This window comes from Melanotaenia boesemani, chromosome 22 (genome assembly GCF_017639745.1).
Source record: "Melanotaenia boesemani isolate fMelBoe1 chromosome 22, fMelBoe1.pri, whole genome shotgun sequence".
Classification (NCBI taxonomy): domain Eukaryota; kingdom Metazoa; phylum Chordata; class Actinopteri; order Atheriniformes; family Melanotaeniidae; genus Melanotaenia; species Melanotaenia boesemani.
The window spans coordinates 22,461,191-22,519,040 of record NC_055703.1 but is presented as its reverse complement, the minus strand read 5'-3'; the positions used below and the strand labels follow the sequence as shown (position 1 = coordinate 22,519,040).

At 39.6% G+C, this 57,850-nt stretch overlaps 3 protein-coding genes and 1 long non-coding RNA gene across 4 annotated transcripts; all 4 read right to left on the bottom strand.

Moving 5' to 3' along the window:
* Window positions 1–13,361: 13,361 nt before the first annotated feature.
* Window positions 13,362–22,408, bottom strand: smpdl3a (sphingomyelin phosphodiesterase acid like 3A). The gene is made up of 8 exons (XM_041975124.1): window positions 22,174–22,408; window positions 21,310–21,523; window positions 19,078–19,222; window positions 18,805–18,901; window positions 17,701–17,864; window positions 17,365–17,545; window positions 15,513–15,637; window positions 13,362–14,944 (listed from the first exon to the last, which is right to left on the bottom strand). The coding sequence occupies exons 1-8, from the start codon at window positions 22,265–22,267 to the stop codon at window positions 14,618–14,620; spliced, it is 1,347 nt and encodes a 448-aa protein (XP_041831058.1). The 5' UTR covers window positions 22,268–22,408; the 3' UTR covers window positions 13,362–14,617.
* Window positions 22,409–24,509: 2,101 nt separating this feature from the next.
* On the bottom strand, window positions 24,510–26,243 carry LOC121633272 (fatty acid-binding protein, brain-like). Its single transcript, XM_041975146.1, has 4 exons — window positions 26,086–26,243; window positions 25,738–25,910; window positions 25,246–25,347; window positions 24,510–24,780 (listed from the first exon to the last, which is right to left on the bottom strand). Exons 1-4 carry the CDS (start codon window positions 26,156–26,158, stop codon window positions 24,730–24,732), a joined length of 399 nt encoding a protein of 132 aa, XP_041831080.1. The 5' UTR covers window positions 26,159–26,243; the 3' UTR covers window positions 24,510–24,729.
* A 1,913-nt stretch (window positions 26,244–28,156) lies between these two features.
* On the bottom strand, window positions 28,157–57,544 carry LOC121633264 (cell wall protein DAN4-like). Its single transcript, XM_041975131.1, has 8 exons — window positions 57,334–57,544; window positions 34,617–34,736; window positions 33,256–33,834; window positions 33,025–33,117; window positions 32,698–32,726; window positions 32,361–32,411; window positions 32,028–32,096; window positions 28,157–29,404 (listed from the first exon to the last, which is right to left on the bottom strand). The coding sequence occupies exons 1-8, from the start codon at window positions 57,407–57,409 to the stop codon at window positions 29,357–29,359; spliced, it is 1,065 nt and encodes a 354-aa protein (XP_041831065.1). The 5' UTR covers window positions 57,410–57,544; the 3' UTR covers window positions 28,157–29,356.
* On the bottom strand, window positions 43,749–44,891 carry LOC121633277. Its single transcript, XR_006009024.1, has 3 exons — window positions 44,860–44,891; window positions 44,163–44,231; window positions 43,749–43,830 (listed from the first exon to the last, which is right to left on the bottom strand). It is a non-coding gene; the product is annotated as an uncharacterized LOC121633277 (long non-coding RNA).
* Window positions 57,545–57,850: the final 306 nt, after the last annotated feature.

The following is a 57,850-nucleotide window of genomic DNA, read 5'->3' as shown; positions in this document are numbered from 1 at the left end:
ATAACCCCCTCACCATTCATCATTTTGGTGTGACAGAAAATACTGACTGAGTGAAATAAAAGAAAACTATTTTTATGTTTTTCAGTCTTCATAAAACCCCTTCACAAACTATTAGCATGAACAGGAAGAATGTTTTCTTCCCGTGTTTTAGTGTTTGTTTGACCTTTTGTTTTCCAGCCAAGTCACATAAAAATGTCATGAATTTATGGCCCAGAAAATGTTACAAGAATTTCTGCTATCAACTATGTTAAGCTTATTTATAGTCTGTCTTGCAGAAGCCTGTTAAGGTTATTCTGTTTTCTTTTTTTTTTTTGCAAATTTTTTTTTTAAGGTTTGTATCTGCTGAGGGGTCCTAAGCTGGTAATGCCTGCATTTGAATGGAAACGAAGGACTAAAGCAACAAAAGAATTGGGGGAATGAGCTAAAGAAAAATGTTGGGAGTTGGATGTACCTAGACAACAAAGACTTTCAAAAAGTTCATCAGAAAATAATCATAGAATAAAAAATGGCACATTGTCCCATGTTTATAACTGAACTGATGGTCAGCTACAACAATAAGAAGATGGGAAAGCATGACTGAATGGATGAAGAGGTGTTGGGGAAGGGGGAGGAGCTGACACCTGCTCTGTAGCCACCAGCTGCACTTTAAAATGCTGAATTCATTTATCTTGTTTCCGCCTGCTTATTTTTCCTGGTTTATTGTGTCACTTCAGCTCAGTTACTCCAACTGCTGCCAATGAAATTAGCATAATCACTACACACTCTTGACAATGTGAAGGTTTATTTTGTGATAGCAGATCAGTTGCTCAGATTTTGGCCAAGTTAAAATAAAAAAAAAATCACTAACACTTTAGTGTCATATTTAGCAGCTATTTTAACATTTAGACACCACAGCAGCAAAAGCATGCAGTTGTTACAGAAGCACTTGAAAGAGTTTGGCTGGTTGATCAATAAGCGAAAATGTGAAATTGATTAAAAAAGTAATAATAAAATAATAATAATAGAAAAAAAAGATGAGCTTTCAAGATGCTCAGTGTGTGAAAATAAGTCTACTGAAGCTAATCAGTGAGGACTTAATGAAAGCTTGCTTGCTGTTATTTTACCTGGTGAAACCTTTTGTCTTCATGTGTTTGTCATTTCACATTCTTTGAAATAAATTAATAGTTAAACCCAGAGAACCACTTCTTGACACTGAATGGGCTTAAAAAGTTGGGTCCAAAGAATCCTGAGCTCCGTTCTTCAAAAGAAAAATTGGAAAGAGTCAAAAACAAACACAAAGGTGGAGAAGAAGACGAGGACCAGCAAAAAAACTAAGAAACAGGAGATATCAAGTTCAAGGCCTCTATACAGCAGCTGCTACTGTCTCTCATTTATTTAATTTATTCCCTCTTTTCCTTCAGTGTTATTTGATTGAATAGTTTATTTCCTCAGTCCAGTTCTTTGCTTAGTTTTAGACACAGAAACTAGTGTGCAATGTGAAAATGGTTGATGTAGATTTTACAGTAGCTAACTGGCAGCCAGCAAGTCACTTTAAAGTGTTTACAATATCATTACTGTATTTACCTTTACAGTAGTATTACTGATTTTCCATCCACAGTAGGTTTATTGTATTTTTCTTAACAGTATGAGTAACATATTTCATTTTACATTTATCTTACTGTATTTCCTTTTAGCTGTATCATTTCAGTATTTCATTTTACAGCATTATTTAATGGCAGGTGGCCAATCAGTGAAACTAAAGACAACTATACTTAATGCTTTCCACCAATATTCAAACATTTTTGGAAATGTCTGAGGTTTCATATTAAATAGTGACAGAAATATTGTACTCCACTTTTATTTTTTCTGTAATTTAAATCCTTTTTATTGTCTTTGGTCAGTGCTTAGCTGGCAGTTTTACTATTATCTTTTTAATTACAGGGGAATCTGAATTTCCCACCATCTATTACAGTTTACAGTTAAATACTGCATACAGCATTTTTCTGTTCATTTTACACACTGCCCAGGTCACAATACACCATTTACAGTTTGGGTTAAGGGAAAGGTTTTTATTTTTGGGGTTGAGCATGTTATCTGTTAACAGAAGCGTCCAGAGACTTCACTCAGCTACTGAAAGGTTAATAGAGATTTAAAATCCTGCTTAACAAAGGACCTGTTTGTGTTGGAGAGTCTCAAGAAGATGAAACACAACTCCAAAAGGGTGTTACTACCATGAGACACAAAGCCCAACTCGAGTACCACAAGACAAGGCAAGTTTATTTGTACAGCACATTTCACAATTCAGAGCGGTTTACATTAAACATTAAAAGCATTACAGCGAGGTGCAGGAAGCAATAGCAAGGCATTAAAAATAAACTTTAAAAGAAAGAAAAGAAATTAAATAAAAACAGAAAGAAAAAAAAGCTAAAATAAAATAAATAAAATGCAAGAAATAAAGTTCAAGTGTGGGATTAACCAGGTGACATCACTACAGACAGATGCAGATACTTTTATTCTTTTCAATTCACACATGACACCAGCTAAAAGTGAATTTTTCTATTTTCTGATTCAACTCCTTTGATCTCTCAACAGTTTTGTTCAGAGCCAAAAGCTGCCAGTATGAGAAGAAATGCATGTCAAAAAAACTTGATCCATTTAGGAATGCAAATGTAGTTAAGCCTTCAAATGAGGAATTCATATTTAGAGCTCACATTTCTTACTGAATAACACACAAATGAAATGACCTCCCACTCACAGCAACAGATATTCCAGCATGCTGCGATGCTCTGGTGCAGCATGAGATTTCTCATCCATGCCACTGTTTTTCTTACAAATGGATTTTTCCTGTTCTGTGTTACCAAATATTTTTCTTTCACGCGACCCATACGTCTTCTGTTCAGAGCATCTGGGCAGAGGGGGAAGACCAAGGTTTGGAAAACACCCTACATGTGGGGGATGGTGAAGGATAAATCCTGAATGGAGTGAGTAGAGAGAATGTAACAGGCCCCCTTGGGAGGCAGGAGTGCTCACAATAAGTGCCCTCAGCTCTGATGGGTGGGTAGGAACAAATTAAATGAACTGTGGACATGCATTAGAGATTGCCTTTGGTTTTCACAAGCACAGCTGTCATTTTCTAAAGTGCTCACATGATTTAGGTTTTGGTTTCTGAAAACCAAATGGCTGATTAAGATATGATAACTGGACATATAGAGTTTAAGCAGGGATGTCCAGCTGACTCAGTCACTGAGGCTCTGCTCACAGCAGATACAATCATACAGCTAGTCCTCTTTTTTGCTTTGGTTTGTCCATCATTCCACTCAGATCAGATAAAATATTAATTACTATATAAAAATTACTTTTCCATTCTGCTCATGGAGGCTAATAAAAAATCCTAATTGATATCAAAGATGGAAGATGACTCGTGTCCATCTTCCATTTGTCATAAAGACATATCTTAGTAATACACTTCAGATTAAAGTTTTTCTCGCCAATCTGTGGTTAAAATAAAGGAGATATTACACAGAATTACATACATGCATGCAAGAAGGATGGCGACATTGAAGGCAGGAAAACTGAACTTTTGTTTAACAGGTTTCACAACCAAGAACCAAAGAGAAGCACCATGATGCTCTCTGCTGGTCAAAGAGATGCAACTCAAATTTCCTCAAATTTTATAAACAAACTTAATTTCAGAGGCAATTTATCCTTCCGTTTCCTATAATAATAATAATAATAATAATATTAATAATAATGATGGATTTGATTTATATAGTACTTTTCAAGGTGCCCAAAGCACCAAGCTGTACAACTAAATTCTGCCATACTACATTTTAGTGATTTAGACACGGTGTAGTTAACCCATGACACTTAAGCCTTTAATGCCTGGCCCAAAAAATTATGGGCATACGTTCTTTTTCATCTGAAAATGTTATTTGGCCCCTTTCCAAAACAGAAAAAGCAGATATTTGTGTTTATGTACCATTTACTACTGTGATGTCAGAATAGCTGCAGTGCAAAAGGTTTCCACTAGGGGTCAGTAGACAAGCATCAGATTGTGAACAACAGGGTTTTGAGCAAAGTGGAAGGTCTTAGACAGTGTAAGTAACTATGATAATAAATCCACTTTTTAGAGACATTTATTCAGCTGGTGATTCATCATTAAAGTTTTTTTTACTACAAAGTGAATACCATAATCCACCTGTTTTTCTAAAGTGACTATGACCTTTTTACTTGCATCAAGACTTACGTTTATTATGTATATTTGACTTATGGCAAGAGCTTCCAAGTGTTTAAATTAACTTAACATTCTGCATGCTTAACTAATAAGATAAAAGTTAATAACAGTTTGAATCTTACCACAAATAGCTTAAGTCAAATATCCAATTAAATTTGATTTCATTAAGAAAAAAAAAGGTTTCTGACCATGAAAGAGCTGTAATTGCTAAACTCTGCTCCAATTATACTTAAAGACAATTTCTGTACAATTACTGTAATTGCAAAGCATTGCAGTAATTGCCCAGATCTTCAAAGCAGTACCACACTTTCAAAGAAAAAAAGGGGGAAAAAAAAAGAAAGAAAGAAACCAGCAGATGGCAGCATTGGTATGGATATAAAAAAAAAAAAGCGAACTTGCTGCCTCAAACAAGATGAAACTGCATTGAATTAGTTTATCTTTCAATCCAGTTGTGAATTTGATTAAAGTTAAATTTTACAGATTGATTGTATTAGTAACATTTATATTAATTTAATTTAATAGGTTTCTCATTCTACACACAAATAAAAACAAATGGATGTTAAAATATTTCAGTACAAATATTATTGCTACTTTCAGAGCAATATTTCTATTAAATGTTGTCAGATTTTTTTTATTAATGATTCAACAACATTAACTAGAGGTTTAGAACAATTTGGGACATTGACATGAAATTCCAAGAGGAAAAAAAGAGGGGAGAAAGATGGGAAGAAAGGAAATTTCTGGTAAACCATTTTCCCTTCACTGAGCCCCAAATGGACATGTCTCTCCACATGGGGTGTGACCACAAGGTCAGTACAGTGCTATTCAGGTGAAATAACATGGATTGTAACCCCCATAGTGATCAAAGACAGTAGTCAACATGGCACACCCCTCTGCCCCTCTCCTCCTGCACAAACCTCTCTGAGGGCAAACCCACTGACCCCTGCAAACAGGGCAGATGGGGGGTGGAAGAGCTGGGTTTTCGGAAAGATGGAAGGATGGATGTATAGATGGAATGGACTAGACAAAGGACATCAACATTAGACATTAACTTCAGTTTAACTTCTATTGTTCTGTTGATCATTGCTTGTTTTGTGTCTGTGTAATATGGCTGGAAATGAGGAGTTTAACGTGCCATGCACCGTTTAGAAAGAGGACCCAAATGTAGGCAAAGCTTTCAGAGATAGACAGATGTAGAGCTAAAAGATTTTTATTTAAATCAAACAAAGCTGCTGCAGAAGGAGGAAGAATATCCTAAACTTAACTTGACTAAACTAAGCATTAAAATTGACTTAAATGACAGCTAACTTAAACAGAGACGATGGCGATGTGCAAATAAAACAGCATGATGCTCGTTTTGAGGGGAATAATGACAAATGCAAAGCAGGTGTGGCAATAAATGAGGACCTGGTGTGAAGTTTACAACGGAGAAACAAGCTTAATGAAACAATAAGTAAATTATTAAAACACAGAACCAAAACCAACCTAAAGCACGAAAACAAAGAACACAAAACCACATGAAATTACATAAGTCAGGGTATTTTATTGTAGAGATGCGTATTTTTTAAATTCCTACAGTGGCACAAGGTTCATGAGTTTATGAAGCTGTTATCCAGTTTTTAGCTCATCCAACAGATATATAAGACAATTTACTATTCATCTCTTTTTTAAGATGATGAATGTTTGAGATTATAATCAGATCATAAACAAAATAAACCACATAAAACCTACTTTAATGTTAGCAAAATCCAGCTATTTATGTTGCAATATTATATTCTTCATTGTTGTACAGTGTCAAAACACTTTAAACAATCATATATGGCAGGTGTGGTGGAGAAGCAAGGAGCACAAACTTAACTTAGACCAGCTCAAGGACACAAGAACCAAATAATTAAATATAAAACAGGGACATAATAGATCAATTCCAAAGTGTAGCAGAGGGGTCTCCAGCACAAGACAAACACTGATAGATGTACTAAGCAGCTGGAGGATAAAACTGATTTCAGCTAAATGGTCTGATGGTTAAGACACTGCCAGCATCAACCTGAGGTAAAGCCCTGCTTCTTTCAGTTGAGGTGATTGTCAAAAATCAAGTCCCTCCAGTCAAGACGTCATCTAGAGACGGTTATCTATGTTTTTATTACTGCATGCCTGGATTATTGTATCTCTGTATTTATTGGAATTAGCCAGGCTTCCACCTCGCGCCTACAGCTGGTACAAAACGCTGCTGCAGGACTTTTAACTGCAAGCAAACGAGAGCACATAACTCCAGTTTTAGCATCCCCGTTCATCTACAAATCCATTTTAAGATTCTTTTATTTGTTTTTAAGTCTCTTAATACTTTTTCCCCTTTTTATCTGTCTGAGCTGCTTCGCTCATATATGTCATCACATATATGGGTTCTACTAACTGTCCCGAAAAGTCTTTTCAGTTCCTAAAATATGAAACAAGCTCCCACTGCAGGTCAGACAGGTTCCTTTTCTTCTTGTTTTTTAAAAACACACTCTTGCTCTTTGGCTTTGAAGCAAGTGTGAGTTTTCATCTGTGTGTTTTAAAATGCTTTGGAATTAAAATGGTATGGCCTGGTTTGGTATAGAAGCACTGTGCTGAGCAGGCAGATAATTTAAATAGTTTCTAATCTGGTGCATACGTTAGATACTCTGTTCAGGTGTAGCTGTGCAAGCTGTTAACCCACCTTGATTATAGGTTGATATAAAAACAACAAGGTTGTTTGGATGCTGAATGACACGAAACTAAAAGTGGAAGCATAAGATCAATGACTGCTGATTTTTTTTTCCAGGCTGTACATTAATTAGCAAATTAGTGCTGTAATTTATCTTAAGAATTAATAACACAATAAATGCTGATTGCTTCATAAGCATGACTGTTTTAAAAAGATGCCTCGTCACATATAACATGCATTTTATTTTATTTAAGAGATAAACCTCTCCCTTGCTGCTCATAGTCACTTACAGCCAGATCCCACCCGATTCTAAGTTTGTAGTTATGTTGAGAAAACAAACTGCAGATTTCTTGATAAGACTAAATGAATTAATTCATCATGTGAAAACAGGCTTTGTAATCAAGATCACAAAATATAAACTTATCTTGAAATATTGGCATCAAAATAAATATTCACTTTCATGGCTGCTCTCAGCTTCCGTAGTTTTGGTATGTAAGATATTCTACCATAAGCATCAGTTTTATGTTGTGAAACATTACTTACAGGCCTCCTTTAATCTAAAGTTTATCTTTTCATAAAAAGAGGAATTAAACACTCCAGTGTCCAAACCTCATCTTCATCTGTTTGTAACACACTTTAATTCTTTTCCTCCCAAACTTCTGTCTCATGACAGCCTGTCACACACACTGAAATTCCTCAGCACTGCAGTATAATGACACACTATCTTTCAATGGCCACCATCTTTTGTCCCCATTCATAAATTCATCAGCACAAGAACAATCAGATCTTTGTGCTCTGAAACAAAAGATTTACTCCAGTGGGAAATGTGCAGCCTGCGTCATGGAGTGAAATTTTAAATGGAAACGGAGACTCAATTGAGCAGTCAGGTTGTCAGTTATTGGCCTTTGTCCAACATATTAACACTGAAAAACACAAACTGAAACACATCCTGTCAGGAAAGTTTGCTTACAAGCATATTTTTGATCCTTTTACCATCATAAATAATATCTGCTATAATGAGTTTCACGGACATTTGCCTCCTATATTTTCAGGTTCAGAAACCTCTAGCTGGCAAAAAAGATCAGACGCTGGTAACCATGACCTGACAGGCCATAATTACAGACCCCATGTAGCACTATAATGCCCTCCCACCTTTGAGATGGACATTTAGTTTATTTTCTTTTGTGTATTTAGTAAGAAAATGAAGTAAAATGTGTAATAATAATAATAGTTATATTGGGTTTTTCAAGGCACCCAAAGCACTTCACAGTGAATCTATTATTCATTCACTCGACATTCACCACATTCATATTTGATGATTGTAAGCTGCTTCTGCAGCCACAGTCACCCTGGACCAGACTGACAGAAATGTGTAAAACAAGTTTGTATAATCCAAGGTATTAGTTTAAACAACAGTTAATACGAATAAGAAACTAGAAAAAAAATATATAATAAAGAAAAAAAAAAGACTTACAGTCTTTCATCAGTTAACATAACTTGATATGTGTTATTAATTTGGTCTGACAAGTAATGATTTATGATTTTATAAAGAAAGAAAGAAAGAAAGAAAGAAAGAAAGAAAGAAAGAAAGAAAGAAAGAACTTTAACTGCCTCCCCCAAAAAAAGAAAAATGGTGGTTAAATTTTCTTTTTTTTTTTATTCTTCTTGCTTTCCTGCCCTCCAGATTAGTATTTTATTTGGGTGGACCGCGGTCCGTGTTGGCACAGCCGCCATTAGAGTGAGGTAATGTGCTCTGTGGAGTCTGATTGGCTGCCGAGGAACTGCCTATGGTGGTCCCATACAAAGAAAGATCTAGAGCTTAAAGCAAACTTCAATCTGAGATTGGACCCCCACTAGTGTACACCGATGTATGCACACACACATACACACGCACACACACATACACTACCCTCAGATTCCTTGTTGCTGTGTACATCGCTGATGAAGGAGACTATTCATGCCCACTGACAAATTACTACTGAAGCATGAGACTAAAGAGACCCCCCATCCCTCTGTCTCTGTCTCCACCTCGCTCCATAATGGACTGTGTGAGACTCGGTGAGAGAAAACCACATGGAAAACCAGAACTATGAAAGGAGCATTATGTTTAGCTGCTCTGAACAGCAACAAAGCACCGGCAGTCAGGTTTTGTCATGGAAAATATATTGTTAATGTATCATTTAACCTAAAAGTACGCTTGTTTCTCAGTTAACTGCAATAATTTCTTGATTGGTAAGGCTGTTTGAAAAGTGGATTGAGGTGTTTTGAAAGAGGGAGATAACAGATTAAATATTGATCTGTGCATACATATGTCCTGAATGGCTTTTTAGAAGTTTTGGTATTTGCAAAGAATGTTTCCAGGAGGGTTATAAGTGAGAAAAAGCAGGATTTTTAATTAAAAACAACAGCCAACCTTTAATACTTCCCAAATAAGATAAAATCTGGATTGAGACATTATCTTACTAAAAAATTTACTTATATTATCACCCTACATGATGCAATTTGAGGGGAGTATGAAGAGGCTTTTAGCTTGATGCATGTAAGGCATGCATTTGAAGAATAACTTGTATGATTGATCATGTTGTAAAATACCTGCAGACAGACATAAGGGGAAAGTAGATTCAGCAACAAGCAGCACTAATCACTTGACTAAGTCCAGACAAGAGTTGTTGCATAAAAAAGGATTATCTGGTCCAGAAGGAGGATGTGAGCTGTGGTCATAGGCCACGCTGACTCTGCATGTGATGAATAAACTTAAGCTAAAGGTGTTTGAAGTAATGCAAATAAACACTAGGTAAGTTGTTTTTTTAAGAAGCTAGTCACTATTTATTATTGCTCAAGATAGTATCAACAGGTGCTACATATAATTATACTGCATATAAAATGGAAAAAAAAGCACTCGTAGTGTTTGTTTCAGTAAAAGGGACAAGATTAAAACACCTGGAAAAAAAAAAAAACTATTGTAGCTGCTAATGGTTTAGCTGGTTAGCAGTACATTGCCGCACAAGCCTGAAAAGTTGGCTCTGTTTGCATATATCTGGACATATAAAGAAACACTTAATTTAATGCATTCAATATTAACATAGCAGTTGAAAAAAGTCCCAAAGGGTTGCATGAGTTGCCATCTAGGTGTAGAATTTAGTCTCATTTCCCACAAAAAGCCTTTCGGTTCTGGTTCTTCATTGGCCAAATCCGTTGCTGGCTTCAGCAACGACATAACTTCTGCCAACTTCAACTTCTGCATAAATTTATTTTAATCCCATTTGTTGGACCATCGTCTTTCCAACAAACAGGAAACACAGATTTGATAAAAATGTCTTTTTTTAAATCCTGCAATATATGGTTCAAAGATGATTTGGCATTCGTTTCAGCATCTTCGAAATGTTTGCACCGTACAGCCAAACATTTTCAACTAAAACAGATTCAGAAAAGAATTATTATAATTAAAGAAATGAGGAACTCTATAATTTAAGGATTTAAATAATCTGGAGACATATCTGTATTTAAATGAAAAAGATCGAGTTCTCTAAAACCCTTTTGGAGGGCTGATTTAAAGTCCTTTGTAAAAATTACTACATGGACTTGGACCGCTCCTAATGGACACACTTCTTTGTTGCATCCACAAATCCATCACAGAAAGAAATATACAGAAACCCTGTTCCCTTTCCTTTGGTGATGTAATTTCATGCATACTGCAAAGTTCAGGTAACACAGATTTAAGCCTTATTTGTTAGGTTTTTGAGTGGACTGCATGGGGAATATTATAGTGAGCAATTCATTCAGAGATTAACCTGAATGACTTCTCAACCCCGTATCAAACCAGAGTCCTAAGCAAGGCCTGTTCAATCCTTACGGATCAGAGCCCCCGCTTGCTGCTTCTGTCAGGGTGCAGGTACATCCTGCCTAAACGCAGGCAAGTATTCTTTTGTCCCTGCTGCCATTGCTCTGCTGAACAAGTTGCTATATATCATTTCCATTTATTTATTGCCATTTCTGTGTGATTGTTGCAGACTGTTTTACTGCTTGCTGTGTAGCAAATTACCCCAAGAATCCAACAAGGCGTAACTGAAAACCCAGGACTTAAATACACAGACTGACAAATTAACCACAGGTGACATGAATGGGCAATCAGACAAGGTGCACTAACGAGCCAGAAACAGAAACCATGGAGCACATGAGAGAAAACTCAACTAAACATGACAAAAACCAGAAGTAAAAACCACAGAATTAAAACACCACAAAAACCTAAACAATAAACATAACAGAAACTAAACGTGACAAACACCAGACTATAAACCAAGATCAACATATAACACAAACCAAAGAACAGACCAAAACCAAACAAGAACCAGAAACCCATGACAGGCTCGGCCTTAAAGAATCGTAAGAGATCCTGATTAGGTCAATTTAATCCCCTGTGCAACAAAATAAACTCCAAGAGAATTATCTTTAACACAGAGGACAAATAAACTTGAGCCAAATGATGTTTAGCTTCTGAAAGGATTCAATTTGTATCATTGAACTGTAAAAATGAACAGATGAGAGCAAAGAAATCATATTACACCTGCAAGCCTGACATAAATTGATTAGATGACTGCTTAAAGTTGAAGAGAAGGACTCGTATTTATAAAAAAAAAAGATGATGAAAAGGATCAGGTGAGCTGGAAAGCTGAAGGGTAATAGTTATCTAAACCATGTATACACACACACACACACACACACACACACACAGATTCCAGCTCCCCAGGAGAGGACTGCTGGAAGGCTATACTGTCCTGACAGTAATCCTCAGATTAACTGGTTGTGGGCCTCCACCAGCCAACTGGAACAAAAGCAGAAATCTATGCAAACCTGAACATGTGGGTCAGTGAGCCAAACAGAGTCGGCCAGTCAGACGATCATTTAAGAAGACAGACAGTCGACTGCAGCCAACCATCTTATAAAAGGGTTTCTAAATTACTCCAGCTACTGGATCACCTTTTTCACCCTGCAGCAACTGTCCCTTTTATATGGTAGTCACAGCTTTTTATCTTAAGGCGGTATAGAATTAGTTTCCATTCAGTTTTATTGAGATTTTCTGCTAACGCTGACAAGATTTAGAAGTGTATATTTATGACTCATCGTTCTTGTTCTGATCCTGATTCAGCAAAGATGAACTGAAAGAAACTCAAACCTGTATTTGTTTTTTTTTTCAGATTTATAACTGTTTATGAACATTATTGGAAGCTTTTGACTGATTAGCATGATCGTTTTCAGGTGAAAGCTTCCAGTTTATGAAAAGTTGAGGGATTGTTGTAAATTTTACAAAGTGACAATCAACACATTTGAAGCATTTGACAAAATAGGTAAAATAAATTGGACTTAATACCTTAAAATAATGGGGCATTTTAAGATTTATTAAAAACTTTTGTCTAGTTTATCCAATAGATGTCAAGATATTTTGCATTAGTGTCATATACATCATCCATCTAGCTGGTCAGTAGTTGAATAGCTGCTAATAACAGTGACCGAGGAGATGAATCCAGAGGCTTGGGTGCTCTACTCCTGTTACCGTGGCAATGGAGTCCTCTCCATTGCCATTCTCGCCTCCAACTCTGTCTCCAGGGTTACGTTTTACCAGGAACTGAGTGGAAGGAAGCCAGTGTTGGACAGGAATAATAAAGGCGAAGGGGGCACATGAGGGGAAGCAGTACAGATGCAAGGACTAAGAATATTTTATAAACTCCTGCTGGAAAATCCTTCTCAGAACTTTAGGAGCTTCAAATGTCTTGTAAATGCCAATATATTTTTGTAAAATTAAGTTAAAATGACTGGTCTTACAGATTTAAGTCTTGTTTAATCATATCTTAAGATTGTTGTTGTTTGAAGAGATCAAACTGGCCCAGTAATCCAAAATTCAAGCATTGTCTATAAGGAGAATGTATACCTTACACTTTTAGATTTAGACCAATAACACACCAGAGACCCACTATGGGGATTTAAGGTTAGAAAATCAAAGTTAAAGAAAAAAAAATACTAGTTGACAGCATTTAGAGACGGAACAAGCTGATGTTATATTAAATTAAAGAATAAAAAAGAAGGCTGGGAGTGAAACTGTAGGAGAATTTCAATCAACGTTTGGGAAAGGAAGCAAACAAAGAGCCTGGATGGAGGAGGAGAGGGGAAGAGGGGCAAATGCTTGAGCTGGTGGCTGAGAAACCAGAGGAGTTTCTAGAAAGTTTGAACAAGAGAAGAATAAGATCAGGGGGCTGATGGTGGGAGGGAGCGAATTTGAAGTGGGACGGTCATTTGAGGTTAAGCGTAGTCGCTTTGCCTCCCTGCAGACAAAGTAGTCTGTTCAACATTTGTGTGCAGCTTTCAGTTAGACTTTAGAGATATTTAACTAAATTTATTTAGCTAATAATCTATAACAAAAAAGAACATTAATCTCTTATAAGCTGAGAAAGACGATGTATCACAAACATATTTGAATAAAGATCTTTATTTAATACAAAAATATACAACATAATCAAAACAATAATTTCTTTTCCATTTTAATGGAGCAACTTAACATATTGACGTCCCTTTAATGCAACTTTAATGCCATTCTTCCACATTTACTGTGCTCCTCTTATGCTTGGTGCCCTGTTGTAATCAAGTATGTAACCAGTACCAAAAAGTATTTTCAGTGAGCAGCATTTGTAAGAACTAAGACAGCACTAAACATAAAAGGCAAAGTGTCCCCATTTCATCCTTTCAGTTACTTTATGTCAATTACCTAAAAAAAACAAAAAAAAAAACCAAATATTATTTCAGCTATAAACGAGTTTCCCCATGGAATTGTGCAAATTGGTGAAACCCTTTTTATAAGTGCTTTTTTGATTCTCCAACTCCTGAGCTAACAATGTAGGTTGGAGGGTGAGTCCACTCTGGTTCTGCATCACAATCTAAAGATGTGATTTCAAACGCTGCTGTAACATCCCTCCTGTGTCTTCAGCCCTTATAAGAAAGCAGATTTATCAGCTCAACTGATCACCATCATTTAGCAGAATTTAGACCAACTCAGATTATAGCTTGTTGTAACTCCAGACGCATTACATTCTGCCGTTTTCTCAGAACTCTGCATAAAACACTATTAAAATGATGTTAACTGCATTTGCTGAAAACATCATTTTAATGGAATGTATCAAAGGATGTGCATCTAGAGACATCCCATGAGAAGTAAATAAATTTCTTCCAGCAGAATCAGGAGTAGAAGCAGGAATTTAAAGAGTGAATTTACAACACGGACTGAGGAGCTTGTAAGTACTTCTGCAGTAAAATGAATGTGGCTTAATATTTATTTAATTTCTTTTTAAATCTGCATCAATGATTTCAAATAGGAAGTCTTTTGATAGTGCAGAAAAGGTGGAGGGACATTTGTAAGGTTATAAACATGGGGTGACTGCATCTCTGTCAATAATCTGTTTTTATTTACGTCCCTTTGTGGTCTAATATTGCATCTGGAAAGTTTTAAATCAAGTAAAATATAAAGAAAAAAAGCTCCTGAAGAACAAATATCTTTGGGAAAATCTAGTCTGTCCTGATATTTTAGAATAATACAGAATTATCAAGCTCATAAAGATAAGAAGAATCTGATTATTAAAAAAAATCATCCTTATTTAATATTTGGAAATATTAGAGGTATTTCCCTTTGTTTGATCTCTGCAGAATTAAAAATAAAAGATTTCCTGAAAAAAAAATCAGTCTCCTGTAACAAGTTCTTGCAACCATCCGTTTGTCAGACACTTGGAGTAGGACTGTTGATCCAGGTAGAGCACAGAGCACACCTGGTTGACCTTACAGTCTCCGCCACAGATGATGCTGCTGTTATAGCTGACCATGAAGTGATTGAAATATCTGTTAAAGGATTTTGTCTGCGGCAGCAAGAAGCTCAGGCCCAGCTGAAGAAGGCTTTGTGGCTGCAGGTCAGTTAGTCCAAAAGCGTCCGTCATGATATATTCAAGCCTCCAGTCAGATCTTTGTTTCTCGTTGGCTTCCGTCAGATTCAAATAGTACTGCCAGATATCCTTCAGACGAGAGAAAAGCGGCAAAAAAAGGGAGAGGGAGAAGAGAGAGGGAAAAGTCTTTGAGTCTTTCTGAAAGGCAGAAACAGTTTTTGTTTGCTGATTGACACTGTGATTAATCATCACCAAGGACTTCTTGCTTCTGCCTCTTAGCAGTGAGTTAAAAGTTGGAGTCTGGACTTGAGTGAAACATTTTTAGTTTGACCTAAATTTACAATTCAGCTTGCCAGCGTCAACACTTTTCATCTTTCACCTGCATCTTTACAAACGTTCTAATTATTCCAAAGCATTCTGGTCAGAATACAGACGGGTACAACCAAGATAAATCATATTTCTACTGTTGTAGCTTCTTTACATTGGCTCAAAATGTATAATAGAATTAATAATTCTTGTTATGTCCTGCAAAGCCCTCAGTGGCCAAGCATTCTCTCATCCTATTAAGCTTCGTTCACCTACAGATCTTAAGAACAATTTTTTTCTTTTGCTACTTTTGGTAGCTTATGAAGCAAGACTGGATATAAACAAAGTTTTTGATGAAATCACTACATTAATTAGACGTGTAGCTTCTTACCAACAGACTGTAGTCCTGGCTGTTGTACAGATACATGCGGAAAGCTGGGTTGTTTGAGTAAGGCTCCAAAACATTTTTGATTGGTGTGACAGCCGGTGACACAAAAAGAGAATTTACAGGTTTACCTGCAAAACAAGACAAATATAACCAGTTAAAAAAAAATACTGAAGACACTTAATGAGATATTAGAGATATTCCATTACACACACACAAAAAAATCCCATTTGAATAACTTAAAATAGTGACATCTGTACATTTGTCCTGTGTTGTAGCTCCTGATGTAACAAAGCCAAGATATCGTTCAAGTTATGTTTGGCTATTATTTAATTTTTACTTATTTTTCTTTTAAGTTCCAATTTAAAATAATATTTATTCCAAGTTTAAATGTGTGCGATGTTGATTTCTAAGCTAAAATGTGCTAAAACAAATTGTCATTTTAATAAATCATTAAATCGCAGGTTTAGCGCGGGGCTGGTGATCGTACGAGATTTTAGCACTTTGGCGCCCCCTAGCGGAGGCTAATTCAGCATCCGTTTTGCCTCTTGTATCTTTTCTGAGCTCTCTCCAGACAGTATAAATCAGTCTGATCTTGACTTTTGTCTTATCTCTTACTCTGTCACTTTCTTTTGCTCTCTTCCGCTAATAATGCTGAATCAGCCACGGTGAGCGTTCCTAATGGCCAATGTGTTGATATCCAGTTGCTTTCATGTGACCGTAAAGCAAAACACAGCTGTCAGGTGATGCTCCGGCTTGGAAAAAAAAGACTTATAAAGTGTGTTTTCTCAAACGAGAGATGCTGCAGGGTATGACGGCTTCAGGAATGTCCATAATGAATATCAGTGTGCCATCAAAAGCAGAGCTTTAAGGTTGGAAATGTATGTGGTGTTGCAATAAAACATTTATTTCTGTGTTTTGAAAAGACTAATTCAACTTTGCCAAGAGAATGTGGTTACTTAATCATGACTGAGTGTTAGGGCTACATAAAGAAAAGTACTTTTTCATAGGCTTTGAGAATAAAGTTGTAATATTCTGAAAAGAAAGTCATAATTTTACAAGAAAAAAGTCATAATTGTACCAGTTCCTCCTCCATTAAAAAGCAGCAATTTCCTCCCAGTCTGCCTGCTTCTTTCTGGGGAACAGATTCATTTTCTTGCAGATTCTTTTCAGTCCTGATGCTGATGTTAATGTGGTGCTGATGTGCCAAACGATAATGTATCTTCTGGTTTGTGAACCTATGCTGAATTACAACTTCATGAAATGCTCCATGGCTCTCATTTAAAAAAGTTTCTCTTCTAAAGCAACTGCTTGAAATATTACGACTTTATTCTCAAAGTCTGTGAAAAAATATTTTTCTTAACGTGACCCTGATACTTTGTTACACTTAATAAAGAACAATGACAAGAAAAAAGAAAACTTATTTTTCCTTTTAAATATACATTAGGGAAGTCATGGATTCCTTTCCAACAATTTTTTTAGATTGTCAGCATAACTGTCTGTAGTTTTGTAGTATAACATTTAAAACTGACAAGATACCTGATGCCACAAGTAAGACATTTGGTTTAATTTTATTTTTAGTCCACTGGCCTGATATGCCACACTTTTTGCCTGTACAGCTGTACTTTCATTGCAGATTGTCACTGCTGTTTGTCATGTTTACTTCCATCCCATTGTTCTCTATATACCAGCTTCCTCCTGTTCAGAGCCACACAGGACTGCATCGTCAAAAAAGCTGTCACTGCTTTAAAGATAAAGTTCACTTTACAGAGTAATGAGACAAATCAAACTCTTTAAGGGTAATATAAGAAAGCATGACATGGGACAGGTGGCTCTACTGAGGATGCTTATTTATTACCTTGTTGGTTTAGCAGCACCATGATGCTGTCTCTGTGGGTGTGGCCATAAAAGTGCCCCGCAACGACATCACTGTACTTCCTGAAGATGGTGACCAGCCTCTCGTTGTGCCTTTTTTTAAAAGCAGTGGTGTTTCGGACAAAAGGCAGATACCCCATTGGAACATGGGCAATTATGTATACCTATAAGAATAAAATCATTTTTCCTGAATGTGTTAAAATAATAGGTTATAATTTAAATGAGTGACTATAACAACTTAAAAAACAAACCAATCAACATGCAGCGTTATCAAGTTAAAAATCGTGATTCAGACATTGAAAAACAGAAGATCTGAAACCTTTTCCAGGCTCTGAGCAGCTTTCTCCAGAGTGTTCTCCAGCCACTCAAACTGTCCAGCGGGGTCTGTCATGTTACACGTGGCTTTATCAGGACCATAGTAAAGGATTGTGTTGAGACTAACCAGTCGTAAACCAGGCTTTACCAGCTGGGAGTAGAAACCACCTGCAGGAACAAATCACAGCACAAAGTGAAGCCTGACACTGATGATAATCATCAAGAAAACCGTGGTGCAATTTAAAAGGTGAAAGCTGTTCCCAAAAGCACAACCCCGAGGCCACCCGGTGATTTTAGACCCATTGCCCAAACATCTGTAGTCAGAATTGAGAGATTATGCTACAGCACATCAAGGATGGTGTCTTCCTTGGAGCAAATAGATCTACAGATGACGTCGTCCCTGCAGCCCTCCACACTGCACTCATCCACCTGGAGCCACTGAGTTTGGTTTAAGTGCAAATTTATTATCTGATGTAAAGGTTTTAGAATTTATTCTCTATTTACTACACTCCATTTTAATACATCTTTAACTAGTTTTATTTGTAATATTGTGACAGTTTTTTGTACCTATTCATCGTGCATGTTTTTGTTTATCTTTCCTTTAGTATTAATGCTAATAATACTACTTCTACTCTAATGAGAATTATAGAGTTACGATATAGTACAAAAAAGCTTATCTTATCTTGCTTATTTTTTCTTTGCTTGTTGACATTAAACTTGCCTGTTTCCCGACTCCACATATATTAGAAACTAAATAATAAAATGAAAGAACAATTAATTTATCAAATATTAAAAAAAGATGTGAGCTGCAGTGTGCTTTTCTTGTTAGTTTCATATACCGTTGCAGGAATGCTTACGGTCAAAGATCAGCCAAATGACTGGGGTTTTCTTACTTCCTCATTGTGTAACAAAAAAAATTCTGCTCACTTAAGTTTGTGCTCATGTACGGTAAATCAGATTACATGAGTATCCCTGCAGGAAATGTAGTCTTAAATGCAGCAACTGGAGATTCATGCATGTTGAAAGGTTAACTTTTCACCATGCAAACGTAAAAAAAAATGTAACTCATGTAAATATGTAGATTTGTTGGACACAGAAGTAGACATACCTTGAGAGAGGGTGAGGAGAGCTTCAGTCTGCAACCAGGGTTTCCAGAGCTCTGCAGCAGCTTTGTAGATGGCATTAGTTGTTGCCGGCATCTGGTCCTAAAATAATGACATAAAAAAAAAAAAACAACCAATTCACCTTTTCTGTAAATGAAAATAATGCTGAGGAACACTTTCCTTTCAGCTCCATCCAAACATCATTCAAGCAGCAAACATCATCCTTCTCTTCTACATATGGCATCAGATAATTCAAATAGAGGTAGAAAAAAAACGACCTGTGGCCAGTAGTCATGGTTTCCCAACGCAGGGTAGACTGTCAGGTTGGGGAAATGCTGTCTGATGGTCTGAGTCATATTTCTGATCACCTCGATCACCATGTCTGTAGAAAGCTCATCTGGAGGGACATGAGGTGGACTGTCCCTGAAAGAAGGAACACAGAATCCAATATTAATGTCTAATGTGCCAAAGAGAAGCTGAAAAGTGTCAATAGTAATTAATAATACTAATGTAAGTTACTGTTAATACTACACTGCATCATAAATGTTTGTTTGATATGGTCCATTAGGTGCTTATCTCCAAAACCACAGGAGAGATCATAAAAACTAACTGTGGGATTTTTATATTTAGTATGAGGAAGTGATTCTTCTGCCTAGCTTCACTCATAAACTTGTTCTTTTCACCGAAAACCCCCCAGAGAATAAAAAAACCATATCAATGCCCACTGCTGGAAGAAGAAAAATATAAACTGACAAATAATGCTGTGTTTCATACTTCAATTGAAATACGTCAATTCCAGAACTTTAAGAGAGAAATCAGAAGAAAACAAGTCTGACCGTGAGCTGACACTCAGAGAATTCAATTATGGATTTGGATGCATTTACCAGAGAGAGTTTGGACCACTTCCTACACTGGCACATTTTAAATGTCATGACAGCAACAATAGCAGCACTGTTCCACTGAATGTCTCCGCTTGCACATCTAAACGGTGAAGAGTTGGTGTTGTATACTGTTATATTTAGATAATTCATCCGATAACATGATGATTATTTTTACATAAGATCAGCTCATCAGGATAGAAACCAGGTCTCAGAGAGAGGGAAGAATAATGGATCTGACTTCTATGAGCTGGAGAACCCAAAAGTTCCTAAACAGCCTCAAGCTGGTTCTGATTTTAACATTTATTCAGTAAGTTTTGGTCCATATCACTGGTGCTTTTATCCAACATCAAATAGTCATGATTGTTGAATAATGCATCTTTTATTTGATGTTATTATGTGAGAATCCATCTTTCTTCCTGAAATCTAGCCACTTAAGTTGCCCACATTAAAACTCAGCCATCAGCTGCCTGGATTAAGTCTGTTGGCTAGTTCAGAGGTCAGCCACTAGCTTTGAAGGAACCTAAACATGAAACAAAGCTCACATAATAATGCTGGATTAATGAAAGGGAGGGCATTGAAGGTCTAACATTTTCTGTTTTACTTGTCCTGTCCAGCATCACAGCGAGTAGAATGATGGTTTGGCTTCTGTGTTGTGCTGAACAAATTTGCTTTACCAAGACGATCTTTATGGATACAAAAACCCTGCTTGATAATTAAGTATTATTCTTTATTTTTAAATTGGTTTATTTCTGAATTTACATATTAATGCTGGACCTGACAAGAATGATGTGGACAAAAGAAAGGAGCGTAAAAAAACAAAGATAAAAGAGAGTGAAGAGAAGAAAAAAGAGACAAGGGTGCACCAGAAAGAAAACAACAGCATCAGCTGTTCAGTCTAAACAGGAAAAACCAGACAATCATCTGCAAAACCTGTGAGGAAACAGAAAACCACCTGCAGCATCTTAAAGAGAAAACAAAGCTGACAATCACTGATAGCATGGTAGCTGGTGACTAAACCCACAGGACAACACAGTGACTTTATCAGCATGCAGGTCAGTAAATGTGAGGACAAAATATCAGGCATGAATAGAGATCGTGCAAATGCGACTGGGTACCCACAAAGATCAGAGGCAGACCAACGAGCCCCCAGGACCCGGGAGACCAGCCACCACCCTAGAGCACAAATCCCAGCCAGCCCACCACAGAGGGGTCGGCATCCCCACCAGGTGCTGACCCCAAAGAGGCAGAGTAGTCTCAAATATTCTTTCAAAGGAGACATAGCTTATTGTGAACTCAATGCAAAGAAACGCCTTCAATCTGCGTCTCTAAAAAGTAAACACACACATAACTACAAAAAGTCCACAACTGCTAAATGTACTGAAAGAACAGGATGTGAAACTACTCATATCTTTTTTAAACCGGCTGTTTATAATGCTGACATATTTTAAATTATTCAGTGTTTTTTTTTCTAGAGAAAAAAAAAAAAAATAGAAAAAAAAATTATTCAGTGTTAAAAAGTTTGTATTACAGCAGTGTGACGAAGTCTGTAAAGTAAAACCCTAGAAAAAGAAAGAAGAAGCAGTCAAACTCTAAGTGATGATAGGATCAGTCTCCTCTCTGTGCACTGACCCGGTCCATATGATGAAGTCCTGCGGCTGTGTGAGTGGTGCCATGTGTGTGAAGGCTGACTGTATCAGACTGTAGGGGGAGTCACACAGGAAGTCTCCGTACAGCCCAGCGTGGGTGGCGGGGGCTCCTTTGGAGGAGAAGCAAACCTTGGTAGGGTCCGGGGCCAGGTGGTAGGTGGGATCCAGGTGGAGGTCGGTGATGTGCCAGAACCTGCCTGGATAGAAGTATTTATAAATGCATGCCATAGACTGTGTCATGATCCAAAACAGAAAAAAAAAATTCTAAAAATAGATCTCAGAATTAGGATGTTAACTTTTTTTAAAAAAATTGACATTTAGGTTTATATTAGAACTTACTTCCTTTTTGCATTCAGTTGTTTTAGGGTAAGCTGACCCTTTCTATGCTGGCTGAATTTAACTGGAATTTTTTGCCTTATTTCATGTTAGATAAGTCAAATGCTAACTCCCCCCCCTTTTTTTTTTGTGAAACGGTAAAGATCCAGTGAATGTTGTTCTAAGAGAAGTTGTGAAGGAAAGACTAATCTATCAGTTATTACTTCTGCTGCATTGGGAAACGAGACATCACTTCCACAAGAATTTTTGACGCTTAAGTCACATTAATAGTGCTTTCCTGTACATTTTGTAAAAACAAAACAGAAACTATGTAGATCTAAATCTATTCAAGTATCCACATTCACGGGTTGAACCAGGAACTAAACATTTGACTCAATATTGTTAATTCTGAAAAAAGATTAAATTAACCAAACATGTTCACGCTGCACATTTACCCAGAACTAATTATTTTAACATATGATAACAAAAGATAAAAAACACGGAGTTGTCATCAAGCGGTGTTTCCACTCACCTGTTCCCGGCAGGTAGCTTCTTCCAGTCGGCGCAGCTGAAACCGGAACCGCGCCGAACCACAGCAGCAGCAGCAAACGCAGCATTTTAACCATGAAGATGAGTTACAACCCAAAATATGATGTATCACATAGTTTTCTGGCGAACTACAGCAGCTGATCAACACACGTCTCTCCTCTCAGAAGTAAACAGGAACAACAGTCAGTGACCTGCTCCGAAGTAAACAGGAAGTGGAGGGACCGACTAATCACGTGACTTCTGTGTTTTGGCTTAAGTGGGAGGAGCTTATGAGAAGGAAAATGAGCCTGAAAAGTGCTGAGACAAAGTTAAGTAAGTTTATTAATTGACTTGAAACGGTAGTATGTTATACCACTTTTGTATTCCCCAATAACAAATATTGGACTTTTTTCATTTATTGGCATCTAGACTTTGGAGATAGCTACCATGTAAACATTATGAAATAAGAGCCAATATAACTTACCCAAATAAATAAAATCCATTTAACCTATTAGCCAATCTCTCCCCATCTAAACTATAGAAGTTAATCTATTAAGAACAAGTTGTCTCCCTCGAAGACAAAAAGACAAAAACTCTATTGTTAAACCACCTTAATTTACTTTGTAATGACCCAGCTCTGCAAGGCATGGTGGGAGGCAACATAAAATAAAGATGCTAAAAAGGTAAGAGAAGATAAGGGAGCTTATTGCAGGCAGTGGCAAGTGCACAAAGACTAAATGAAGAAACAGACAGACAAGCAATGGGTAAACAGTGATACATTAGATAAAGAATCAAAACATAAAGAAACTCTAACCTAGATTTAGAATATTAAAAAAAAATAGGCTTGCCCCCTAAAAAATGTAAATAAAACCCAACTGCCTACTCTTTCTTTCTAGTGAAACAAAATTACCAACAATAAATAAAAAAATCAATAAATACAAGACACAGCCACACCAATGACAAGATGACAGCTCTTTCGTCCTTGTGCCATCGTAGCTGTTGTGATTGGCCTGGACGTTTGAAGCCCAGCCAATCAGTTGTCAGACGAGCAAAAGGTCTTTCCAGGTGTTGGGGACAGAAGCCAATTCCAGCCAAGTGCTAAACCACTGTGTTTTGCATGCAACAAAAAAAGTAGTTTGCATACAGCAGTGACCAAGGGACAAAACAACTTCCGATCTCATGTCATTGCATGTAACAATTCAATTTGCACATGACAAATTACAGAATGCTGATAAATAGAAGATCTGAAGCGGTGTTGAATCTTTCACAAAAGTACAAAATAACTGTAATTAAACTGGTTTAGAGCACTGCATTCTCTCCCGTTTCATTCAGTATGTGGTAAAGTTAGAATCTCATCTGACAAAGAGAAGAATTGGAAAGAAAAATATTGGAATATTCTTAAAATTATTGATCCATCTCTGACTTTATGCTGAATAATTTAATATGTGGTGCTATAACCTTCAAACTATTACATAACTTTCAAATCTGCATAAATTCTACAGAGCACTGACATTTTATAAATTCTTTGTCATTTGAAAAAGTTTCTTCTTTTCATTCTTTGACAGAATGATCATTAATTTAGAGACATGTCAGGAGGGGAAGTCTTATATGAACAGTTTTTGGTTTCCACCAACTTTTCAGGGAGTTTTCTGACTGTCTGTTCCTATAGCAAATTCTAATCTTGGCCCAAGTAAGGTTAATCAAAAAGGAAGAAAGGAAGGAAATCAAGCAAGCAGTTTTAACTAAAAGCACATTTTACATAACTGGTTTCTTTGGCTGAAAGTAAATTGATGAAAATGAATGAACTGTGACTCATCAGATTAAGCTGAGTGTTGTCTCTGTAAAGACAAACTTCCTGTCAATATGCCAAATCTTGTGTACTTAAATCCACAATCATGGCTTAATAGCACTAAACACTAAACATGATGTATATGATCATGAATATTAGCCGTCTAAATGTAACAGCAGAGTAAATAAAGGCTAATGAAATTCAAGGGTCAAAAATCAGAATCACATTAGAGGCAAATAAGTCTGTAGCTCTGGGCTCTAAAAAGGTCATTTGGCTAATTGATTTAAGTTACTCTAAGCTGCTGCTGTCCATTGGATAGATATTTTACAAACTGATTGAGTTGATTTTCAGTTCTGTAAAATCATACAACAGTCAGGCATGGGACATTTTGTGCAATGAGGAAAAAAATAAGATGTTGTATACCAACTTTATGGCCTCATGGAGAGAAAGTTTCTTATATTCTCCTCTGCAAAAGGTCAGAGGTGAGAGTGTTATGTCATGGGTCATAATGGATAATGAACATACACAGAGGAAAAGACAAAGATTCATTCTGCGTTTTTTCTTTTTTTATTTCATGTTTCACACAGGTTTTCAAAGCGATCCGTCCATCATGACAGAAAAGTATTCATATAAAAAAAATCTTACAAAACATGTGCAGCTTGCAGGCCTTGTACATGTGGAAGAAGATGAAGTGCAAAGAGAAGCATACAATCCACAATAATCCCAAAATCATCAGTTATTGCCGGTTCAGGATGCTGTCTGTTAGAGCACTCATGCCTTCTCGTAGGTACGGACAGAATGGACGTCTTCAAAAGTCAAATTCTGCAGAAAAGAGAAAAAAAATTAACATAGTTTCCAAATTTCACAAAACAACATCAACAAGCTGATTTGTAGCTTTGCTTAGTTCAATGCAAGCAATAAAAACATACATAAAAGTGGATTTACAAAGGAAGGAACCCACAGAGACTTTATTGTACAACATCTTTGTAGAAAAATGTACGTCTGGCTGTGAAATTTACCATCTGTCTTACATGGAAGATTTAGTGGTATTTAAGATTAAGAAACCTGTAAGGAAAATAAATGCTTGGTTTGGTGGATGCTTTATTTTCTTAGTGGTATATAGAGTACACATTAGATACATGCACACATTTGATATTGATTTTACATTCTGTATCATAATTCTGATGACTTGTCCACTATAAACATTTTCATTTTATGATAAATATACTCCAGTAAATTCATATAAAATCTAACCGGACAGGAAGAAACTGCATCTTTCCTACTTACTATGACCATCTTGTCGTCCTTGATCTCTCGGACAATCTTGGTCTCTTTTCCGTCCCACTTCTGGACGTGGACCAACTTGTCCCCCTCCAGAGTCACTGTGGACTTAAAAGAAAAAAAGAAAAGTGGGAAACGCTGCATAATTATGCTTTGGAGACAGTCGTTTCCCTCAAGATGTCAATGTTTGTCACTGACAAAAGAAAAGAGATGAAGAACTCGACAAAACTTCAGAATTTCAGAAAAAATCCACCCATCTAGTGTTGGAAATAAATCACTGTCCATACGATGTCATACAGCTTAGTATTTAGTACATTATTAACTGCAGCAAAGTTAAATCTCTTCATTCTGGAAACTTGGTGACTGGAAAACTCACAGACTAGGCAGAAAAAAGCTCATATCACTCATTTGTAGAATCACTCATGCATTTAATTATTTCATTCATTTATAATCATAAAATGAACTATTGAGTGTTTTTTTTTCTTTGTGTGAACCTACCTTGCAGTTCCTGTCATCAACAGTGGTTTCATCAAATTCCTCTCCCAGCGTGAAGGAGATCTCCGTGTTTTTGAAGGTGCTCTGGGTGCGGATCGCCAGCTTGTCTCCCTCCTGGCTGATGATCACAGTCGGCTTGGTCACATTACCGACCTGCCTAGTGGCAAAGCCCACACCTGAATAAGAAACAGAACACATAAATTATTGTAAACCATTTTTTTAATCTTCTGAGATGTTGGCATGAAAAGTGACCTAAAAGGTTTAATATAAAGCAGCATGTGTAATTTTTTCTGGTTTGATTTATTTGTAAAGAAATGAAGCTAAAAGGGAAAGAAAAAGAGTTTCACTCACCAAGTGCTTTCATGTAGTCATCAAAGTTCTCACTGTCAACCAGTTTCCAAGAGGCGCAGAAGGCGTCAACCATGGTGAAGGTTTGCAGAGAGGCAAAGTTATCTCCAAAGCACACTGAGCAAGCTGCAGCTTTTGCAAGTTTACTCCCTACACTTATTTTTCTGCCTCTTATTATTATGCACACAGATGGGTGGCACCAAGAATCCTATTGGCTCAGGAGATTTTCTCTGAGTTGTGATTGGCTATTAAATTGGGTCATGTTGTAGACAAGGATAAAAAAAAATTGGATTAGGACAGTTGTATGCTTAATGATGTAATTACTCTTTTCATGGGTTTCAATTGGTTTTGGTACAGGTGGTTATTAATATCTCCTATTTGTTGAAAATTTACATGACAGAGAGAACAAAGTAAATTGTTAAAACTTAACAGAAAAAAAAAAAAAAATCTTTGTTTCTGTGTCTGGAAAAGGGATGCCGTCTGTTATAAGTGTGTAATTGAACTTGAACAGGATTCAGAGTTGGTGGTGAATGACACAGAGGACTCATGATGCTTTGTCTCACTCTGGCAGCTTTTATGAGCTAATCCACAATCATGTTTCAATTCATTTCCACATGTTAATCCACCTTTGGTCATGTGGTGGAGACCAAGCTTCATGGGTGTGGAATGTGTCCTGTAGTGGAGCGCCAATGAAGCAGAATCACATTGTTTGACAGCCCTTTGTCCTTAACTGCATTAACACTTTGCCCCCAACTGCAATTTCTTCATGCTAGACACACTAATTACTATGAGTAAATGTCTATGTGTGTGTGTGTGGGTGTGTGTGTGTGTGTGTGTGTGTTAAAGACTTATGTCTAACTTTCTCACACACTGTAAATGTATGTCAGAGACATATCTGCTTCCCATTTTGAAATTTATAAATAAACTGTGGCCTCATTTCTTAATTATTCTTCCTTAAAGCTGCCACCTTCAGGATAAATAATAGTCACGATGTAAAATCAACTAAAAAATTAACTTTAAGGATGCTGTACTATTAGTTTCTTAGTGGGATAATGCTTTTTTGTAAGATATATTTTAATAAGTAGGCAGAGAAGGAAAGTAACTACAACTATGAACAGTTTTCCAGTATTTTAATATTTACAGTCTCACATATTTGCATTTATTGTCTATTTTTATGTCAGAGAGGAATATTTTATACTTTGCTTGTGAAGTAGTCTGAGTTAAGCTACACTTACTAGTTCCTTCCTTAGCTCTTGCCTCGGTGACGACTTCCTGATGGTTCCATGAAAAATATGCCAAGCTACATACAATCAAGTAGACTCTGTTTTACTCTGGTTTGATTTCCACCTCCTTGAAGATATTTATGATACGAGTTCAGTAATTTCTTACTATGCAAGAAAAAAAAAGTAAAGGAGATGGTCAACAGTTACACATGTGTGCGTGTGTATTAAAAAAAAGTAGGATGAATGTACACGCATGACCCTTCACATGTTGAAGGATCTCTGGCGCCACTCTCTGGTCAGAAACAGAATAATAAAAAGCTGAAACTGATCTAACTGTCCCTTTGTTTACATTTGCCCAGGTTTAATCTTTAAAATGATATGTTGAATCAGGACGTTTCCTCCAGTAAACTTTAAAAATTTTAATAAACTTTAAAAACCAACATGAAAAATATGCACATCCACAAACACAGTGTTTACTTTCTGAACATATTTAAGAACAAATGATTTTATTTCATTAACAAGATTTGTGCTCCTCAGTTCTTTTATTGATTAATCATTTTCTGCTGCTGGTAAATCATCACAACTTATACTTTATTCAGATGTAATAAAGTAGTTTGGATCCATAAACTACTTTATCATCGTATCATTTAAATGTTAATTTTTTTCCTTTTTCTTTTTTAATTAGTCTAAAACAAGTTTTTCTTGTAAATCAGACCACACGTCTCAATGGCAGGTTATAAATAAATGTTAAGAAAATTCTGTTAAATCTTTATTTAAATTTCTTTAACTTCGTCGAGAACAAAACAAACAGGAACACAATCTAAACCAGTAGCAGTGAGGTTTTTCTCCAGTCTACCTAAACACACCTCACAGATGAATCAGCAGCCTGAATGTCCTGCATGAGACTGTCTGACTTAAAGTTCTGATCATGGTTGAAACTATGACTAAAATACAGGAAAGTATCTCAGCTGCAGAGCCTGAATTTAAGTAAAAAAATTCCAGCTAAAGTCAATTTCTTCTAAAAATAAACCGAGAGCTTGAAATGTTTGTCTTTTTGGACATTAGATTGTGTTTTAATGTGTGGGTGTTACACAGACTCAGTGTTTCCTGGTGTAGCTGAAAGAATTAATGCAATATTTTAGATTTAAAAGCTAAAATTTTTCTCTGGCATATTTAGTACCAAGGTAATGGAAATAACTGAGTGGCTCTGAGCTATATATGATGCCATGAGAAACATCACGTTGGTGTTTCAGTGGTTAGTGAGGTGTTAGCTTCTATTCACAGATTAACATGTGTGAGCGTGGGAATACATCATTTTTACTGTGCATCTCAGACTGGTGGAAGAAGAACCTGCAGTTTGATAAACACCTATAAATGAAGGGATATACGTTTATTTTGTTGAATGTAAGTTAAAAAATGTTTAAAATTTATATACATTCATTTAAAGATAACACTGAACAATAAAGCATGATGTCATGGGGCTCATCATGGTGGAGCATCAGTGGTTAATGAGGTGTTAGTTTGTGTTAGATGCTAACTTTAAATGAACGTGGGAACAACTGCAGCAGAGATGTTTGGTTTTTTTATCATTAAAACCTCAACAGTCAACAGTCATGAGACTTAAAATGTGTCAAACCATACAGGTAAAGGTATTTGTAGTCCTGTGTGAGTCATTATTCAAAATAAAGCATAGCAGAGATACATAAAATCAGATTTAACAGATACCAGCATGTGTTCATTTGCAGATAGAGAGGATTAAACAAGAGTTAAAGATTAAAAGGAATCATGGTAATAAAACAATCACATAAAGAAACAGTAAACTAACCACTATGTTTTTCATATTCTCTCTTCTTTCCCATACTCTCCACCTCAGTTACATGCCTCACACAGCTGATACTGTAACTGGTAATGTGCAACTAGTCTGTATCATGGTCGAGCACTTTTAACTCTTCCTGTTCAAGGTGGGAAAGATGCTCCTTCCTGTACAAAGAAGTTGTGAAGCTTTTTAAAAATACTTTGGTTTGTTGATGGTAGAACTGGAGCTGTTTAGATCAGTTGGAAGAAACTCTCACGTTGCTGTAGATCACAGGGTCAGGGACCTAGAAGGAAACATTACAGCACAAACTTTGTTATTCAGGTTTTCAACACGTCCTCCAGCTGATACGAGTTACAGGTAATTTCTTCATTCTGTTTAACATCTGACTTTCCTTCTTGGAGACATGATTCCTATCAGTGGTCACAAGTTAAATGTCACAAAAAATGCTGTTGTGAATTTTGTTAAATGATAATTGCTAAACTGATGATTTGTTTACTCAATTAATCAGATTACCAGGTAATTGTACACGGAGCTGCCAGACTATAAATTAAATATACTTTTAACAGCTGTGTTTAACTATAACATCACCAATAAAATACATTGGACCACTCCCACATCTTTATAAAAAATGTGACAACATATTATTTCCTAAATTAAACCGACTATAGATTTATGCTGCTCTTCCCTGAGCTGCCACCTTATCGTGGTGGAGGAGTTTGTGCGCCCTGACGATCCTAGCAGCTATGTTGTCGGGGGTTCATGCCCCTGGTAGGGTCACCCATGGTAAACAGGTGTCTAGGGGAGGGACCAGACGATTTGCGGCTCAAATCACCCTTATGATGATGAAAAAAATGAGGACCAAGGTTTCCCTTGCCCGGACGTGGGTCACCACCCCTTCTGGAGCCAGGCCTGGAGGTGGGGCATGGAGGCGAGCGCCTGGGGGCCGGGCCTTTGCCCACGGGGCCTGGTCGGGTCATGGGCCTCTCCTCTCATGGGCTCACCACCTACAAGAGGGGCCATAGGGGTCGGGTGCATTGTGAGCTGGGCGGCTGCCAGAGGCGGGGACCCTGGCAGTCTGATCCTGCAAAAGCTAGCTCTAGGGACGTGGAATGTCACCTCTCTGGCGGGGAAGGAGCCTGAGCTGGTACGCGAGGTTGAGCGGTTCCGGCTAGATATAGTTGGACTCACCTCGACGCACGGCTTGGGCTCTGGAACCAGTGTCCTTGAGAGGGGCTGGACCCTCTTCCATTCTGGAGTTGCTCATGCTACTGCTGGCATGCTCATTGTCCCCCAACTTGGTGCCTGTACGTTGGGGTTTACCCCGGTGGATAATGAAAGGGTAGCCTCCCTCCGCCTTCGGGTGGGGGGACGGGTCCTGACTGTTGTTTGTGCTTATGCACCAAATAGTCCCTAGGGGGGGGGGGGGGGGGGGTTGGAGAGCACTCCTTCCGGGGACTCCCTCGTTCTGCTGGGGGACTTCACACTCGGGTGAAGAGAGGGGCGGAGCTTTCAACTGATCACCACCTGGTGGTGAGTTGGCTCAGATGGTGGGGGAGGATGCCGGTCAGACCTGGTAGACCCAAGCGTGTTGTGAGGGTCTGCTGGGAACGTCTGGCAGAGTCCCCTGTCAGAAAGAGTTTCAACTCCCATCTCTGGCAGAGCTTCAACCATGGAGAAGACATTCGACCGTGTTCCCTGGGGACTCCTGTGGGGGGTACTCCGGGGGTATGGAGTGCTGGACTCGCTTGTACGAGATGTCCGGTCCCTGTACAACCGGTGTCAGAGCTTGGTCCGCATTGCCAGCAGTAAATCAGAATTGTTTCCAGTGCGGGTTGGACTCCGCCAAGGCTGCCCTCTGTCACCGATTGTGTTCATAACCTTTATGGACAGAATTTCTAGGTGCAGCCGAGGTGTTGAGGGGATCCGGTTAGGTGGCCTCAGGATTGGGTCTCTGCTCTTTGCAGATGACGTGGTTCTGTTGGCTTCATCGAGCCGTGATCTTCAGCTCTCACTGGAGCGATTCGCAGCCGAGTGTGAAGGGGCTGGGATGAGAATCAGCACCTCCAAATCCGAGACCATGGTCCTCAGCTGGAAAAGGGTGGAGTGCTCTCTCCAGGTCTGCAATAGGGTCCTGCCCCTAGTGGAGGAGTTTACATATCTCGGGGTCTTGTTCATGAGTGAGGGAAGAATGGAGCGGGAGATTGACAGGCGGATCGGTGCGGTGTCTGTAGTGAAGCGGACTCTGCATCGGTCTGTCGTGGTGAAGAGGGAGCTGAGCCAAAAGGCAAAGCTCTCGATTTACCTATGGTCATGAGCTGTGGGTAGTGAGCTCACTAGAACGAGATCGCGAATAGAAGCGGCCGAAATGAGTTTCCTCCGCAGGGTGGCCGGGCTCTCCCTTAGAGATAGGGTGAGAAGCTCAGTGATCCGGGAGGGGCTCAGAGTAGAGCCGCTGCTCCTCCACATCGAGAGGAGCCAGATGAGGTGAGGTGGCTCGGACATCTGGTCAGAATGCCTCCCTGGTGAGGTGTTCCAGGCACGTCCCACCAGAATAAGGCCCCGGGGAAGACCCAGGACACGCTGGACAGACTACATCTCTCGGCTGGCCTGGGAACGCCTCGGGATCCCTCCGGATGAGCTGGTGAATGTGGCCGGGGAGAGGGAAGTCTGGGTTTCCCTGCTTAGGCAGCTGCCCCCGCGACCCGACTCCGGATCAGCGGAAGAAAATGAATGGATGGATGGATAGATTTATGCTGTTTGGAAATCAGATCAGTTTTTCTGCAGTTACTCAAAGTAAAACAATCTTGATAACAGACACCGAAACATTTGCTTATTTCTATAGAACAAAACACAGTAGTTCATGCTTTTGCAGCAACATGTAGCGTATAATACATGACACCACTCACCTGTTCTCTTTGTCTGGTCTGATCCATGAAGCTGATGGAGGCGTACAAAACACCATCCTCAGGATCAGCCTGTACAAAGAACACACCATCATGGCTGCTCAGTGATGTAAAGATTTATACTGAAGAAATTACACATTGATTTAAATGAAGCAATTTCATCATCATCATCATCATCATCATCATCATCATCGCAGCTCCTTCCTCTCTTCTGTTGCATAACAAAAATAGATCCAGTGCTTACTGTGTTTATTCAAAGAAACAGTTTAGAGAACCAACACATACAGATCAGAGTGTGTGTGACTTTGTAATTGGGTGTAGTGTGTGTTCTGTTACCTGACGGCTTTCTGGACCAGAATGAGTCACTGCAGGGTTTAAGCTCAGTTCCTGCACCATGACACATGAGTAACATATCTGTGTAAGTTTAAGAGTCTGAGCACAAAACTACACACCACATGTACGACTGTCAGAGAGGAGTTCATTTAACTCATTTAAAGGCTGTTAGTGGTGACAAAGACTTCATTCACCCTGCTGCTGTAAAAATAAACTTTTTATTCAATGTAAACTACAGCAGTTATCACAGAATAAAATCACTGATATCCACACAAACCAGACTTTAACAGTGTTTTGTAGAACACAGTTAAATATTAAATCAATCAGAGTTTAAACTCACTGTGTTTTCTTCCTTCTTCTTTTTACTTCCTGAAAATACAAAAGAAACGAGTTCAGCTTCTAAACTCAAAGCTCAGGCTTTCAGTCCTGTCTGTTTTCTAAAAATCACCATCAAAGAAGAGCTGCTTTAACACACATGTTTATCTGAACTAACAATCTTCACATGATTAACTTCCTCAATTCTATTACTGATCAGGTCAGTGTTAGATTGAGAATTTCTGTAGATCCAAGACTCAGCTAAATGCATCAAAATTAAAAGTTTGAATGTCAAACACTGTTTTTATACACCTGCATGGAGGGTGGAGCTGCCATGTAGAGATGTTCTCACCTTTAGTTTTCTTCCATATGATGATGATCATCACAACAGTGATTAAGAGAGCTGCTGAACTCACAGAAACAATAATAAACAGCAACAATGAACCTGGAAAATGTTAAACATGATCAGCGGTTCTGAAGGTTTCAGACTGAGACACACTGACTGAAGCAGAGAAAATCTCCACCAGCAGCCAAGAGTCAGTCTGACATTCAAACTGCAGAAGATGAGAGATTCAGTCTCTACCTGCTTGTTGTGATGGATTGTTGTTGTTTGTAGGTGTTTGTCTGTCCACTGATGTCTCTTTAGTTTGTGTTGCTGATGTTGTATTACTTGCAGTGGATGATGTCTGTGTCTCTGATGTTGCTGTGGTAGTTGACAGAGTTGTGGTAGTGGATGTTGTTGCAATAGTTGATTGAGTTGCTGATGTTGTTTCACGTGCAGTGGATGAACTGGGTGTCTCTGATGTTGCTGTGGTAGTTGACAGAGTTGTGGTAGTGGATGTTGTTGCAATAGTTGATTGAGTTGCTGATGTTGTTTCATGTGCAGTGGATGAACTGGGCGTCTCTGATGTTGCTGTGGTAGTTGACAGAGTTGTGGTAGTGGATGTTGTTGCAATAGTTGATTGAGTTGCTGATGTTGTTTCACGTGCAGTGGATGAACTGGGCGTCTCTGATGTTGCTGTGGTAGTTGACAGAGTTGTGGTAGTGGATGTTGTTGCAATAGTTGATTGAGTTGCTGATGTTGTTTCACGTGCAGTGGATGATTTCGGTGTCTTTGACGGTGTTGTAGTAGCTGATTGTGTTGTTGATGGTCTTTCTCCGTCTGATAAACACAGTAACAAGATGTAACCACAGTGTTCATTAAGATCAAACTCCATGTTTAAAATCTTTACAAAAAGTTAGAAAATAGGTGAAAATGAACCCATTTCTCCTTAAATGTGTGTTTTCTTTAAGATGAAAATAACTTCATCACTGTGATCATAATTATTGTGATATTTCAGTCTGTTGTTCAAACAAGACAGTTTGAGCTGAAAACATCATGTTGTAAATACTAATTGGTAATAACAAACAGATCAACATTAGAGTCTGGTCCTTGTTGTTGTCCTGATACAAACTGTCTTGCAGGTGTAAAGACCAGCATCCTCGTCTGTGACCTACTTTATAATCAGAGAACAGTTCCCTGTAAGACTCAGTCTGTCTGATTTAGTTGCTGCTTCTCTGTGAATCTGTCCATGTTCAAACAGCGTTACTGTTATTTTGTTTTTACTGAGTTTCCAGGTCATACTTTCACAGTTACTCTGATCATGTGTCACATTTCCACAAGACAAAGTGACTTCATCACCAACTCTGACAGTGAAGGAGGATGAATGTTGTTTAGCTGCTGCTGGTAAGAAAATTAAATTATGAAAATTAAACAGCTGAATATAAATGTCTGTCATGTTTCTTGTTTATGGGAGGATTATTTTACAATTAATAAAAGTTTGTAACCAAGTTACAGATAAAACATGTCTGTGTTAGAGGAGGAAAACTTAATGAAGCTACATTAGTAAAGCTCTGAAACTGGTTTAAATCATTTTATTTAACATGTTAAATATGTTTCCTTACCTGTAAACTGAAGCATCAGAATCAGGAATAAAGACATTTTAATCCATCTGAGTGGAACCATTGTGCTTCTGTCTCTCTTGTTGTCTCCTTCATAAATGACCGAGTCTCTAAAAGTGGTTTCTTAAACAGAAATATATTATGAACTTCTTCTGGTTTGTGAGGCGTCACTTCCTGATAGTGACTTCACTCTGTGTTTTAACACCTCTGTTCCTTGTTGAATTAATTGAGTTGTTTACCTCCTATTTCCTTATTCATTTAAAAATCTAAATAAAACTTTTTAGCTTTTAATGCATGTTGAATGTATTTTACTGAATCTTTAATCTGCTTTGTTTTCCACTGAAGATGACAGTGGACAGTTCAGCAAAGAACAGAGGAAGCTGCATGTGTGGGAAGATTGATGGTACAGATAAACGTTTTACTTCATGCAGCTCTTCTATTTTGAATGTGTTTATTAATAAATTAGTAAACTGATGTCATTTTTCTGAGAAGTTTAGGAGAAGTGTTTTACTGAAAATGTATCTACAAAAGGTGCAGAGCTCCAGTTATGATTAGATAAACATCATAAAAACATCAGTTTGTTCATTTAGTTGCAGTGACGGAGACAGAAAACGTTCACTGTGGTCGCTACGATGGATTTGTGATTATTTCTGGGGTGCCGTACATGTTCCACTACACAGTGAGTAAGTGTGTAAAGCAAAACTCGGCTGCAACGTCACGCAGCGGCCTGGAAGAAGAAATTGTGAAGTGCAGTTTCTCAGCATCAAGATGCTGCTGGGCTGTGACGCTCCAGAAACGTGCAAAATAAATGTCAGTGCACCATCAAACAAGTCAGCAACACTGAGTTATAAAGTTTGAAGGTTATCTAGTGCAACTTAAACAACATGATAACAACAATAAAAAATACTACTAATAATTTTTACTGAATTCATCCCAATTGAGAAATTCAGCTCTGCATTTAATCCATCTCTAGATGTACGAGAGAGCAGTGGGCTGCCATGATGTTCCAGCACCTGGAGAGCAGTTGGGAGGGTTCAGGGACTTGCAATAATTCATAGTTCAATTCATTCTCCAACACCACTCACTTTCCCTGTCGGGATGAGAGTCGAGAAAGAAGCTCAGACACTGGAAGGTGGCAATGACAGATGATCAGGAAGGCACACGGTAGCAGAGACGCACACAGCCAAGTTTTCTTCAGAGACTTTTAACTGAATACATTATACTTTGAGTTAGACGCAGGACAGACAACTCGCCTGACTGGGGTGTGGTTCTGCAGGGTCTGCCCATGGCTGGTGAACTTGATGAGGAGGGATGGGGTAAAATTGGCAAGAGGCAGCATAAACGGAAGACATGTGCGAATAATTTGCAGGAAAGTGATGTTGGTGATGCTGGCCATACTAAAGTACAGAGGGACGATCAGGGCACGGAGGAGGGTTTCCGGGTGTTTTTTAAACTTTGTGGGGGTTCTGGGTTCTGTGCTGTTAACCCCCTTAAGTTGGCGAAAGAACTGAAAAAAGAGCTTGGTGACTTGCTGAATGTTTACGTTATAAGAAATGGGGTACGTGCTATGGTGTGCAAGATGGCTGCGCAGTAAACCAGGACACTGAGGATCACCAGCCTGCTAGGTAAGGGTGTTGAGGCCTCTAAAGGTAGAGATTACGGGTATGATTTATGGTGTCTCTGATCAGGTGCTATTAGTTAGCCTGAAGGAGAAGAATGTGATTGGGGTGAAGCTCATGGGCAACACTGAGTGGGGGAGGCTCCTCGCCAGTCCACCTTACTTTTCTTTATGGTGTTTTACCTGCTAAGGTTAAGCTTGGGTGTCAGGGCGTATGAACAACCTCCGGTGAGATGTTACAAATGTAAACATGGGGGGGGGGGGTCATCCAGCTTCTTTTAAAGGGTGCCCTCATTATGTTGAGGAGGAGAACATTGACAGAGTTAGGAAAGGGAATTATATCTCCTATGCTGAAGCAGAGTGGCATGTGGAAGGTGCGAGGGGAGCAGGGCTGATGTGTACTAGACCAGGTACTTGTGACCTGATGAAAATACTTGCTACTTCAGGCGAGGACGACTCTGTGTTAGTCAGTAGAAAAGACTTATTGGCATTCATGGTTGAAGCATTGTGGGATGTAAAAATGGTGGCAAAGAGGAAACCCGATGTGGCGCGAGATATTATTTTGGCTGCTGAAAGATTGCTTGGTTTTAGGGACGTCCCTCCTGAGGATGTCTGGAGTTTTACTTATTCCCAAGATGGGGTAGGCCGTGGGGCCTGTGATAGTCAGGCTCTCTGGGATGATGCAGATGGAGAAGAGGTGTTGGGTGGAGTTGGGGTACAGGATAGTTTAGCTCGAACTTAGCTATATGTTGTTTTTGCTGCAATGGAATGCTAGGAGTCTTATAGCGAATGGTCAGGAATTTCCTGGGTGAATTACTGACTAAATCTGAAATAGTTTGCATTGAAGAAACTTGGTTGAAGCCGAGGTTGGATTTTGTTATTCTGGGATATGATTGTGAGAGAAGAGATCGGGAGGGTGCTTCTATTGTTCTACACCTGCATGTAGGGTGGAGCTGCCATGTAGAGATGTTCTCACCTTTAGTTCTCTTCCATACGATGATGATCACCACAGCAGTGATTAAGAGAGCTGCTGAACTCACAGAAACAATAACAAACACGATGAACCTGGAAAGAGAATTAAAATGTTAAACATGGTCAGAGGTATTTAACAAGGTTTCAGACTGAGACACACTGACTGAAGCAGAGAAAATCTCCACCAGCAGCCAAGAGTCAGTCTGATATTCACACTGCAGAAGATGAGATTCAGTCTCTACCTGGATTGTTGTTGTTTTTAGGTGTTTGTCTGTCCACTGATGTCCCTTTAGTTTGTGTTGCTGATGTTGTTTCACGTGCAGTAGATGATGTCGGTGTCTCTGATGGTGTTGTGGTAGCTGATTGTGTTGTTGATGGTTTGTCTCCATCTAATAAACACAGTAACAAGATGTAACCACAGTGTTCCTTAAGATCAAACTCCATGTTTAAAATCTTTGAAAGAGTTAGAAAATATGTGAACATATGTTTTCTTTCAGACGAAAATAACTTCATCACTGTGATCATAATTATTGTGATATTTCAGTCTGTTGTTCTAACAAGACAGTTTGAGCTGAAAACATCATGATGTAAATACTCATTAGTAATAACAGACAGACCAACACTAGAGCCTAATCCTTGTTTTTGTCCTGATACAAACTGTCTACAGGTGTAAAGACCAACATCCTCGTCTGTGACCTTCTTTATAACCAGAGAACAGTTCGCTGTAAGACTCAGTCTGTCTGATTTAGTTGCTGCTTCTCTGTGAATCTGTCCATGTTTAAACAGCGTTACTGTTGTTTTCATTTAACTGAGCATCCAGGTCGTACTTTCACAGTTACTCTGATCATGTGTCACATTTTCACATGGAAAAGTGACTTCATCACCAATTCTGACAGTGATGAATGAAAAATCTAGTCCATTTGCTGCTGTTGGTAATAAAAGATTAATGTTACAAAAGAAAATGCTCTCCCGTGGGCTCACCACCTGCAGGAGGGGCCATAGGGTTCGGTTGCATTGTGAGCTGGGCGGCTGCCAGAGGGGGGGGGGCTGATCCTCGGCTGCAAAGCTAGGTCTAGGGACGTGGAACGTCACCTCTCTGGCGGGGAAGGAGCCTGAGCTGGTGCATGAGGTTGAGCGGTTCCGGCTAGATATAGTTGGCTAAGCGGAGCACAGCTTCGGCGGTTGCTAAGGTAAAAACTCGAGCATGGGAGGACCTGACCTCGGGCTGCTGACCTCGACTCAGGACGTTGTGAGGCAGTGGAGTGAATACTTCGAAGACCTTCTCAATCCCACCAACACGTCTTCTGATGAAGAAGCAGAGTCTGGGGTAGCTGGTGCTGGCTCTCCTATCTCTGGGGCTGAGGTCGCTGAGGTGGTTAAAATGCTCCTCGGTGGCAAGGCCCCAGGGGTGGATAAGGTCCGCCCAGAGTTCCTTAAGGCTCTGGATGCTGTAGGGCTGTCTTGGTTGACATGCCTCTGCAGCATCGCGTAGACATCGGTGACAGTTCCCCTGGACAGGCAGACTGGGGTGCTGGTCCCCCTCTTCAAAAAGGGAGACCGGAGGGTATGCTCCAACTACAGGGGGACTACACTCCTCAGCCTCCCTGGTAAGGTCTATTCAGGGGTGCTTGAGAGGAGGGTCCGTCGGATAGTCGAACCGGATTGAGGAGGAGCAGTGTGGTTTTCGTCCCGGTCGTGGAACAGTGGACCAGCTCTACACCCTCTTCGGGGTCTTTTAGGGGGCATGGAAGTTTGCCCAACCAATCTACATGCGTTTTGTGGATTTAGAGAAGGCATTCGACCGTGTTCCCCGGGGACTCCTGTGGGGGGTACTCTGGGAGTATAGAGTCCCGGACTCGCTTGTACGAGATGTCCGGTCCCTGTACGACCGGTGTCAGAGCCTGGTCCGCATTGCCGGCAGTAAATCAGAATCATTTCCAGGCTGCCCTCTGTCACCGATTCTGTTCATAACCTTTATGGACAGAATTTCTAGGTGCAGCCGAGGTGTCAAGGGGATCCGGTTCGGGGGCCTCAAGATTGCATCTCTGCTCTTTGCGGATGATGTGGTTCTGTTGGCTTCATCCGGCCGTGATCTTCAGCTCTCACTTGAATGATTCACAGCCGAGTGTGAAGCGGCTGGGATGAGAATCAGCACCTCCAAGTCCAAGACCATGGTCCTCAGCCGGAAAAGGGGGGAGTGCTCTTTCTAGGTCTGCAATAGGGTTCTGCCTCAAGTGGAGGAGTTTACGTATCTTGGGGTCTTGTTCACGAGTGAGGGAAGGATGGAGCGGGTGATCGACAGGCGGATCGATACGGCGTCTGTAGTGATGCAGGCTCTGCATCGGTCTATCGTGGTGAAGAGGGAGCTGAGCCAAAAGGCAAAGCTCTTGATTTACCGGTCGATCTACGTTCCTACCCTCACCTGTGGTCATGAGCTGTAGGTAGTGAGCTCACTAGAACGAGATCGCGAATAGAAGTGGCCGAAATGAGTTTCCTCCGCAGGGTGGCCGGGCTCTCCCTTAGAGATAGGGTGAGAAGCTCAGTGATCCGGGAGGGGCTCAGAGTAGAGCCACTGCTCCTCCACATCGAGAGGAGCCAGATGAGGTGAGGTGGCTCGGGCATCTGGTCAGAATGACTCCCTGGTGAGGTGTTCTGGGCATGTCCCACCGGAAAGAGGCCCCGGGGAAGACCCAGGACACGCTGGACAGATTACATCTCTCCGCTGGCCTGGGAACGCCTTGGGATCCCCCCGAATGACCTGGTGAGTGTGGCCGGGGAGAGGGAAGTCTGGGTTTCCCTGCTTAGGCAGCTCCCCCCGCGACCCGACTCCGGATAAGCGGGTGGGCGGGCGGACGGGTGGACGGACAGACGGACGAAAATGCTTGTGATATTCACTGTTGGTTCAAGAATCAAATTAAAAAAAACAGAAGTTTGTGTTTAACTTACAAAGAATCAAGTAAAGTCATAAAGGTAAAACTAAATATAGCTGTGAAGCTTCTTTTAATTGAGCCATATTTATGTGTGTTCTTACCTGTAAACTGGAGCATCAGTATCAGGAATAAAGACATTTTAATCCATCTGAATGCGACCATTGTTCTTCCATTTTCTCTCTTGTCGTCTTTTCTAGCTCAGTTTGCAAACTGGATTCTTCTAACAAGGAAATGCGTCACGTGGTCTGAGCAGTTTTCAGATGTCACTTTTCTCATAATGACATCACTGTGTTATTTCACACCTTTGTCATGTAAAAGTATTTATTGATGATCTGTTGACTTTTCTAAATTTCATGCAATGAAATTTAAGAGTAAAAATCCCTGCTCTTTGATCCTTCCTGAGAAGGACTGCATATTCACTTTTTCCTACTGAGGTGAACGATACTAACCAGTCGGCTGTCATGTATGATGTCATGTAACACATCATGTTGGTGCATCGGTGGTCATTGAGGTGTTGGTTTCAGTTGGCAGGACAACTCGTAAAAGTGTGAGAACGAGGCCTTTTTATTTCCTTTCACATATTTCACCACATGGGTAATTTAGCTTAATAGAACACATATATCTATTTTTTCTCATTTAGGAAAATGTTTCTTGTGTTTGTTTATCCAAATTGAACAAACTCACCAGGTGGCTTTAAAGTGGTTAAAGTGGTGTTCGTTTCTATTGGCAGCTAAACTTGTGTTCATGTGCGAACAGCAGCAGAGTTCTAATACTTTTCTTTTTTCTTTTTTTCTGATAATTAAAGCTTCAACATAAATAAACCTGCAGAAACAATCAGAGGTCACATGACACCTCAGAGGTTGAACTGTCCTCTGCTGGGTTCATATTTACAGAAGTTAAGATTTAGAGAAACTTTTACAGAAGAAAAAATATAACTTTCTAGCTTCATTGGTGAAATGAAATTCATTCAGTGATTTAAGAAAGAATTAGGAATGGTGGACGTATGGAGAGAAAAAAACCCAACAGCTCACGACTATACGCATTACTCTGCAGCACACAATGTATATTCCCGAATTGATTTATTCTTGATGTTTAAGAATGACATTTTTAGATCGGATGGGTGCAAAATTGGAACTAGTACTCTCTCAGATCATAGTCCCATTTATCTATGACTTGAACTTAAGGGTAGGATCAAATCTACTCTTTGGAGGATAAATGCGAACATTCTAAACAATAAGGGAATCAAAGAAAAACTGAAATCAGAAATCAAATCATATTTGGAATTTAATGACAATAAAGAGGTCTCGCCAGCGGTGCTGTGGGACACTTTAAAAGCAGTGATAAGGGGCAAAATAATAGCTATCTCCTCTACTGTAAAGAAATTAAAAAAGCAGAAATTGAAAGACTTAGAGGACAAACTAAGGAGCGAAAAGGGGGGAAGGGGGGGGTGGGGGGGGGGAGTGTTCTAACTAATCTTCAGGAATATTACTATGTTGCCCAGCTTAGATCTCTGATCTGTTTATGTACACCAACCTATTCCGCAGGGTGGAAAGATGTAGAGGGCGCTACTAGTGCAAAAAGTATACCGATAATGGCTCTATTGGGGGGTAAAACATTACAAAGCAGCATTAACATTACAGACGGGTTTATGTATGATGCTCCATTAAAATCCTGGAATGAAACCATTCAAATCTGCAAATTGAAGGAATTGTCAAAAGTCTTAAGGTGGTGTGCCTATGATTCAGACTTTGTACCCAATACATACGATAACAGATTTAACAAGTGGATCTCAAAAGGACTAACTACCTATTATTCTTTTATCCACAAGGGGGCCTTTGTGAGTTTTGAGACGTTACAGAATAAAAATGGATTGGATCAGGAAGACTTCTATAGATATTTGCAGGTCAGGCATTATTTCAATCAAAACCATAAAGCAACATGGGAAAAATGTCACTTAGGTTTCTTACAGACGTTTTTAACACTCACTAAATCCAGATGACCGAATAATATTATATCTAGGTTGTATAAAGCCATTCAACAATGTAAGCTGGCTGACACAGAATACATTAAGAAGAGATGAGAAGGAGAAGGTACTATGTCTATTTCTAATGAAAGTTAGAAGAATGTATGTCAGCTACAATGGACCACTACAGAGTCCAACACATGGTGAGAGTTCTGTTGGAAGAATATTGCGAGGTATTTTATTACACCTATACAGAAACGACATTGAGGCAGTGGAGATTCGTGTTGGAGACTCTGTGGGGCTTCTGGGGCTAACCACTTTCATATCTTCTGGGACTGTAAGATTTTAAAACCATATTGGACACAGGTATGTGAACATATAAATAATGTTTTTGGTACCAAAATATCCTGTAGTTGTGAAAATGTATATTTTGGTGATGTAAACTGGAGAAACACAGATAAAAGGTTATTTGGGGTGTTACTGGCAGCGAACAAGAAAGCCATCACAAGAAAATGGCTAAAGGCTGAGCCCCCCACCATAGATGGGTCAATATAGTACACGAAATTTACGATATGGAAAAGTTGTCTTTCCACCTCAGGATGCAAAAGGACAAATTTTACAGTATTTGGACCAAATGGACTGAGTATGTAAAACCTATAAGGCCGGACTTTGTGTAAAATGACTGATTCTGGTAATCTGCTCTTACATATTGCATGATAGGTACTCTTGTAATGTATGTTTTGTTCAAACTGTTGAAAATGTTTTTAAAAAAATAAAAATTATAAAAAAAGATAAAAAAAAAAGAAATTCATTCAGTGGAAGAAAAGTGAGATTGAACTTTCTGTTGTCCTTCAAGATATATCCAGTCATTTTTAGCTTCTTATAGTAAAGCAAGAAATAAAAAAGTCACGAGAAGGAGAACATTAGTTAGAGATGCACATACACAAACATTCCTCCACCCCTGCATGCATTGACTCAGGGGAGGAAGCAGTGTGCTTCTTTGCATAGATAAACAGCTCTACCGCCCTCTGCTGGAGACTTTAGGTTACTGTTTTAAAATACCACTTTACCTCTCGATCTGACACAGGCTGACTTCTGTCACCTATTAACACAGGAGAGAAACAACCAAGCTCCACGTTTTATCAAGAGATGTTTTGTCAGTCCATGGCATGAAGAGGATCCAAGCACAGGACTAAATACAACTAAACATTTTATCTTAGAGAAACCAAAGTCCTGTCCCAGCAGGAAATGTGTAACTAAAAACAGAAAGAAAACAAAGCAGAGGTAAAAACACCTAAATGGTATCATGGAGTTACAACCAGGTTCTGAATAATTTAATTTGTGTTTAACATGTCAAAAAGACAAAAATTGTGATTTTGTGAAAGATCATCTGTGTTTATTTATGTCTAAAGCTCTGTACATTGAGAGCTTTGAACAAGAATGAATTGAAAGTAATGAAAACAGATGATCCTCCTTAAATCTTTTGCCCATGATATAGTATATCCTCTATGACTGCTCTGTTATAATATTCTTTATTAGTTGGTATGCTGATGTCTTAATATCCCATATTCATGATTCAAGGAAAAATGTTAAAAAAAAAAATCTTAAATTTAGTAAAAAAACTTCTTATTTCTGTGGTTTGTTGACGGTGGAGTAGAGGCTGTTTGGATCAATAGAAACTCCAGTAGAAGAGGACGAAGCTTCCACAGTGCTGTAGGTCACAGTGTCAGAAACCTGGAAGGAAACATTAAAATACATACTTCACCTTTAGAAACATGCAAATGTTTGAACATCCCTGATCAAGATTCTGTGAAAGTGAATCAGTGAGTCGACGGTGATTTTACTTTTTAATGAAACTCTAAAAAAATGTGACAACATATTATTTCCTAAATTAAACCGACTATAGATTTATGCTGTTTGGAAATCAGATCAGTTTTTCTGCAGTTACTCAAAGTAAAACAATCTTGACAACAGACACTGAAAGATTTACTTATTTCTATAGAACAAAACACAGTAGCTCATGCTTTTGCAGCAACATGTAGCGTATAATACATGACACCACTCACCTGTTCTCTTTGTCTGGTCTGATCCATGAAGCTGATGGAGGCGTACAAAACACCATCCTCAGGATCAGCCTGTACAAAGAAAACACCATCATGGCTGCTCAGTGATGTAAAGATTTATACTGAAGAAATTACACATTGATTTAAATGAGGCGATTTCATCATCATCATCATCATCATCATCATCATCATCATCATCATCATCATCATCATCATCATCGCAGCTCCTTCCTCACTTCTGTTGCAGAACAAAAATAGATCCAGTGCTCACTGTGTTTATTCAAATATACAGTTTAGAGAACTAACACATACAGATCAGAGTGTGTGTGACTTTGTAATTGGGTGTAGTGTGTGTCCTGTTTCCTGACGGCTTTCTGGACCAGAATGAGTCACTGCAGGGTTTAAGCTCAGTTCCAGCACCATGACACATGAGTAACATATCTGTGTAAGTTTAAGAGTCTGAGCACAAAACTACACACCACATGTACGACTGTCAGAGAGGAGTTCATTTAACTCATTTAAAGGCTGTTAGTGGTGACAAAGACTTCATTCACCCTGCTGCTGTAAAAATAAACTTTTTATTCAATGTAAACTACAGCAGTTATCACAGAATAAAATCACCGATATCCACACAAACCAGACTTTAACAGTGTTTTGTAGAACACAGTTAAATATTAAATCAATCAGAGTTTAAACTCACTGTGTTTTCTTCCTTCTTCTTTTTACTTCCTGAAAATACAAAAGGAACAAGTTCAGCTTCTAAACTCAAAGCTCAGGCTTTCAGTCATGTCTGTTTTCTAATAATCACCATCAAAGAAGAGCTGCTTTAACACACATGTTTATCTGAACTAACAATCTTCACATGATTAACTTCCTCACTTCTGTTTCTGATCAGGTCAGTGTTAGATTGAGAATTTCTGTAGATCCAAGACTCAGCTAAATAAATCAAAATTAAAAGTTTGGAGATCAAACACTATTTTTCTACACCTGCATGGAGGGTGGAGCTGCCATGTGGAGATGTTCTCACCTTTAGTTTTCTTCCATACGATGATGATCATCACAACAGTGATTAAGAGAGCTGCTGAACTCACAGAAACAATAATAAACAACCACGATGAACCTGGAAAGAGAATTAAAATGTTAAACATGATTAGTGTTTCTGAAGGTTTCAGACTGGGACACACTGACTGAAGCAGAGAAAATCTCCACCAGCAGCCAAGAGTCAGTCTGACATTCACACTGCAGAAGATGAAAGATTCAGTCTCTACCTGCTTGTTGTGATGGATTGTTGTTGTTTGTAGGTGTTTGTCTGTCCACTGATGTCTCTTTAGTTTGTGTTGCTGATGTTGTATTACTTGCAGTGGATGATGTCGGTGTCTTTGACGGTGTTATAGTAGCTGATTGTGTTGTTGATGTTTTTTCTCCGTGATGTTTTAACACCTCTGTTCCTTGTTGAATTAATTGAGTTGTTTACCTCCTATTTCCTTATTTATTTAAAAATCTAAATAAAACTTTTTAGCTTTTAATGCATGTTGAATGTATTTTACTAAATCTTTAATCTGCTTTGTTTTCCACTGAAGATGACAGTGGACAGTTCAGCAAAGAAAAGAGGAAGCTGCATGTGTGGGAAGATTGATGGTACAGATAAACGTTTTACTTCATGCAGCTCTTCTATTTTGAATGTGTTTATTAATAAATTAGTAAACTGATGTCATTTTTTCTGAGAAGTTTAGGAGAAGTGTTTTACTGAGAATGTGTCTACAAAAGGTGCAGAGCTCCAGTTATGATTAGATAAACATCATAAAAACATCAGTTTGTTTATTTAGATGCAGCGACGGAGACAGAAAACGTTCACTGTGGTCGCTACGATGGATTTGTGATTATTTCTGGGGTGCCGTACATGTTCCACTATACAGTGAGTAAGTGTGTAAAGCAAAACTCGGCTGCAACGTCACGCAGAGGCCTGGAAGAAAAAATTGTGAAGTGCAGTTTCTCAGCATCAAGATGCTGCTGGGCTGTGACGCTCCAGAAACGTGCAAAATAAATGTCAGTGCACCATCAAACAAGTCAGCAACACTGAGTTATAAAGTCTGAAGGTTATCTAGTGCAACTTAAACAACATGATAACAATAATGAAAATACTACTTATAATTTTTACTTAATTCATCCCAATTGAGAAATTCAGCTCTGCATTTAATCCATCTCTAGATGTACGAGAGCAGTGGGCTGCCATGATGTTCCAGCACTTGGAGAGCAGTTGGGAGGGGTTCAGGGCCTTGCAATAATTCATAATTCAATTCATTCTCCAACACCACTCACTTTCCCTGTCGGGATGAGTGTCGAGAAAGAAGCTCAGACACTGGAAGGCGGCAATGACAGATGATCAGGAAGGCACACGATAGCAGAGACGCACACAGCCATATTTTCTTCAGAGTCTTTTAACTGAATACATTATACTTTGAGTTAGACGCAGGACAGACAACTCGACTGACTGGAGTGTGGTTCTGCAGGGTCTGCCCATGGCTGGTGAACTTGATGAGGAGGGATGGGGTAAAATTGGCAAGAGGAAGCATAAACGGAAGACGTGTGCGGATAATTCGCAGGAAAGTGATGTTGGTGATGCTGGCCATACTAAAGTACAGAGGGACGAGCAGGGCACGGAGGAGGGGTTTCTGGTGTTTGTTAAACTGTCTGGGGGTTCTGGGTTCTGTGCTATTAACCCCCTTAAGTTGGCGAAAAAACTGAAAAAAGAACTTTGGTGACTTGCTGAATGTTTATGTTATGAGAAATGGGGTACCGGCTATGATGTGCAAGACGGCTGCGCAGCAAACCAGGACACTGAGGATCACCAGCCTGCTAGGTAAGGGTGTTGAGGTCTCTAAACCACGGACACAGGTAGAGATTACGGGGATGATTTATGGTGTCTCTGATCAAGGAGCTATTAATAATAATATAATAATCACCATCAAAGAAGAGCTGCTTTAACACACATGTTTATCTGAACTAACAAACTTCACATGATTAACTTCCTCACTTCTGTTTCTGATCAGGTCAGTGTTAGATTGAGAAGTTCTGTAGATCCAAGACTCAGCTAAATGCATCAAAAATAAAAGTTTGGATATCAAGCACTATTTTTCTACACCTGCATGGAGGGTGGAGCTGCCATGTAGAGATGTTCTCACCTTTAGTTTTCTTCCATACGATGATGATCATCACAACAGTGATTAAGAAAGCTGCTGAACTCACAGAAACAATAATCAACAATCCATGTTTATGTTATGAGAAATGGGGTACTGGCTATGGTGTGCAAGACGGCTGCGCAGCAAACCAGGACACTGAGGATCACCACCCTGCTAGGTAAGGGTGTTGAGGTCTCTAAACCACGGACACGGGTAGGGATTAAGGGGGATGATTCATGTTGTGTCTGATCAGGAGCTATTAGTTGGCCTGAAGGAGAAGAATGTGATTGGGGTGAAGCGCATGGGCAACACTGAGTGGGGGAGGCTCCTCGCCAGTCCTCCTTACTTTTCTTTATGGTGTTTTACCAGCTAAGGTTAAGCTTGGGTTCATGAGTTATATTGTCAGGGCGTATGAACAACCTCCGGTGAGATGTTACAAATGTCAACATGTTGGGGGGGGGGATCATCCAGCTTCTTTTAAAGGGTGCCCTCATTATGTTGAGGCAGAGAACATTGACAGAGTTAGGAAAGGGAATAATATCTCCTATGCTGAAGCAGTGTGGCATGTAGAGGGTGCGAGGGGAGCCGGGCAGACCTGTAATAGACCCGATGAAAATACTTGCTACTTCTGGTGAGGATGACTCTGTGTTAGTCAGTAGAAAAGCCTTATTGGCATTCATGGTTGAAGCATTGTGGAAAGTAAAAATGGTGGCAAAGAGGAAACCCGATGTGGCGCGAGAAATTACTTCGGCTGCTAAAAGATTGCTTGGTTTTAGGGACGTCCCTCCTGAGGATGTCTGGAGTTTTACTTATTCCCAAGACGGGGTAGGCCGTGGGGCCTGTGATAGTCAGGCTCTCTGGGATGATGCAGATGGAGAAGAGATGTTGGGTGGAGTTGGGGGGCAGGATAGTTTAGCTTGACATTAGCCATATGTTGTTTTTGCTGCAATGGAATGCTATGAGTCTTATAGTGAATGGTCAGGAATTTCCTGGGTGAATTACTGACTAAATCTGAAATAGTTTGCATTGAAGAAACTTGGTTGAAGCCGAGGTTGGATGTTGTTATTCTGGGTTATGATTGTGAGAGAAGAGATCGGGAGGGTGCTTCTATTTTTCTACACCTGCATGGAGGGTGGAGCTGCCATGTAGAGATGTTCTCACCTTTAGTTTTCTTCCATACAATGATGATCACCACAGCAGTGATTAAGAGAGCTGCTGAACTCACAGAAACAATAACAAACACAATGAACCTGGAAAGAGAATTAAAATGTTAAACATGGTCAGTGGTATTTAACAAGGTTTCAGACTGAGACACACTGACTGAAGCAGAGAAAATCTCCACCAGCAGCCAAGAGTCAGTCTGACATTCAGATGAGATATTCAGTCTCTACCTGGATTGTTGTTGTTTTTAGGTGTTTGTCTGTCCACTGATGTCCCTTTAGTTTGTGTTGCTGATGTTGTTTCACGTGCAGTAGATGATGTCGGTGTCTCTGATGGTGTTGTGGTACCTGATTGTGTTGTTGATGGTTTGTCTCCATCTGATAAACACAGTAACAAGATGTAACCACAGTGTTCATTAAGATCCAACTACATGTTTAAAATCTTAGAAAGAGTTAGAAAATATGTTTTCTTTCAAACGAAAATAACTTCATCACTGTGATCATAATTATTGTGATATTTCAGTCTGTTGTTCTAACAAGACAGTTTGAGCTGAAAACATCATGATGTAAATACTCATTAGTAATAACAGACAGACCAACACTAGAGCCCAATCCTTGTTTTTGTCCTGATACAAACTGTCTGCAGGTGTAAAGACCAGCATCCTCGTCTGTGACCTTCTTTATAACCAGAGAACAGTTCGCTGTAAGACTCAGTCTGTCTGATTTAGTTGCTGCTTCTCTGTGAATCTGTCCATGTTTAAACAGCGTTACTGTTGTTTTCATTTAACTGAGCATCCAGGTCATACTTTCACAGTTACTCTGATCATGTGTCACATTTTCACATGGAAAAGTGACTTCATCACCAATTCTGACAATGATGAATGAAAAATCTAGTCCATTTGCTGCTGTTGGTAATAAAAGATTAATGTTACAAAAGAAAATGCTCTCTCGTGGGCTCACCACCTGCAGGAGGGGACATGGGGTTCGGGTGCATTGTGAGCTGGGCGGCTGCCAGAAGGGGGTTCTGATAGCTGCAAAAGCTAGCTCTAGGGACGTGGAACGTCACCTCTCTGGTGGGGAAGGAGCCTGAGCTGGTGCATGAGGTTGAGCGGTTCCGGCTAGATATAGTTGGACTCACCTCGACGCATGGCTTGGACTCTGGAACCACTTTCCTCGAGAGGGGCTGGACCCTCTTCCATTCTGGAGTTGCTCCCGGTGAGAGGCGCCGAGTAGGTGTGGGCATGCTCATTGCCCCCCAACTTAGCACCTGTATGTTGGGGTTTACCCCGGTAGACGAAAGGGTAGCCTCCCTCCGCCTTCGGTTGGGGGGACGGGTCCTGACTGTTGTTTGTGCTTATGCACCAAATAGCAGTTCAGAGTACCCGCCCTTTTTGGAGTCCTTGGGGGGGGTGTTGGACTCCTTCCGGGGACTCCCTCGTTCTGCTGGGGGACTTCACACTCGGGTGAGGAGAGGGGCGGAGCTTTCAACTGATCACCACCTGGTGGGGGAGGACCCAAGCGTGTTGCGAGGGTCTGCTGGGAACGTCTGGCAGAGTCCCCTGTCAGAAAGAGTTTCAACTCCCATCTCCGGCAGAGCTTCAACCATGTCCCGGGTGAGGCCGGGGGACATTGAGTCTGAATGTGCTGTGTTCCGTGCCTCTATTGTCGAGACTGCCAGCCGTAGCTGTGGCCATAAGGTCGTCGGTGCCTGTCGCGGCGGTAACCTCCAAACTCGTTGGTGGACACCGGCAGTAAGGGATGCCGTCAAGCTGAAGAAGGAGTCCTATCGGGCCTTTTTGGCCTGTGGGACTCCAGAGGCAGCTGATGGGTATCGGCGGGCTAAGCGAAGCGCAGCTTCGGCGGTTGCTAAGGTAAAAACTCGGGCATGGGAGGAGTTTGGAGAGGCCATGGAGAATGACTTCTGGACGGCTTTGAGGAGATTCTGGTCCACCATCCAGCGACTCAGGAGGGGAAAGGGGTGCTCCGTCAACACTTTGTACAGTGGGGATGGGGGGCTGCTGACCTCGACTCGGGACGTTGTGAGGTGGTGGAGGGAATACTTTGAAGACCTTCTCAATCCCACCAACACGTCTTCTGATGAGGAAGCAGAGTCTGGGGTAGCTGGTGCTGGCTCTCCTATCTCTGGGGCTGAGGTTGCTGAGGTGGTTAAAAAGCTCCTCGGTGGCAAGGCCCCAGGGGTGGATAAGGTCTGCCCAGAGTTCCTTAAGGTTCTGGATGCTGTAGGGCTGTCTTGGTTGACACGCCTCTGCAGGATCGCGTAGACATCGGGGACAGTTCCCCTGGACAGGCAAACTGGGGTGCTGGTCCCCCTCTTCAAAAAGGGAGACCGGAGGGTGTGCTCCAACTACAGGGGGATCACACTCCTCAGCCTCCCCGGTAAGGTCTATTCAGGGGTGCTTGAGAGGAGGGTCCGTCGGATAGTCGAACAGGATTGAGGAGGAGCAGTGTGGTTTTCGTCCCGGTCGTGGAACAGTGGACCAGCTCTACACCCTCTTCAGGGTCTTTTAGGGGGCATGGAAGTTTGCCCAACCAATCTACATGTGTTTTGTGGATTTGGAGAAGGCATTCGACCGTGTTCCCCCGGGACTCCTGTGGGGGGTACTCCGGGAGTATAGAGTGCCGGACTCGCTTGTACGAGCTGTCCGGTCCCTGTACGACCGGTGTCAGAGCTTGGTCTGCATTGCCGGCAGTAAATCAGAATCGTTTCCAGGCTGCCCTCTGTCACAGATTCTGTTCATAACTTTTATGGATAGAATTTCTAGGCGCAGCCGAGGTGTCAAGGGGATCCGGTTTAGGGGGCTCAGGATTGGGTCTGTGCTCTTTGCGGATGATGTGGTTCTGTTGGCTTCATTGGGCAGTGATCTTCAGCTCTCACTGGAGCTATTCACAGCCGAGTGTGAAGCGGCTAGGATGAGAATCAGCACCTCCAAGTTCAAGACCATGGTCCTCAGCCGGAAAAGGGTGGAGTGCTCTCTCAGGATCTGCAATAGGGTCCTGCCCCAAGTGGAGGAATTCACGTATCTCGGGGTCTTGTTCACGAGTGAGGGAAGAATAAAGCGGGAGATCGACAGGCGGATTGATGCGGCGTCTGCAGTGATGTGGACTCTGCATCGGTCTGTCGTGGTGAAGAAGGAGCTGAGCTAAAAGGCAAAGCTCTCGATTTACAGGTCAATCTATGTTCCACCCTCACCTATGGCCATGAGCTGTGGGTAGTGAGCGAAAGAACGAGATCGCGAATACAAGCAGCCGAAATTAGTTTTCTCCGCAGGGTGGCCGGGCTCTCCCTTAGAGATAGGGTGAGAAGCTCGGTGATCTGGGAGGGGCTCAGAGTAGAGCCGCTGCTCCTCCACATTGAGAGGAGCCAGATGAGGTGGCTCGGGCATCTGGTTAGGATGCCTCCTGGACGCCTCCCTGGTGAGGTGTTCCGTCCCACCGGAAAGAGGCCCCGGGGAAGACCCAGGACACGCTGGACAGACTACATCTCTCCGCTGGCCTGGGAATGCCTCAGGATCCCCCCGAATGAGCTGGTGAATGTGGCCGGGGAGAGAGAAGTCTGGGTTTCCCTGCTTAGGCAGCTGCCCCGCGACCCGACTCCGGATAAGCGGGTGGGCGGGCTGGCTGGCAGACGGACGGACGGACAGACGGACGAAAATGCTTGTGATGTTCACAGTTGGTTTAAGAATCAATTAAAAAAAAAACAGAAGTTTGTGTTTAACTTAAAAAGAATCAAGTAAAGTCATAAAGTTAAAACTAAATATAGCTGTGAAGCTTCTTTTAATTGAACCATATTTATGTGTGTTCTTACCTGTAAACTGGAGCATCAGTATCAGGAATAAAGGCATTGTAATCCATCTGAATGGAACCATTGTGCTTCTGTCTCTCTTGTTGTCTCCATACAAATGATGGCGTCTCTAAAAGTGGTTTCTTAAACAGAAATATATTATGAGCTTCTTCTGGTTTGTAAGGCGTCACTTCCTGATAGTGACTTCACTCTGTGTTTTAACACCTCTGTTCCTTGTTGAATTAATTGAGTTGTTTACCTCCTATTTCCTTATTTATTTAAAAATCTAAATAAAACTTTTTAGCTTACAAGGAAATGCGTCACGTGGTCTGAGCAGTTTTCAGATGTCACTGTTCTCATAATGACATCACTGTGTTATTTCACACCTTTGTCATGTAAAAGTATTTATTGATGATCTGTTGACTTTTCTAAATTTCATGCAATGAAATTTAAGAGTAAAAATCCCTGCTCTTTGATCCTTCCTGAGAAGGACTGCATATTCACTTTTTCCTACTGAGGTGAACGATACTAACCAGTGGGCTGTCATGTATGATGTTATCATGTTGGTGCATCGGTGGTCATTGAGGTGTTGGTTTCAGTTGGCAGGACAACTCGTATAAGTGTGAGAACGAGGCTTTTTTTCTTTTCCTTTCACATATTTCACCACATGGGTAATTTAGCTTAATAGAACACATATATCTATTTTTTCTCATTTAGGAAAATGTTTCTTGTGTTTGTTTATCCAAATTGAGCAAACTCCCCAGGTGGCTTTAAAGTGGTTAAAGTGGTGTTCGTTTTCATTGGTAGCTAAACTTGTGTTCATGTGCGAACAGCAGCAGAGTTCTAGTACTTTTCTTTTTTCTTTTTTTCTGATAATTAAAGCTTCAACATAAATAAACCTGCAGAAACAATCAGAGGTCACATGACACCTCAGAGGTTGAACTGTCCTCTGCTGGGTCCATATTTACAGAAGTTACGATTTAGAGAAACTTTTACAGAAGAAAAAATATAACTTTCTAGCTTCATTGGTGAAATGAAATTCATTCAGTGATTTAAGAAAGAATTAGGAATGGTGGACGTATGGAGAGAAAAAAACCCAACAGCTCACGACTATACGCATTACTCTGCAGCACACAATGTATATTCCCGAATTGATTTATTCTTGATGTTTAAGAATGACATTTTTAGATCGGATGGGTGCAAAATTGGAACTTGTACTCTCTCAGATCATAGTCCCGTTTATCTATGACTTGAACTTAAGGGTAGGATCAAATTTACTCTTTGGAGGATAAATGCGAACATTCTAAACAATAAGGGAATCAAAGAAAAACTGAAATCAGAAATCAAATCATATTTGGAATTTAATGACAATGAAGAGGTCTCGCCAGCGGTGCTGTGGGACACTTTAAAAGCAGTGATAAGGGGCAAAATAATAGCTATCTCCTCTACTGTAAAGAAATTAAAAAAGCAGAAATTGAAAGACTTAGAGGACAAGCTTAAGGAGCTACAGAAAGAGCATACAAATTCTCTACAGGAGACAACTAAATTAAAAATAAGAGAAGTGAAGAATGAGATAGATGAAATAAACACACATGAGATACAAAAGAAGCTCCTTTTCACAAAGCAACAGTACTATGACACAGGGGGGAAAGCACTGAAACCTTTATCATACAGATTAAGAAAACAAGAAGCGGAGAGGACGATACATAAAAAAAAGAAATCCACTGACAAATAAAATTGAAACCAGTCCTGAGAAAATACAAAGGAGTTTTGAAGAGTACTACCAAAAACTATGTGACAATGACCAAACTGATGCCTTTTTGTCTTCTTTGAATTTACCAAAAGTCACAATCAATCAAAATGAGAAACTAATTTCAAAAATAACTAAAGAGGAAGTTTTATCAGCAATTAAAAGATTAAAAAATGGGAAATCTCCTGGCACTGATGGATTTAATTCAGAATGGTATAAGTGTATGCAAGATCAACTAGTGCCAACATTATTAAGAGCGTTGAACTGGGTACAGGAGATGAGAATAATTCCCTCTTCATGGAGAGAGGCCGTAATTTCTATAATTCCTAAGGAGAATAAGGACAAAGTAGATTGTGGAAATTATCGTCCCGTAAGTGTATTGAATATTAATTATAAATTATTCACCTCTATATTATCTAAGAGATTAGAAACCATCTTGCCAGGACTCATAAATAGAAACCAGACCGGTTTTGTTAGACAGAGGCAGACTCAGGACAGCATCAGAAAAACACTACTTATCATGAAGCATGTTTGCCAACGCAATTTGGAAACTCTTATAATAAGTTTAGATGCAGAAAAAGCATTTGATTCAGTTAGATGGACATTTCTATATAAAGTAATGGCCAAATTTGGTTTTCAAAGACTTTGTAAAGACTTAAAAAGGTGGAACACTGTCCGCTTCCTGAACCTATATTCCTGGGTGGAATGAATTAGGATGAATATTCTTCCACGCATGTTATATCTTTTCCAATGTCTGCCAATTCATATACCACAGAAGTACATTCATGAGTGGGACAGGTTACTGGCCAAATATATCTGGCAAGAGAAAAAGGCAAGGATTAAATACAAAACATTGCAATTAAGGAAAGAAAAGGGGGGGATGGGTCTACCTAATCTTCAGGAATATTACTTTGCTGCCCAGCTTAGACCTCTGATCTGTTTATGTACACCAACCTATTCTGCAGGGTGGAAAGATGTAGAGGGCACTACTAGTGCAAAAAGTATACCGATAATGGCTCTATTGGCCGGTAAAACATTACAAAGCAGCATTAACATTACAGACGGGTTTATGTATGATGCTCTATTAAAATTCTGGAATGAAACCATTCAAATCTGCAAATTGGAGGAATTGTCAAAAGTCTTAAGGTGGTGTGCCTATGATTCAGACTTTGTACCCAATACATACGATAACAGATTTAACAAGTGGATCTCAAAAGGACTAACTACCTATTATTCTTTTATCCACAAGGGGGCCTTTGTGAGTTTTGAGACGTTACAGAATAAAAATGGATTGGATCAGGAAGACTTCTATAGATATTTGCAGGTCAGGCATTATTTCAATCAAAACCATAAAGCAACATGGGAAAAATGTCACTTAGGTTTCTTACAGACGTTTTTAACACTCACTAAATCCAGATGACCGAATAATATTATATCTAGGTTGTATAAAGCCATTCAACAATGTAAGCTGGCTGACACAGAATACATTAAGAAGAGATGAGAAGGAGAAGGTACTATGTCTATTTCTAATGAAAGTTAGAAGAATGTATGTCAGCTACAATGGACCACTACAGAGTCCAACACATGGTGAGAGTTCTGTTGGAAGAATATTGCGAGGTATTTTATTACACCTATACAGAAACGACATTGAGGCAGTGGAGATTCGTGTTGGAGACTCTGTGGGGCTTCTGGGGCTAACCACTTTCATATCTTCTGGGACTGTAAGATTTTAAAACCATATTGGACACAGGTATGTGAACATATAAATAATGTTTTTGGTACCAAAATATCCTGTAGTTGTGAAAATGTATATTTTGGTGATGTAAACTGGAGAAACACAGATAAAAGGTTATTTGGGGTGTTACTGGCAGCGAACAAGAAAGCCATCACAAGAAAATGGCTAAAGGCTGAGCCCCCCACCATAGATGGGTCAATATAGTACACGAAATTTACGATATGGAAAAGTTGTCTTTCCACCTCAGGATGCAAAAGGACAAATTTTACAGTATTTGGACCAAATGGACTGAGTATGTAAAACCTATAAGGCCGGACTTTGTGTAAAATGACTGATTCTGGTAATCTGCTCTTACATATTGCATGATAGGTACTCTTGTAATGTATGTTTTGTTCAAACTGTTGAAAATGTTTTTAAAAAAATAAAAATTATAAAAAAAGATAAAAAAAAAAGAAATTCATTCAGTGGAAGAAAAGTGAGATTGAACTTTATGTTGTCCTTCAAGATATATCCAGTCATTTTTAGCTTCTTATAGTAAAGCAAGAAATAAAAAAGTCACGAGAAGGAGAACATTAGTTAGAGATGCACATACACAAACATTCCTCCAACCCTGCATGCATTGACTCAGGGGAGGAAGCAGTGTGCTTCTTTGCATAGATAAACAGCTCTACCGCCCCCTGCTGGAGACTTTATGTTACTGTTTTAAAATACCACTTGACCTCTGGATCTGACACAGGCTGACTTCTGTCACATATTAACACAGGAGAGAAACAACCAAGCTTCACATTTTATCAAGAGATGTTTTGTCAGTCCATGGCATGAAGAGGATCCAAGCACAGGACTAAATACAACTAAACATTTTATCTTATTTCTGTGGTTTGTTGACGGTGGAGTAGAGGCTGTTTGGATCAATAGAAAGTCCAGTAGAAGAGAAGGAAGCTTTCACAGTGCTGTAGGTCACAGTGTCAGAGATCTGGAAGGAAACATTAAAATACAAACTTCACCTTTAGAAACATGCAAATGTTTGAACATGTGACAACATATTATTTCCTCAATTAAACCAACTATAGATTTTTGCTGTTTGGAAATCAGATCAATTTTTCTGCAGTTACTCGAAGTAAAACAATCTTGACAACAGACACTGAAACATTTGCTTATTTCTATAGAACAAAACACAGTAGTTCATGCTTTTGCAGCAACATGTAGCGTATAATACATGACACCACTCACCTGTTCTCTTTGTCTGGTCTGATCCATGAAGCTGATGGAGGCGTACAAAACACCATCCTCAAGATCAGCCTGTACAAAGAACACACCATCATGGCTGCTCAGTGATGTAAAGATTTATACTGAAGAAATTACACATTGATTTAAATGAAGCGATTTCATCATCATCATCATCATCGCAGCTCCTTCCTCTCTTCTGTTGCAGAACAAAAATAGATCCAGTGCTCACTGTGTTTATTCAAATATACAGTTTAGAGAACTAACACATACAGATCAGAGTGTGTGTGACTTTGTAATTGGGTGTAGTGTGTGTTCTGTTACCTGACGGCTTTCTGGACCAGAATGAGTCACTGCAGGGTTTAAGCTCAGTTCCTGCACCATGACACATGAGTAACATATCTGTGTAAGTTTAAGAGTCTGAGCACAAAACTACACACCACATGTACGACTGTCAGAGAGGAGTTCATTTAACTCATTTAAAGGCTGTTAGTGGTGACAAAGACTTCATTCACCCTGCTGCTGTAAAAATAAACTTTTTATTCAATGTAAACTACAGCAGTTATCACAGAATAAAATCACCGATATCCACACAAACCAGACTTTAACAGTGTTTTGTAGAACACAGTTAAATATTAAATCAATCAGAGTTTAAACTCACTGTGTTTTCTTCCTTCTTCTTTTTACTTCCTGAAAATACAAAAGAAACAAGTTCAGCTTCTAAACTCAAAGCTCAGGCTTTCAGTCATGTCTGTTTTCTAATAATCACCATCAAAGAAGAGCTGCTTTAACACACATGTTTATCTGAACTAACAAACTTCACATGATTAACTTCCTCACT

Bases quoted from the DNA above. Each gene is read 5' to 3' on its own strand.
- smpdl3a (XM_041975124.1), bottom strand. From the start codon at position 22,267: ATGGTTAAAATGCTGCGTTTGCTGCTGCTGCTGTGGTTCGGCGCGGTT. The intron at 21,524-22,173 runs GTGAGTGGAAAC...ACTTCTATCCAG, and splicing joins AAGCTACCTGCCGGGAACAG to GCAGGTTCTGGCACATCACC. The intron at 14,945-15,512 runs GTAAGAAGCTAC...TCTCGTCTGAAG, and splicing joins GCCAGGACTACAGTCTGTTG to GATATCTGGCAGTACTATTT.
- LOC121633272 (XM_041975146.1), bottom strand. From the start codon at position 26,158: ATGGTTGACGCCTTCTGCGCCTCTTGGAAACTGGTTGACAGTGAGAAC. The intron at 25,911-26,085 runs GTGAGTGAAACT...TTTCTTATTCAG, and splicing joins TGACTACATGAAAGCACTTG to GTGTGGGCTTTGCCACTAGG. The intron at 25,348-25,737 runs GTAGGTTCACAC...TTTTCTTTTAAG, and splicing joins TTGATGACAGGAACTGCAAG to TCCACAGTGACTCTGGAGGG.
- LOC121633264 (XM_041975131.1), bottom strand. From the start codon at position 57,409: ATGTTACTCATGTGTCATGGTGCAGGAACTGAGCTTAAACCCTGCAGT. The intron at 33,118-33,255 runs GTAGAGACTGAA...AACATTTTCCAG, and splicing joins CAATCCATCACAACAAGCAG to GTTCATTGTTGCTGTTTATT. The intron at 29,405-32,027 runs GTGAGTGGTGTC...GTTTCCTTCTAG, and splicing joins AGACCAGACAAAGAGAACAG to GTCCCTGACCCTGTGATCTA.